The sequence below is a fragment of the Chenopodium album genome, chromosome 6 (genome assembly GCF_948465745.1).
Source record: "Chenopodium album chromosome 6, dcCheAlbu1.1, whole genome shotgun sequence".
NCBI lineage: Eukaryota > Viridiplantae > Streptophyta > Magnoliopsida > Caryophyllales > Amaranthaceae > Chenopodium > Chenopodium album.
The window spans coordinates 1,534,847-1,589,805 of NC_137839.1; the positions used below are offsets into that span (position 1 = coordinate 1,534,847).

The 54,959-nt window shown below is 32.6% G+C and overlaps 6 protein-coding genes and 2 pseudogenes across 7 annotated transcripts; all 8 read left to right on the top strand.

Moving 5' to 3' along the window:
* The first annotated feature begins 1,197 nt into the window (after positions 1–1,197).
* Positions 1,198–9,761, top strand: LOC145635526 (derlin-1-like). 2 transcript variants are annotated; one of them, XM_081686826.1, is made up of 8 exons: positions 1,198–1,403; positions 4,577–4,712; positions 5,659–5,732; positions 6,089–6,182; positions 7,489–7,617; positions 7,726–7,886; positions 8,790–8,945; positions 9,324–9,761. In XM_081686826.1, exons 1-7 carry the CDS (start codon positions 1,387–1,389, stop codon positions 8,929–8,931), a joined length of 753 nt encoding a protein of 250 aa, XP_081542952.1. In that variant the 5' UTR covers positions 1,198–1,386; the 3' UTR covers positions 8,932–8,945; positions 9,324–9,761. The 2 variants fall into 2 exon arrangements, with proteins under 2 accessions (XP_081542952.1, XP_081542951.1); XM_081686825.1 differs by lacking the exon at positions 9,324–9,761 and having other exon boundaries at positions 8,790–9,257.
* Positions 9,762–9,826: 65 nt separating this feature from the next.
* Positions 9,827–11,461, top strand: LOC145635525 (class V chitinase-like). The gene is made up of 2 exons (XM_081686824.1): positions 9,827–10,898; positions 11,280–11,461. The coding sequence occupies exons 1-2, from the start codon at positions 9,827–9,829 to the stop codon at positions 11,300–11,302; spliced, it is 1,095 nt and encodes a 364-aa protein (XP_081542950.1). The 3' UTR covers positions 11,303–11,461.
* Positions 11,462–11,883: 422 nt separating this feature from the next.
* LOC145637739 (25S ribosomal RNA) lies at positions 11,884–12,876 on the top strand (annotated as a pseudogene).
* Positions 12,877–16,363: 3,487 nt separating this feature from the next.
* LOC145634214 (class V chitinase-like) lies at positions 16,364–18,120 on the top strand. Its single transcript, XM_081685640.1, has 2 exons — positions 16,364–17,481; positions 17,861–18,120. Exons 1-2 carry the CDS (start codon positions 16,410–16,412, stop codon positions 17,881–17,883), a joined length of 1,095 nt encoding a protein of 364 aa, XP_081541766.1. The 5' UTR covers positions 16,364–16,409; the 3' UTR covers positions 17,884–18,120.
* Positions 18,121–33,612: 15,492 nt separating this feature from the next.
* On the top strand, positions 33,613–35,260 carry LOC145634215 (class V chitinase-like). The gene is made up of 2 exons (XM_081685641.1): positions 33,613–34,735; positions 35,097–35,260. The coding sequence occupies exons 1-2, from the start codon at positions 33,664–33,666 to the stop codon at positions 35,117–35,119; spliced, it is 1,095 nt and encodes a 364-aa protein (XP_081541767.1). The 5' UTR covers positions 33,613–33,663; the 3' UTR covers positions 35,120–35,260.
* A 1,671-nt stretch (positions 35,261–36,931) lies between these two features.
* LOC145634216 (class V chitinase-like) lies at positions 36,932–38,547 on the top strand. Its single transcript, XM_081685642.1, has 2 exons — positions 36,932–38,012; positions 38,151–38,547. The coding sequence occupies exons 1-2, from the start codon at positions 36,932–36,934 to the stop codon at positions 38,228–38,230; spliced, it is 1,161 nt and encodes a 386-aa protein (XP_081541768.1). The 3' UTR covers positions 38,231–38,547.
* A 10,407-nt stretch (positions 38,548–48,954) lies between these two features.
* On the top strand, positions 48,955–50,148 carry LOC145636094 (class V chitinase pseudogene; annotated as a pseudogene).
* Positions 50,149–51,983: 1,835 nt separating this feature from the next.
* Positions 51,984–53,649, top strand: LOC145634217 (profilin Sal k 4.0201-like). Its single transcript, XM_081685643.1, has 3 exons — positions 51,984–52,196; positions 52,691–52,828; positions 53,159–53,649. Exons 1-3 carry the CDS (start codon positions 52,068–52,070, stop codon positions 53,291–53,293), a joined length of 402 nt encoding a protein of 133 aa, XP_081541769.1. The 5' UTR covers positions 51,984–52,067; the 3' UTR covers positions 53,294–53,649.
* The last annotated feature ends 1,310 nt before the right edge of the window (positions 53,650–54,959 follow it).

Genomic DNA, 54,959 nt, shown 5'->3' on the forward strand with positions numbered 1-54,959 from the left:
AGAGTTTCAATAATTACAATCGATCTTGAATATAATTTCTGTAAAAAAAAATGAACACGTAGGAATTTAAAAATGAACAACTTTTACAAAATGAGCATTTAGTACACCGAAAATTAATATTAAATACATAAAAAATGAACATATTTCAACAATTTATTTTATCATTATTTTTCATTAATAATTATATACAATGAATTTGAACTTTTATGAAAATCATGTTCATTTTAGTATCCTAAATGTTCATAACTTTTTGTTACATGTTCATTTTATAAGTGTTTATTTTTTAATACTAAATGTTCATTTTTATTAAGTTGAAAGTAAAATATAATACGTTGAAAGTTGAATTATCTGAACATTTAGTGTTGAAATTCTGAACAATTTATTATGAATATATATGTTTCGTTATTCATTACGAACATATCTATTATTGATTATGAATACATATGACATATAGAGTGATAATTATTTATATTTTTAACTTCTGTATTGATGATTATATATTATGAACATTCTAAATAATTATTATGAACATATGTTGTGATGGTTATGAATTTTGATTATTTGTTATATTTTAGTGAGTACAGATTAATTGTATTTGTAGAAGACAAATACTCTGAATTAGTGAAGAAACAAGTAAGAAGTGATGAAGAAGTATATGATATTACAACGAATTTGCCTTTAAGTTGGAGAATTTCTGATGTATATAATCCCAATTTTATGGTTGTATGATAAATGTTCATTTCTAATATATTAAATGTTCAATTCTTTTTTTTTTGACATGTTCACTTTTATTACTAAATGTTCATTTTTGTACCTGTTCATTTTTATTACTGAATATTCTTTTTTTTTTTATGTGTTCATTTTTCTAACTAAATGTTCATTTTTAAGGTCGTGGTCTAGCAAATTTATGATTATATGATAATCAGATTCATTTTTAATAAATGATCATTTCCTTGTAACATATAAACTTTTTAGTATTAAATGTTCATTTTTTTATGTGTTCATTTTTTGTTATTAAATATTCATTTTTTTTCATGTTCATATTTTTTAACTAAATGTTCATTTTTTATTTGGGCCGCGCGTTTTGGGCCTCACTTGTTGTAGCTATTAAGGCCCAATTTATTGACCCACAAAAATCGCAAATCCGGCCCACTACAACGTGGTCAATACTCAATGCGTTAACAAACAAAATGCGTCAACAAAGTCTTTCATTGCGAAGTTTCTGGGTTATGATTAAACCAAAATTCTGTATTTCCTACATTCAATTTCTTCTTTGTTAAGCACAATTTCTTTCTGAACTTTCTTCGGATACAATTCAGAAGTTTTCCGAATCTGGGGTTTTGCTCAATTTGACAAATTTTCAACTCATTTGGTGGGTCATCATCAATGTCTTCTCCTCAAGAGTACACCCTTTTTCTCTTTCTTCATTTTAATTCGTAATTTTATTTGGTATTGAATTGTGTTTTTGATTTATGGGGGTGTTTGTTGATTTATTTTGATTTCTGGGTTACCTTGATTTGGGCTAGAATGTTTGATTGAGTAGATTTTTGTGTTGAAATGTTGAATTTGGGGCATGAAATTGAATGCAATTAAAGTTACTTTTTAATGCGGTTGAATTGCAATTGATGTTATATTAAATGTGACTGAATCACGTTCTACTGAGAGTTTTTAGGTTCTCCTTTTGTTCGGGTTTAGTTGTCACATTACTAGTTCATGTTTCGTTATGAACGATTCAATGTGACTATTAATTCTGGACAGGATATGTAATTATAATTCCGAGATACTGAAAGAAATTAGTTAAATTGGAATTTAGTGGGTGTTGAAGTGATTTCTATGGTTGTGATCAGTTGTATCTTCTTTTCTTGATTGAATTCTTTGAGCTTCGAAAGTCTTACTGGCTTACTGCTGCTGCCAGTATCGTAGTATGAGCATCAAGATTGCCCCAGCTTGCGTCGTTTATACACTTGCAAAATTGACATAGTTGTGCTAGGAGGCTTTTGGACGAGCTTTAATCAAACAGGATGAAATAGTTAATTTCACTTGTACATTAGTTTGGTTCATCAGAGAATTTTAGTTTCTCCACCTTAGAAAAAGATGCCATTCTAGTTACTCTAGACCGTCATAAATAGAATCGACCTTTTATTAGAAATTTTCGTTTATGATCGTGCTCTCCATGGTATGCTTACCTCCAACTTTGTGTAAAGCTCTGATGATGACTTATCGAATGCAAGTTGAAGATACTTATGAAGATGTTATACACTTTTTGAGGTTCAACCTACCATATAAGTTTTCTTGAAGGTGTACAAAAAATTCTTTTAATGAAAGTCTTGGATTTGATCAGCAATTGGAGTGTGTGTCACTTATAGTTGCATTGCTGAGCTAGTAGATGGAGCATCAGTCTGGTATTACTCTGGTTTTGTCTGCAGTTTAAAACTAACCTCTAGGCTCTAGTAATGGCTGTTTAAGAACTTTTTTTCCCAAGAGACCCTTATCAATTCAATTATAAGCCCTCGAAATAATTTGGTTGTGGCCTTTTGTCTAAAATAAATGACGATGGAAGCTGAAGAAAACACACACATATATATTTTTTATATACTCCATAGTGGTTTGAGACAAAGTCAGAAAGCAGAATGTGGTTATTGAACATTCTGTACATGGTTACCACTTTTATGATATATTGATATTTGATCCTTCATCAAAAGGTTTTCCTGCTAAAGTTTGAAGGGTCAAGTAAAAATTTAGTGAGTATTTTTATCCTCTATCTTCTTAAATTTTCTCTTGATGTGATTTTTGTAAGCTATATCATATTGACATTAGTTCATGACATGATTTGAGTACTTCACGTCTGATAATTGTCAATTTGCATACTTAAAGGTTAATCTATTGGGATTTGTCAAATAAGACGTCTAATGGCTTATTGGTTCATACAGTAAGTATTTATTATAAAGAATCTTACTCTCAATACTTGGAAAAGTTTCAACTATTAGGAACATGAACACCATCTACCATAAACATTTGTAAGAAAATTTACTTGAATACCTGAGTTTTGCAGAGTCTTGGCAGTAAAAGACTAACAGTTGAGTGTGTTCAACAGTGGCAGTCACACTTAAAAGTAATGGTGGTTGTTGTGCTAGTTTTTGTGTAAAACTGAAAGTAGTAGTTACTGTCTTTTTTTTTATTGCTGTGTATGGTTTGTCTCCCTCCACTCGCCCCAAAGTTTAGCTTCACAACTTTTTCTTAAAGATTACAAATATTTTGTTTAACACTTCTGAGCAAAGTGAGATTTTTTAAGCTTAACTTCTGCATGAAATATTGAAAATTAACCAGATTGATTAACTCTTGCTTCAGAAGGCTTACTGAGCTTTTTGTTTGAACATAAGATTGCTTTGTGGTTATGTACAAATCTTTGCATGTATATATATATATATATATATATATATACTACCTCCGTTAAGTTTTATTTGCAACTTTTACTATATTTGGATGCTTAGTATTATTTGCAACTTTCTCAAATCTTTCCCTTTTTAGTAAGTTTTTTTGCTGGAAATGTCAATATTGCCCTTATTTTAAAAATTAAACATTCACTTAAATGATTAATTACAGTACACTAACAAATTAATTTAGATCTAACAACTCCCAACTTGGCTCTTTCTCTCTCCTCTCAATCACAACCTCCATTGATTTCAACTCCGGCAAGCACTAGCAGCAACGTCATTGTGGCTATGGTGGTTTTGCGGCAAGAAGGGAAGCAACACACATGTGTTCGTGTATTGGATGATTTTCGTGGGTTTGTGAGTATTCTGGGTTTAAGGGTTTTAGTAGATTTGTGGGCGGTTTCGGTGATTTTTGGTGGGTTTGTGGGTGGTTTGGATGATTTTCAATGGGTTTATGGGTGGTTTCAGTGATTTTCGTGGGTCTTGTGGGCGGTTTAAGTGATTTTCGTGGGTTTTGTGGGTGGTGTCGATGGTGTCGGTGTTGGTGGGTGGTCTAGATTTAGGTGGTGTTAGGGGTTTCAGTGGGGGGTTTTGCTAGTGTAGATCGGTGGTGTAGGCCGGGTTTAGGGTGTTTCGGCGGTGTCGGTGGTTGTGGTGGCCCGGGTTTGGGAATTTCGGTAGTATCGATGGTTGTGGTGGTCTGGGTTTGGGATTTTTGGTAGTGTCTGTGGTTGCGGTGGTCTGGGTTTGGTAGTTTCAATGGTTTCGGTGGTCTGGGTTTGGGGGGTACGTGTTGGTGGTGGTGGCTAGTCTGGTTTAGGTGGTGGCTGATTTGGGTGGTTTCGGTTGTGGTGGCTTGGTCACATGGTGAGTGGCTTGGGTAGTTTACTTATCATGTTTAATTTATCTCTCTCCTCCTTAATCACAAACCTTTCATTCCATAATCACCATTATGAAATTTTGACTTGGGATCCGTGTTGCACCTCAAAGTTGCAAATAAAACTTAACGGAGGTAGTATATATATATATATATATATTTCAGCATTTGGTTTTTCCATCATTCTGCTGTTAGGCAAGTTTTAACCTGTTATAATTATTTTTGTCCTCTAAACATACTTCTCTAATGTTCATGTTCTTTTCAGGTGGTATAATTCACTCCCTCCAATAACCAAGGGTTACGGGACTCTGTGTCTTTTGTTTACCACAGCATATCAACTGGGCGCTCTCAATCCTTACTATATTGCATTGCTGTATGGAAGGGTTTTCAAGAATTTTGAGGTAGATTTCACTCATTTCACATTTCGTCGGTCGCACCCTGTGCTTTTTTATAGCATGCGAATCTTTATTGATCACTAACATAGTACTCCCTCCATTTCATATTGTTCTCCTCACTTATAATATTTTTGTTAGACAAAGTTGGTCAAAGTGGTAAGAATAGTATGAAGCTGAGGGTTTACCAGCTATTCAATTCTGCATCGTGTTTCATAAGCATTGAAAATTTCCTTGTCCCCCCCACAAGTTGTTGCTCCTGACTTATCTTTTCTATTTTTTTATTTTAACCCCAACTTCACAAGAAGTCGTGGCAACTGGCACCTGTGAAAGGGGTTGAAGGTTTTGAGACTACATGTTGAATTACTGGGTTGATGTGGGGTTTTGTATCTAAATGGGGATGAGATGGGCTTAGTTGGGCGGTCCTAGTTCCGGATGGATAAAAGGGGCTTGTAGGTGTGGACACTTTTAGATAATTGATAATTGGGGCTCCAGTAACCATCAAGGTAGAGGAGCACATATGGAAGAAGGATATTGGAGATTGATGAAGCAGGTTTGGGGGGGGGGGGGGGTTGGCACCGTGGAAATGGAGAATTTTTATTAGATCTAAATTGTTGTTTGGGGAGTTTAAACACTATTTAGTTCCGTTTAGCTTTTTACCAAGGCAAGTTTGATCTCTAGCATTTTGACATTGTCATTATGTCAAGGTCAAAGTTAAATACAGCTTTCCTCGAGTTCCTTTACTTTGTCATACAGTTCCAGTGGCTTACTTCTCTTAACCTTGCCTTTTTGTCTCTATTTTTTTTTTAATGTAATATACTTACTCATAAGCATACTGGCTGTGACCAGCAGAAGATTTGATTTCTTTAGTCATTGGCACCTTCATGCTTCATTTCTCGTTGGCTGTACCTGATTGTTAGCTATTACTTTTTTAATGATCATACATTGTAACCAGGTGTGGCGGCTCTTTACAAACTTCTTTTTCCTTGGTGGGTTTTCTATCAACTTTGGAATTCGCTTGCTAATGATGTAAGTAGAATGGCTTGTTATAAATTGAAGCAGAGTTACTGTGTTTTTCCCCTGTCTTTTTTTCCTCCATTTGGACCTTGTTTTGGGCTGGGGGTCTTGTTAGTGATTAAATGTTGCCACAAAGCATGGAAAAGGGAAACTCTGTTTGGTGCTAGTTTTGATTTCATATGCCATTTATCTGATCTATTTTTTTTTTTTTTAAAATAATAATTTATTGACCAACTGATAGCGAGACAATAGCTGAGGAAAAAAATGTCCTGTAACTTATTTTCCTCTACTGAATAAAGACTTCATATTCACTTGCCTTTAAAAGTTAAAAAAGGCTTGGTTTTTAATTTTTAAATTTTGTGTAACAGAGCAAGATATGGAGTTCAATTGGAGCAGGGACCTTTTCAGAGGCGTACAGCAGACTTCTTGTGGATGATGATATTTGGAGCTTTAAGTTTGTTGGTAAAAGATACTTGCATTTTTCAATAATCTGTTTTTGTTGGAATATCTTGTTTTCATTAAAAAGTTGGTGTACCAAGGGTTAATGATTTAATGTGATAGATTACTCCCATATAGTGTTGCAGGGTTTGTCCTTCTGAATCACAGAGAGGGCTTGTCCTTGTGAATTTTAGAGAACTATCTATCTAAAAAATAGAAAGTTGAGTTGCTGAAGTTGATGTATAATAAAATAAGCATAACACATCAACAAAAAAAATAATAATTATAAATAAGGTTTTTAGGCTAGTGCAATGCATAACCAACTATTAGGTAGTACTCTGGAACCATGTGTTTGGGTTCTGGACTTCTGGTACATGAAATTAACGACCTGAAGCCTCGAAATTAATAGCATATACACTTAATAATCTAGATTTTTTTATTCTGCATACTTTGCATACACGGGGGAAAGATTGAATGTGTTATTTTAAGGCTAATGGATTTTTCATATAATTGATCTGAATTGAGCTAGCTGATTTCGTTCTCTTCACCTCATAAGATGCGTTTAGTAGTTTTCTTGAACTGTTGTTATTTTGATAACAGCAGATGTAACTGTTGTATAATTGATAAAGAATTCGGTGTAGCCATACCCACATTAGATAGCATTCTTGCAATTAATGTTGCTGGACCTTGTTGATTGACCTTCCAGCTACTCTTGTCAGTACCCTTTCTTAATGCTATTACATTTATAATTATGAGCCAAGAACTAATTTGACGATAATTGTTTTTTCTTTTTCGTCGTCTGTTTGTTTGGAGCAATTCATTATTTTACCTTCACTTTTAGTGTATTTTCGTTCTGTTACCTAAAGTTTGAAGATCTCATTCTACCATTTGACATTTCCCATATCTGTTGTTCATCCTCTTATGCTTAACAGTCATTAAGTCTAGTTAATTATTAGTCCTTTTTAAATTTTTAACTGTTAATGTAAGTATAAAGATGATGTTTTGTATTCTTTTTTGGGTAGCCATTGATGTTGATTTTGTCTTTGTGCTAATATAGTTAGCACTCTTAGCAGAACTTAATACTTTTGTTGGGAGTGGATATTGAAGCTCAAAAATCAATGTATTGGGATGATAAATGCTCTCTTTATAATAAAGTAATTTACCAATAAAATTCTTGTTTCTTGGTATTATTTTCCACCTGCTTGCTGGTTACTTTGTCTTTTTTGCTTATGTGTTGTGGTTGCTAATTGTGTCCTTTTTGAGGTCTCATAGTCTCATGTCAGTCTTTGTTTTCACTGATTATCCCTTTTTTCATCTCTATGATTTCTAGGCATTATATGCCATACCCTTCTTTGAATTACCTTTCGGTGGAATATCGCTTGTCTTCATGCTTCTCTATGTATGGAGTAGAGAATTTCCGACTGCCAATATCAACTTATATGGCCTTGTCACACTAAAGGTAAGTAGAACATTTACTGGTCTTGCGTCCTTATTCTTGTTTTCTTCATGCTCATTGCTTCACAGGTGTAAATTATTTGCATGTATTGATATTTGTTTTGCCTTGCAGGCATTTTACTTGCCTTGGGCGATGCTGGCATTAGATGTTATTTTTGGTTCTCCTATCTTGCCAGACCTTCTTGGAATTGTTGCTGGGCATCTGTATTATTTCTTGACTGTACTTCATCCTCTTGCTGGTGGAAAGATGATTCTGAAGACTCCTGCTTGGGTGTATCCTTTCTCTAAATCTTTCTAGGTTATAGATCATATTACATTTTGCATTTAGCTGAAATTTAGTCTTGGCTAGCAAGTTATGAAGTAGCAACTTGTCACACTTGATTTTTCATCTTTTGCATCTGGTTTGTGTAAATAGTTAGGTAGTTGACAACTTAGTGGTCTTAAGAGCGAGTCCTATGAAAATATCCTTTCCGCATTGATCTGTCTCCTTTGCTAATATTTGCATCTTATTTCTCCAAGTTGACTTTCTAGCCTCTTAAAATTTCTTATATACTTGTATACTACAGAGGGATTTGCATGAGAATGAGGTATTTGATCGTAAGGATGGAGGAGGAAGATTTTTATGGATGACAATATGGAATAGTCACTTTTGGTTCATGTAGTCGACCCCACTTATAGGATTAAGGCTTTGATTGATTGATTGATAGTATACTACAGAATAATTGATACCATTCTGCGGCTTTTTAATGTTTCAGCCATATAAGCATGCCCTGTAACCAATACTAATGCTTTTACACCAGTGTTTGCTTTGCTGGTTGTACCAGTTACATGATTATTGCTTTATTCTTTTATGCTAGCACTTTTGTGAGACATGCTCTTCTTGTCTCATAGCGGTACCTAAAGATTTAGAGATTGATAGTATCATCGGTTGCTAAAATAGGTGACATGTTTTATGTAACATATAGGTTTTCTTGGCTACTATTTATAAATAGTTCAAGATTAACTTTTTTTTTTTACAGTACATATTTTGGTTTCTTTTTATGCAGTTTTTAGTGATGGATATAACATTTCTTGCACAATCATTGATTTCATGGTGAGATGGTCTCACAATATGATGGAAAACCTACTTTATCCACTTTTTTCAAAGGAAATTCCCTTAACTGCCTTTTATTACAGACGTAAGATAGTTGCAAGATGGAGAATTGGAGCACCAGTGCCCACCCGTCCAGTTGCAGGTGCTGGCAGCCGTGCTGCCCCAGCTCAGCCAGAGAGAGATACAGGTGTTTTCAGAGGGAGAGCATATCGTCTCAGTGACTGAACACAGGCCTGCAGGTATAATCCAATACAAAATGATACCGTTCGAACTCTTCGAAGCTTTTCCTTAGACGAGCAACAATGATTTTATTCGAAGTTTTTGGCAATCTAAAGCAAAATGGTTAATGTCTCACTTTTAACATTCCTCGGAGGGAAATGAACATCATACATCAATTGCCTTAATTTTAAGGAATGAACATAATCTAGTTCAGTTGATCCAGCTAGTTGTTGATGGATGTATTTGAAATTATGGATTAGCAAATGAAAAAGTCTTCCTGCTCCTTTGTTGTTTTGAAATTATAGATTAGCTAATCAACTACTATTCCTATACTCTTATGTTCTTAATCAGATAATTATAGAAGATCATCTGATTTGAGCAAATCGATCATGTTTCAGGCGATTCTGGAGTTATTTATTCTCTTAAAAAGTTTTGAAACTCGGTCGATTTCAGGCTGAGATGATAATTGAAGAAGCAGTGACTTTGAAGATAGTAAGGTTTTGACGAGAGGTAACAGGAAAATAAATAAATACGGAGTAGATAAATAAAAAAAATAACAAAGAAAAATATACGGTGTTTCAGAAGTACATATTAATGAGGAGTATAGGATTGATTATTTTGACTAGGTCATTAAAAGATTAAGCCCAATTACCTTAGGCTTGGGCAAAATCATTTTCTTGACTTTAAAATCAAAATATCAACCATTAAACGACAGCATATAAAACGTTAACATTTTCATCTATTTTAGTAGAGGGTGGGTTTGGCAGGATGCACTTGTCTCTGTTATTGGTGTCAAGATTTTCCACATCCACTTTTTTAAGGCTACATTTTTCTTTAGTATGGCCTATTTATTACTCCCAATTAAAGCGTTTGTTTGATCTCAAAACATTATCAAACAATAATGGCTTCTCTTAAGATTTTGATCGTTTCCTACATTACTTTACTTTCTCTTTTCCAATTCGAGTTTTCGAATGCTAATGTTAAGGGTGGCTATTGGTCTCCTGATGATGGTCTCGAAGCCTCAGCCATCGATTCCACTCTTTTCACCCATCTCTTTTGCGCCTTTGCCAACCTTAACTTACAAACATACCAACTCACAATTTCTCAGGGATGCCAAACCTTCCCTCAAACCATCCGCCGAAAGAACTCGGGGATCAAAGCCATCTTATCCATCGGTGGAGGGAGCGCAAAATCCTCTGATTACAACAACATGGCTAGCCAACCTAGTTCTCGAAAAGCCTTTATTGACTCCTCGATAAGCCTTGCTAAGAGGAATGGTTACGACGGGCTAGACTTAGATTGGGAGCAACAGTCTAAGAAAGAAGAGATGGACAACATGGCAACCCTCTTAACCGAATGGAGGGCCGCAATAAAGGCTCAAGCTCCGAACTTGATCCTGACCGCGGCCCTTCGTTTCACACCTATTGCTAATTCCGTAGCTACATTCCCTGTCAAAGCCATTTCTGATAACCTAGACTGGGTGAATGTCATGGCTTACGACTTTTATGCACCCGGTTATGGTCCGCCGCCATATTTTACTCATCCTCATGCGGCCCTTTATGATCCAAGCGGCGCCAAAGTGAGCGGAAGTGATGGGATTAAAGCTTGGATCAAGGCGGGTGTGCCGGCTAAGAAACTCGTGTTGGGTGTCCCCTTTTACGGTCACGCATGGACTCTGGCTAACTCAAATAACAATGGTATATTGGCACCAGCCACTAATAATGAAAACACTTTGGTTCCGGAGGGTACACCTAAGTATATGGAAATCAAGCCGTTTATTAGTAAAAATGGTGCAAAGGTTGTGTATAATTCTTCTTATGTTTTTAATTATTGCTACTCCGGGACGACTTGGATTGCTTACGATGATACACAGGCCATTGCTACCAAGGTTGCTTATGCCAAGAGGAACGCCTTGAACGGGTATTTCGCTTGGAAAATTAACCAAGACCTTAATTGGGCTCTTTCTACAAAAGGTATGTTCAAACTTCAAAGTTTCTAGGTTTTTTTTTTTTTTTTTTTAGTGTGTTCATTTTAAGTGTCTACGTACTTAGGCTATATAGGTTGAATCAATAACAATTGGAATTTTAAATCAGTAAAATTCAGTAACCTTATTGGACAAGCATAGCATGATTAATTAGTAAAACATAGTTTAATGTTTCGATTTATCTAAAGCAAATTAAATCGAAGAGAACATGATTTAACTTGACTCGTATATACATGTAATGTGTAACTGTGCAAGAGTTATGCTTATGCATAAATAAACAGTGTATACATTTCAAATAATGTTGTTGATGCTTATTATTGACTAGAATTAAGAAGGGCTAACTTCAAGTAAATTTATTTGAACATTGCAGCTTCACAGACATGGGGATCATAGACGACGAGTGCCATAGTAAAAGATCGAGAACAAGCATACATGGGAAATAAGTTTAAATAAAATGTGCTCAATATATATTATGTAGTACAGAGTACTTTTTTTTAATTGTAATCAGTGCTGTATAATAATATAATAAACAAAATAAAAGGTTTACGTTTACTTGAGTTGTATCCACTATACTCTACTCTTTACTACTTACAAAAATTACTGAAGACTTCATATGATTCATGTTTTCTTTAATGAAATTCCTTAACTGCTTTTTTTTGACAACCGTAAGATGGTGGCATGACAAAGAATTGAAGCTTCAGCACCCTTCCGTTCGGTTTGAAGTTAATTAGGGCGTTAATTTTTCACTTAAAATGTATTGAAGATAGATTGCCAACCGGACGGTTGAGATAGATCGATCGATGATGATTAACAAAATTCAATCAAGTGCGGGTAAACGACGGGAGTAACTATGACTCTCTTAAGGTAGCCAAATGCCTCGTCATCTAATTAGTGACGCGCATGAATGGAGTAACGAGATTCCCACCGTCCCTGTCTCCTATCCAGCGAAACCACAGCCAAGGGAACGGACTTGGCAGAATCAGCGTGGAAAAAAGACCCCATTGAGCTTGACTCTAGTCCGACTTTGTGAAATGACTTGAGAGGTGTAGGATAAGTGGGAGCTTCGGCACAAGTGAAATACCACTACTTTTAATGTTAGTTTACTCACTCCGTGAGTCGGAAGTGGGGAAATGCCCCTCCTTTTAGATCTAAGGTCCGCTTTGCGGGCCGATCCAGGCGGAGGACATTGTCAGGTGGGGAGCTTGGCTGGGGCGACACATCTGTTAAAGATAACACAGGTGTTCTAAGATGAGCTCAACGAGAACAGAAATCTATCGGGTGGAACAGAAGGGTAAAAGCTCGTTTGATTCTGATTTTCAGTACGAATACGAACCGTGAAAGCGAGGCCTAACGATCTTGTAGACCTTTTGAATTTAAAGCTAGAGGTGTCAGAAAATTTACCACAAGGATAACTGGTGGCAGCCAAGCGTTCATAGCGACGTTGCTTTTTGATCCTTCTATGTCGGCTCTTTGTATCAATGTGAAGCAGAATTCACTAAGTGTAGGATTGTTCACCCACCAATAGGGAACGTGAGTTGGGTTTAGACCGTCGTGAGACAGGTTAGTTTTACCCGTGTCGCAATGGTTATTCAACCTAGTACGAGAGGAACCGTTGATTCACACAATTGGTCATCGCGCTTGGTTGAAAAGCCAATGGCACAAAGCTACCGTGTGCTGGATTATGACTAAACGCCTCTAAGTCAGAATCTGGGCCAGAAGCAACGCATGCACCTGTCGCCCGATTTCCGTCCTACAGTAGGGGCTTCGGCCCCTAAGGGCACGTGTCATAGGGCTAAGCTTGCGTGGTGGATGCGCTGTGCAGTGAGAGCCGCCTTGAAGTACAATTCCTACTGAGCGGCGGGTTACATCCTTTGCATACGACTTAAATACGCGACGGGGTATTGTAAGTGGAAGAGTGAGCTTGCTTCCACGATCCAATGAGATTCAGCCTTATGTCGCTTCGATTCATCCCCCCTACCCTATTCCCTAAAAACACCTATATATTGGAAAACGAGGTTAGCGTTGCTTCTTATATGCTAAAAAATGCTAAGTAGTGGATTGAGACAAGTGACAAAGCCAAAGTGTTGGGGTGTGGGATGGTGCAAGGGGTCTTGTGGCATGTGCACAAGACATGTGCACCCAAGGACAAGGCATACAAACAACTAGTTTTGTCATTTGAGGGTATGCCATCGTTGCCTTAAGACATGGTGATTAAGGATGAATGAGATGGTTCTGGGCATCATCCATGACTCCCAAGGTCCTTTGGGAACCCATGAAAGTACTTGGATTCATAATCTTTTCGGGTGAAAAAATGATGTACGGAAGCCAAATTTGAAGGCTATAATACACGAAATCGGAGCAATTTAGTAGGTGTCCGGACCCGGTGTCATAAATTCACGGAATTTTACGGGATGCATCCCGAGGTCATATGACGTTGTTTGGACCCATATACAACCATAAGTCGGCTACATAAAGTCCCCGTGGAAGCTTATAGCCAATACAAGTGGCGTGTATGGAAACTGATAAATTGAATGCTTAACGACAAATTGGATGGTTTCACCCACCCAATTGGACTCCCGGAGAGTATTAGGGTCTATAGGTAGCTTCTCGGCAATTTTTGTTTCCGGGTAAAAAAAAAAGTCTGAAATTGGCAAAATTGAAGGCTATAATACACGCTTTTTGGCCAATTTCGGAGGTTTTGGGACCTGGTGTCGAAAAGCATCGAGATACCAGGGGATACATTGCAGGGTCATATAATGTCGTTTGGAACCATATATGATCATTATATGTTGCCATAAATGTCCGTGGTAGCCTTGAGTTTATGAAATCGGTGTAAGTTGTAAACGGGTAAATTGACAGTTTGAGGGTATATTGGATGGTTTTACCCACCCAAATGGACTCTCGAGGGGTATTATGGTCCATGGGAAGCATTTCGGCAATTTTTATATCCAGATCTAAAAAAGTGAAAATTTGTCCAAAATTGAAGGTTATAATACACAATTTCAGGTCATTTTTGACATTTTTTCGAAAACTGAAATGAATACGTGGAGTGACTCCCGGGGTCATATAAGGTGGTTTGAAACCATAACACACCTATAAAGATGTCTATAAAGTACCAAGAATTAGTTATGTTTTTATTTTGAAATTTTGGAATATAATGATGTCACAAAAGTATATTGAAGTGATATTACTTGACAAAATGATGTCATATTAATATTATGATGTCATAAAAGTATATTGAAGTAATGTGACTTGACAATAATGATGTCATATAATAATGATGGAAGTGATATTAATAATGATGTCATATAAGTATATTGAAGTGATCTGATGTGACTTGACATTAATGATGTCATATAATAATGATGGAAGTGATATTAATAATGATGTCATATAAGTATATTGAAGTGATTTGATGTGACTTGACAATAATGATGTCATATAAATTTAATGATGTCATATTATGTAATTATATTTATAATGATGTGATGTCAAAATATGATGGGACTTGACTATAGTGATGTGATGTGACTTCACACTATGGTTTGGAATTGGAAAAGAACACATGTTATATATGATGTAACTATGGATAATCATACTATTACTATTCACATGTGTGTTGATTGATAGACTATGGATAGTAATAATGCTTTTATGGAATCATCATACTAGTACTATTCATGTTTGTAATCTAAGTATCACATCTCATCTCATATTCCATCATCAACTACATACAAATTGTCCTTTAATCACCATGTCCCGGGGTCAATTGGCACATTCCCAGTATAAAACAACCTCGAAAAACGAGCATTAAGGGTAATACGGGATGTACCAAAGTGTCAAAATTACATTCCCCTACCGTTCCAAACCTTTTTCCTATGATATGGGGTTGTTTCAGCAACTTTTCCTGTTTTTTCAGTTACCGCCTTTTTAACGTATTTTCCATTTTTGGGGCCCACAAAAAATATTTTTTGGAAAAAAAAGTGTCAGAATGAAGATTAATACACATTCTTTGGATTCCATCAAAAAAATTTGGGTGTTATTATCACTTTTTCTCAAGTTTTGACCCATTATTGTGTTACTATCAGTCCGGTGTTCACTACAATTTTACAAGGGGGACAATAAAAGCTCATTAGGGGAAGGTGGGCAACTCAAGCTCTTTAGGGGAAGGTGGACAACTCAAGCTTGGGGCCTTCTCCGGACCTGAGGTAGGTTGTGTGCATTGCCAGACGCTAGTAGAATGCACATAGAAATCTCATTGGGGGTGAGGCGGAAATTATGACGGTATCATAGCTTCGAGGCCGGGAATGTTGACCCGGCGATTAGCTAGGAATGATGCAGACGCGACCTCGTATCTATGAAGCCGATATTGTTTGTCTTGCCTTCGATTAATTGTTCCTTTGTTGATGTTGTGCTTTATGTTAGTTTGGGTGTTTTCAACTATTTCTTGTAACGACTTTTTGTTGTTTTAGGATACGTAGTTCGGTGATTCATTCGGCGAAGTAGTGGTACAACGTGAAAAATATATGTTGATGGGAAACCTATGTGAGTTTGGGGATTCCGGAAAATTCTTGCTACTACGTTTGTACTGTGGTTGTGGGGTTGCACGCTTGGAAAACCTTGGCGAACTAATGGAACTCCGTCTGTTGTCTTATTTCAGTCGTCTACGTAGGATATCCGCGAACCGATGAGGAAGTAAAAATTATAAATATATGAATTCGATTATTGTTTTTTTAACATATGTAGGAAAGATATATATATATATATATATATATATATATATATATATATATATATATATATATATATATATATATATAAATGTTGAAATTAATAAAGTTTGTCAAAGTTGACTTTTCAAATCAAATCATTCATATTTAATCGTTTCATAGATATAGTTAGATAAATCTTGAATAAGCCTTATTATATGGTCAAGATTTCACACCATAATTTGAGTACAAAGACCACAAACACTTGCTATATTACAAAGTTAAAAATAGTTCTTAATTACTATTGATCTCAAATCATTATCAAATATCAGTGGCTTCTTTTAAGAGTGTGATCATTTTCCCCATAACTTTACTTTCTCTTTTCCATTTCGAGTTCTCAATGCTAATGTTAAGGATGGCTATCCGTTTAATTTTATCCCTAACTTTTCTTTTACCCTTAAAGTGTGTAACCATTAGCACGAGACATAGTTACCCTTTTAAAACTCCGGTTTGATAGAGTTTCTCATCAAAAAACAAAAATGTTGAAATAAATTTGGCAAATTATACTTTTCAATTCGTTGACAACGTAATTTCTGATATAGCTTTATAAAAATCTTGAACAATTGTGTAAGAATGGTCAAAGCCGCCTAATTGTGTGGTTGAAAATTCACACCAAGTAAAGTTCGAGCACAAAAGCTTTCTGTTACAAAATTATAAATGCTTCTTACTATTGATAGATTATTACTCCCAAATAAAGCATTTGTTTGATCTCAAAACATTATCAAATATTAATGGCTTCTCTTAAGAGTTTGATCATTTCCTACATTACCTTACTATCTCTTTTCCATTTCGAGTTTTCGAATGCTAATGTTAAGGGTGGCTATTGGTCTCCTGACGATGGCCTTGAAGCCTCAGCCATCGATTCCACTCTTTTCACCCATCTCTTTTGCGCTTTTGCCAACCTTAACTTACAAACATACCAACTCACAATTCCTCCGGGATGCCAAACCTTCCCTCGAACAATCCGACAAAAGAACTCGGGGGTCAAGGCCATCTTATCCATCGGTGGAGGGAGCGCAAAATCCTCTGATTACAACAACATGGCTAGCCAACCTAGCTCTCGAAAAGCCTTTATCGACTCCTCGATAAGCCTTGCCACGAGTAATGGTTACAACGGGCTAGACTTAGATTGGGAGCAACAATCTAAGAAAGAAGAGATGGACAACATGGCAACCCTCTTAACCGAATGGAGGGCCGCAATAAAGGCTCAAGCTCCGAACTTGATCCTGACCGCGGCCCTTCGTTTCACACCTATAGCTAATTCCGTAGCTACATTCCCTGCCAAAGCTATTGCAGATAACCTAGACTGGGTCAATGTAATGGCTTACGACTTTTATGCATCAAGTTGGGTTCAGCCTCCTTATGTTACTCGTCCTCATGCCGCCCTCAATGATCCAACCGGCTCCACAGTGAGTGGAAGTAGTGGGATTGCTGCCTGGATCAAGGCCGGTGTACCGGCTAATAAACTCGTGTTGGGTGTACCATTTTATGGGCGCGCTTGGCAACTGGTTGACCCTAATAACCATGGTATATTGGCACCAGCAACTAATTTTAATGATACTTTGGTTCAGGGAGGTACGCCTACTTATAAGAAAATCAAGGATTTTATCAGTCAGAATGGTGCAACGGTTGTGTACAATTCTAGTTACGTTACTAATTATTGTTATTCCGGGATGACTTGGGTTGGTTATGATGATACACAGACCATTGCTACTAAGGTTGCTTATGCTAAGAGTAACGCCTTGAACGGGTATTTCGCTTGGAAAATTAACCAAGACTATAATTGGGCTCTTTCTACACAAGGTATGTTCAATTATGTTTAAGGGTCTAATTTGGCTAGCTGTGTTATGTTGAATCAATAACAATCTGGAATTTTAAATAAGTAGAATTCGGTAACATTATTGGACAAGCATATAGCCTGATTACTTAGTAAATCTTAGTTAAATAATTCAATTTATCTAAAAAAAATTAAGTCGAAAAGAACATGATCATATTTTGATATTGCTACCCACCACCTATTGTAGATGGGTAGAACATGATCATATTTGACTGCATATATACGCGTAACTATTTAAGAGTACATGCATAAAGATTGTATACATTTGGAAATCCATAACAATTAACACCTCAAACAATGTTTTATTTTGGACAAATGACCAACAATGTTATTTGAATATTGCAGCTTCACAGACATGGGGATCATAAACGTACGAGTGCCGTAGCTAAAAGAGAACAAGCATGCATGGGAAACAAGTTTAAATAAAATGTGCTCAATATATATTATGTTTTTATTTTTGTTATAATAAGCGTGGTATAGTATTTTCAATAAAATAAAACTTTTATGTTTACTTGAATCCACTATATTTTACTCTCTATTGTACTACATTACTACATATATATTTTCTTCTTCCTATTTTTTATTTTATTTTATTTATTAATTTATTTTATTTCTATCACGCAGACGGAGGTACTCAGTTGAGTATTGTTGTATAGACTGTATAGTCAATAGTGTTAAATCATAGTACTATTATATGTCACTGCATCAATTTTTTATGACAATTATATTTTACTAGTATTAAATTAAAATCTATCAAAATCTGTATTACGTAGTTAATGTATGAAAAAATTATGTGACACATTAGAATAAAAGTTTATTGGAGTATTTAATTAGGAAAAATTGCTCCCATTAATCTGAACTTTGCCTCGTTCGCCGAAAATAATCCCAACTTTCGTTTATTATCTATTGCACCGAACTTTGGGGGTATTAATTTATTATACTAAAAGACAAGCGCCTCAATGTGAGACTGACAAATGTTTCTTTATGATTCGCTGTATTTTTTACATATTTTAATTTTTTATTATACAATTATGATTCCATATAAAAAAATATTCTAAATATTTTATTCTAAATAACTACGTAAACTATTATAGTAAAGTCTAGCAATATTATTTCTAAAATAGTGTTAGGATTATTTTTGGGAATCAATCAATTAACCTATACTAAAAGCGAACCTAAAGTGACACTTGTCACGATGTTATAAAAAAATTTCCCGCCTTTTTATCTTTTTTTTTTTTTTTTTTTTTTTTTTTTTTGTCAAGTTTTAATGACTTCCATTTTATAACCTACCATAATACTTATTTCCATTTTGACAATACATTCAATCCAATCATACTCAATTTAATTTTTTTTTATTATTTTTTAACATATATTTTATATACTATAAATCTTTTAGTTACAAATATACTAACATAGTTTAAAATTAAGGTATTGACATATATCATCATCCAAGATTATCATAATATTATTATAATTTTTTCCCTCCGACTTAAAATTTATTTTAATTAAAAATAGGAATAATAATTTTGGTATGATACTTTGTAAAATTCTTACAAATATACATAACGTTTATAAGAACAACTGAACAAAATCATTTTATAATATTATGCTCCTCTGTTTTTTTATAAGTTATGGTTGAATTTGCACATTTGTTGCGACACAACTTTGACCATCAATATCTTTAATTAGAGACTATTATTTTGTTACAAATATTTTTTTTTGGATAAATTTGTTGAATTAACACCATTCTTTATAAATTTTGTCGTAAAATTTAATTATGATCGTGCATGGCACGAGATTTAACCTAGTTGCCTTTATTAATAGTATACTAGCATAGAGTGATATTTCTTTGCTCATTAGTCATAATGTAATCAGTTACTATAATAGATGGTCGTGAAAATGGTCAAAGCATCTATTATATTATTGCGACGTAATGAACAAAGGAAAGAATTATACAAGTATTTCATATTACATAATACGAGCATAATGGTCAGAACATCTATTATAATAAAGCCTAGAAATATTATTTCACAAATAAATAAAAAAAAAGTCTACAAAAATAATGATAGCATAATACGGTAAAAATAAAATATTCAAAAAATACATTAATAATAAAATATTCTAAAAATATTCAATTCAAATCATAGCATTCAAATAATAAAATACGATACAATATATTTTTTTTGTATTATCATCTACATAAATAATAGCCATAGTCATAACATATATGTCTTTATATTTTTCATTTCAAGGCCATATTATATATCTATATTATGTAAAGATTAATATATCGTTCTTCAATATGACATTCACTATGATATTTGACCATACCCCTCTTAAAGAATCATGGTGAATAAATTAAATTAACTTTGATTAAAAAAATGTACATCTAATAATTTAATTTTATATTAATGTAGTCATGTAGAGTCTATGAATTGTTAATATACAATTTATTGAATTTTTTTTTTGAGGGAATACAATTTATTGAAATTAAATTAACTTAGATTAAAAATATATATCTAATGTAACTTTTTCTTAAAAAAGAGTTAAACAATATTTTCCTAACAATAAATAATTATGCCAAAAATTTACGCATAAATAATAATTAAAGATTTTGCACACTTTTAAAATATTATTTTTCTATAACCATTAATTTTTCATATTTCCTTACTAATTTCATGCTAATATTCAAAATTTAAATAATTACAGTATAAGAATACATATCCATAAAAAAAATATATTTACATACATGATTGGGTAGTTGATGAAATTTGTCTTTTATTCTTAAAAATCTTAATAAATATCTTTCATTCGTATAAAAATTTACCAAATCCATTGTAACACCCCAATAATTCTCCCTTTTTCAAACCACTTACTTTAAATAAAATAGTGGAGAACCATTGACATGTTACCGCCACGTGTTAAAACGTTAAGGCTTTATCAAAGTATCGCAGCGGAAAAATCAAACTTAAGTATTTAAAATAACACAATTTAGAAAACGAATAAGTCAAAGCTTACAAATTGGAACCATATAAGGCCCTTATTTAAAACCAAACCAATATTAAAAATCCAAAACATAAACGAAATAGCAAAGCATAAATAAGTTCAACACAAGAATCGAATACTCTCAATCACACCAATCCCTTGACAATGCGTTTGTCAAATCCCTTAACTTCACATCATCAAGCTAACCTGTGCATACTGCTCCCCAATAATACAAGTGTAATAATTGGATCATCACAGGGTCATTGAAAGGCGAAGGCCATGACCAAAAGAAAACACACACAAAAGCACGCAATCAGCAAAGCTGAGTACATACAAGCTACAACGTACCAAACCTAGCATGCTCAATTAATTAAAGTAATTAAACATACAACACGAATTCATTAATCAAGTCTCCACACTTAGACAATTCAATTGACTCAACATACTTACTAACCAATTCCAAACACTTGACTCATCATATTCAATTTAATAAATTTAATTTAGTTTGGAGTAAGCAATAGACCAGGTTGTCCAATCCAGGTCCCAAATGACCATTTGAAATAAAAGTTTAGCGCGATGCAAGAATGGGCGCGACTCCATTCTCACAAAGTTAGTCTAGGATCCCATCTAACTTTCATTATAAAATAAAATGTAAATACCAAAAGAGAAGAGGACATGTTGATCAAACAAGCCTCGAAAAGCCACGGGCTACCACCGTGTACCCCAACCCATAATTGTCAATACTCTAGAAGTGCACGCTTTCCAGAGTTTTATTGCTCATCCATGTTTCACTTTACGTGATTACAATTTTAATTAATAGCCGACTCAATCAAGAAGACCATACATAACAATCATACATCAATTCGTTTTTAATCTTATTTAAGACAATGGTGATCACATCACAAATTAACCTTTAATTCCATTAAACTTCCAAATTATCCAAAATTGTTGAACATAGTCAACTCACCTAGCCATTTCGGCTTAATCCACCTTTACTCAACATACTAACAAGTTATGATTGAGTAATAAATAAATAATAATAACCTTGTGGAATAATTAATAAATTCATTCCACTTAAACCATTCAATTCCAATCCTTTAATAAACCAAATGTGGTTAACAAACCAATCCAATAAAATTATGCTTGTATCAACATTCCATACAAACATTTTATCCAATATAATTCAACATGTTTGCATCCATAATTCCATACAAACATAATCAATTCACCAAAACATGTTTCATAAACATAAGCACATGAATTAAATCAATGTGTAACCAAACAATTTCCATCCAAGTGTTCCCTAATCATGAAACTAAGTTCTTTCCTTTTGGTACCTAAACATGATACTACTTATAACGAAGTAGACATGTACGTACCTCATACAAACAATCCTTTTGAGCCACTTTTAATCACTTAAAATTCTCCTAGGGAATAATCATCACTTCCTAGAAAACAACCAACAATTAATATTACTATCCCAAGTAATTTCCAACAATATAATATGATGAAAAACTTATTAAAATAAATAAAACATATATTTATATGCTTAATTAACTTTAAACATAATTAATTTTATTAATCAAAATCAAGGATAAAATTTTAAAAATAAAAAAACTTCGTTAAAAAATGAAAAACTGCCCGAAAATCATATTTAGAGGCAGAATTTGGCCACGAGAGGGTGGTGCTCACTACCAAAGGTAGTGAGTCTTTCTTAAAACATCGTTTCCACATGGAAAACACTACTTTTTTGTCAAAATCGGATGAGTTCAGAACCTGATCGGGATTAAAACGGGATTAATATTAACGAACCGAAATCTAAACATTAAAATACGAATTTACGTGCTCAAAATAATCTGGAAACTAATTAGTAATATAATCACCAAAATTTCAAAACATCATTACTATAAAAGCCCTAAATCAATTGTTCATAAAAACCCTAAAATCATGATTTTCAATAAATTGAAACCCTAGGTTTATAATTCATAAAATATGAAATTTATAACATAAATATAATCTGAAATTTATAATCTTTATACCATTAAAATATAATTTAATACTAAAAATATAATCTTTATACTAAAATCAAAACCCAAAACAATTAAAATAACATTAAGCAAAATAATGAAACAAAGGAGGATGAAAATAAGACTAACCTTTTTGTGTGGGAAATTTTGGGGATGTATGGGGTATTTATAGGAGAGAGAGTGGTGTAGGGTTAGTTTTAAGATTGGGCCTCATAAAATTAATGGGCCAATTAAGAAAAGAAAGTGGGTTTGGTTTGTTTGCTGGATATAAATTAGTGAAGAAAGGTTCATAAAAAGTTCTTTGTAATAAAATCGTTCATCAAACCCAAAAATAATTTGAAACTTTTGAAATTAAATCCGAAAAAAAATACAAATAAATATTATGAATAAAATATAATTTCATTACTAATATATTTAAAAATACGGGGGATTACAATCTACCCCTCTTAAAAGAAGTTTCGTCCCGAAACTTAGCACAAAATCCCTTAAATTGCAAAACTTTTGCATAAAGCCATTTCAAAAATTTCAAAATTATATCCCAATTGTGTCATAATATCGACACTAATACTTTATCACCATTCCAATTTACGCACTTCACTAGATGCGTAAACAAATAAAATCGCTATGAAAAGCATGAAAACACCATAAAATAGCATAAAATAGGGTAAAAAAAACGCGAAATTATACGCATTCTACCCCCCTTAAAGAACAAGAGTTACGCCCTCGTAACTCACCTCATTAAACAACTTAGGTTATCTCTTTCTCATATCATCCTCGGCCTCCCAATGGCTCATGTTTTCCTCACTTTTCGAGTATACCAAAATATCATCAATAAAAACAACTACAAACTTGTTCATGGAATACTCGATTCATCAAGTCTATAAAAATTGCAAGTGCATTGGTCAACTCAAAAGACAAAACTGTAAACTCGTAGTGCCCATATCTAATCCTAAAAACAGTCTTAGGTATATCCTTATCAGCCACTCTTAATTGATGATACCCCGAACGTAAATCAATCTTGAAAAACACACTAGCTCCCTTCAATTGATCAAACAAATCATCGATCTTGGGTAGTGGGTACTTATTCTTTATTGTGACATTATTTCAACTCTCTATAATCGATCCACAATCTCATGCTCCCATATTTCTTCTTCACAAAATACATCCAAAACTCATTCACAATTGGCACATCTTCCACATTCACTTACTACTCATTTCCAAGTCTTGCACACAACAAAAGAACAAAGGATGCCCCTTACGTACAAGTTTTGACAACTTTAACGCAGAAATAATCCCAATACCATTTGGTTTCCCAAAACGTCTGTAATACACAATCTCCCCCAAAGAACTCCTTAAGTAAACATTCTTTATCTCACAATCAATCTTATATTAGCTTATAAGTGGCTAACCAATCTATTCCCAAAATGACATCAAGGTCATCCAACTCAAATTCTATAAGATCAGATGGAAAATCAGTCTCTCCAATCCTCAAAGGTAAACCCTTATGTATCTTGGTGCACCTCACAACCTCACTAGTAGGCAAACTAATAAGCAAGTCAATCGAATTTGGTTCAACTAGTCCTAATAGCAGCAGCTAAAGCATCATTGTTAGCCATCCTCCTTCTCTACCTAGAAATGTAACACACTCTTAGGCTGACATCAGCGCGAAAAAAACTCTTCTTGCTTAATAAATCACATTCATAATCATCAAATATATATATTAAGGTAGAAAGGTGGACACGGCCACACAATCGCCCCTAATAAGTCACTTTCAAAGGAAATGATTATTTATTTTTAATCATTCCTACGCACACGAAAATTAAATAAAATAATTCCCTTGATTCAATTCCACCAAAATTCATGCATCAAGTGCATAACATCATTAAATTAACACACATTAGTAGACACATAATTACATGCTTCACACAAATAAATTAAATCATTTAAACATTTCACATTACACAAAGAATCTCATTCCATTCCATTCCATATGACATGCTTTAATCCTTAAACATGATACTAAGTGATCACTCAAGTTTGCACCATTACATGAACATACACAATTAAATAACTTGCATGATCACTTCATACAATATAAAAGCATTAAGTAATTAATTACAATGCATAAAGAAATAAATAATCTATTCTATACGCCCTTTCTAATGCTACCCAAATCTCACCGATAAGCAAAATAAGCACACAAGTTAGGAATAAAAATAAATAATTAAATTCATTTTATTTCAAAATAACAAAAATACTTTGAAAATATATAAAACAAATAAATAAACTTTTTTTATTAAATGCCGAAATAAATATATTAGAATAGAATAATTTTTGAAAATCTAAGTTAACTTTAAATAAGGTAGTCGAATAAACTCATTAGATTAAATCGAACCTAAGCTCCCAAATACCACTTTGTAACACCCCAATAATTCTCCCTTTTTCAAACCACTTACTTTAAATAAAATAGTGGAGAACCATTGACATGTTACCGCCACGTGTTAAAACGTTAAGGCTTTATCAAAGTATCGCAGCGGAAAAATCAAACTTAAGTATTTAAAATAACACAATTTAGAAAACGAATAAGTCAAAGCTTACAAATTGGAACCATATAAGGCCCTTATTTAAAACCAAACCAATATTAAAAATCCAAAACATAAACGAAATAGCAAAGCATAAATAAGTTCAACACAAGAATCGAATACTCTCAATCACACCAATCCCTTGACAATGAGTTTGTCAAATCCCTTAACTTCACATCATCAAGCTAACCTGTGCATACTGCTCCCCAATAATACAAGTGTAATAATTGGATCATCACAGGGTCATTGAAAGGCGAAGGCCATGACCAAAAGAAAACACACACAAAAGCACGCAATCAGCAAAGCTGAGTACATACAAGCTACAACGTACCAAACCTAGCATGCTCAATTAATTAAAGTAATTAAACATACAACACGAATTCATTAATCAAGTCTCCACACTTAGACAATTCAATTGACTCAACATACTTACTAACCAATTCCAAACACTTGACTCATCATATTCAATTTAATAAATTTAATTTAGTTTGGAGTAAGCAATAGACCAGGTTGTCCAATCCAGGTCCCAAATGACCATTTGAAATAAAAGTTTAGCGCGATGCAAGAATGGGCGCGACTCCATTCTCACAAAGTTAGTCTAGGATCCCATCTAACTTTCATTATAAAATAAAATGTAAATACCAAAAGAGAAGAGGACATGTTGATCAAACAAGCCTCGAAAAGCCACGGGCTACCACCGTGTACCCCAACCCATAATTGTCAATACTCTAGAAGTGCACGCTTTCCAGAGTTTTATTGCTCATCCATGTTTCACTTTACGTGATTACAATTTTAATTAATAGCCGACTCAATCAAGAAGACCATACATAACAATCATACATCAATTCGTTTTTAATCTTATTTAAGACAATGGTGATCACATCACAAATTAACCTTTAATTCCATTAAACTTCCAAATTATCCAAAATTGTTGAACATAGTCAACTCACCTAGCCATTTCGGCTTAATCCACCTTTACTCAACATACTAACAAGTTATGATTGAGTAATAAATAAATAATAATAACCTTGTGGAATAATTAATAAATTCATTCCACTTAAACCATTCAATTCCAATCCTTTAATAAACCAAATGTGGTTAACAAACCAATCCAATAAAATTATGCTTGTATCAACATTCCATACAAACATTTTATCCAATATAATTCAACATGTTTGCATCCATAATTCCATACAAACATAATCAATTCACCAAAACATGTTTCATAAACATAAGCACATGAATTAAATCAATGTGTAACCAAACAATTTCCATCCAAGTGTTCCCTAATCATGAAACTAAGTTCTTTCCTTTTGGTACCTAAACATGATACTACTTATAACGAAGTAGACATGTACGTACCTCATACAAACAATCCTTTTGAGCCACTTTTAATCACTTAAAATTCTCCTAGGGAATAATCATCACTTCCTAGAAAACAACCAACAATTAATATTACTATCCCAAGTAATTTCCAACAATATAATATGATGAAAAACTTATTAAAATAAATAAAACATATATTTATATGCTTAATTAACTTTAAACATAATTAATTTTATTAATCAAAATCAAGGATAAAATTTTAAAAATAAAAAAACTTCGTTAAAAAATGAAAAACTGCCCGAAAATCATATTTAGAGGCAGAATTTGGCCACGAGAGGGTGGTGCTCACTACCAAAGGTAGTGAGTCTTTCTTAAAACATCGTTTCCACATGGAAAACACTACTTTTTTGTCAAAATCGGATGAGTTCAGAACCTGATCGGGATTAAAACGGGATTAATATTAACGAACCGAAATCTAAACATTAAAATACGAATTTACGTGCTCAAAATAATCTGGAAACTAATTAGTAATATAATCACCAAAATTTCAAAACATCATTACTATAAAAGCCCTAAATCAATTGTTCATAAAAACCCTAAAATCATGATTTTCAATAAATTGAAACCCTAGGTTTATAATTCATAAAATATGAAATTTATAACATAAATATAATCTGAAATTTATAATCTTTATACCATTAAAATATAATTTAATACTAAAAATATAATCTTTATACTAAAATCAAAACCCAAAACAATTAAAATAACATTAAGCAAAATAATGAAACAAAGGAGGATGAAAATAAGACTAACCTTTTTGTGTGGGAAATTTTGGGGATGTATGGGGTATTTATAGGAGAGAGAGTGGTGTAGGGTTAGTTTTAAGATTGGGCCTCATAAAATTAATGGGCCAATTAAGAAAAGAAAGTGGGTTTGGTTTGTTTGCTGGATATAAATTAGTGAAGAAAGGTTCATAAAAAGTTCTTTGTAATAAAATCGTTCATCAAACCCAAAAATAATTTGAAACTTTTGAAATTAAATCCGAAAAAAAATACAAATAAATATTATGAATAAAATATAATTTCATTACTAATATATTTAAAAATACGGGGGATTACATCCATATCTATATATTTGTGTTGTATATTCTAGCTATCAGTTGTTGATTGGTTGTATGGATATTATGTACTCTGTAATTGTTTTTGACACAATGATTTGCTTAGGAAAATTGTATATAGTGGCGGGTCAAATATAAGCTAAGGTAAGTTATTATTATGTCTAAAGTTTGGTGAATACGAGTAAAACAAATATTCGATTGTATATATAACTGCTTATGGTAAGAAAATTTTAGTTTATATCTATGGGAGGTAGGAAAGATTTAGTTTATATCTCTTATAATTATGATAGTATTATTCAATTATTTTTCAAATAAACAAATAACATTATATAAAAAAAGGAAATAAAATAAATCCAAATGACAAAATTAATTTGTTAGTAAAAATGAACCATTTATTACTAATTGAATTATTAGTTTTTTTCCCTACGGGATTAATAATACCTTATTTAAAAAATTAATAAGTTGATTTATAAACCATTTATTACTAATTGAATTATGCAAGAAAAACAAAAAGTCATTGTAAAAGACATTGTATAGAAAATGAAAGGCCGATTAAAATTAAATTTATGTTCAAGATTATGTATTTTTTTTCCAAGACAACATTTCGGCTCAGCATTCAGTATTTGTCAAGGAGTACAACAAACGATAAAAGTAATTTTTACACTATTTTAATTTGTATATTTACCAAAAACTTTTGTATTCATCCGATACCCGAATTGAATTTAGGATAACTTGTAGATTATTTTGGGTAACTTTTATCAATAAAGCATAAATAACTTTCATTCATTATAGGGTAGCTTTTATAATAGGTACACAATATTGTATTGTACATCTGATTTTTTATAAATGTTTGTATTGATTTCATAATTGATGTCAAACTAAATATTATCGATTTTATTTAATTTTAATTAAAAAAAAAAAACCAATATTAGCCTTTCAAAATACGAAATATTTGTTTCCTTAATTATGCCACTTTAATCATATTGCTTCAAATTAGTTATTATTCTTTAACTTAACTATAAATAAAGATTGGAAATTTTTTCTGGATTATTTGTAGTATTGGAAAGTATATATTTATTATAAAAAAAGTAAATCAATATTTATGTTAGGAAATCATGAAAATCTTATGCATGTATAGAAACTTGCTTTTATTGTTTGAAGTTTAACAAAAATAACTATGCTTGAATATGTAAACAGTAATTATATAGATATATTTTATACATAAGATAAGCCAATGAGAGAGTGACATTTGTCATCCTCACATTGAGGCGCTTGTCTTTTAGTATAATATATATAGATAGATAGATAGATAGATCGATAGATAAATAGATTTGTGTGTACACCGAACTCGATATTAGAATTTAAGAGACTAAGGGTCAGGACAAACACAAATATATTCTTGTAGTAAAAAACCAGACCCAATTGAAGAATAAACACATTATTAATCTGAACGTTCAACCCACTAATTTATTTGCTAAGCCCATAATAACTGCCACACCCAATATGGCTACATGAGGATTACATAAAGTAGGGTTATACAGGGCAGCAATAGGGTGGGCGGAATGGGCCATGACAGATTAACAATTTTTAGCAGTTGTTGAAGGCCGAGACCAGGTACATATTCACGGTCCCTCGTTTAGAAATTAAATGAACATTTATTGTAACAAAAATGAACATTTTTTGACTGAACATATTTTACAATAATTTTTTATTTCTTAATTATTAAATGTTCATTTTCATGTAGTATGATGTTCTTTCTAATAAAATTAATGTTCATTTTCATGTAGTACAATGTTTATTCGTACAAAATAACCATTGATTTTGTTAAGAGAAGTATTGGCCAAAAAAGCTTCGGTGACACCAAGAATAGGGTCTTTAGGTGCCAAATCCACATGACCACACCACATCGACGACGACAACCTATGAGCTTCGCCCATCAATGGCGGAGTTCTGGAGGTGACTGTTCGTGATACGGCAGAGGATGTGGCTCGTAGTAATGTCGCAAATTTAGGATGAATTTAAAGGTTTGGACAAAGAAAATGGTGGTGGATTTGGAGGAAGGCGATGACAAAGTGAACACCTGCTCCCATAAATGGCGGAGTTCAAGTGGTAACTGATTGTGATATAGCGAAGGATATGGCTCGTAATGGTGGTGAATTTGGAAGAGGACGATGACAAAAAAAAAATTGTGAACATTAATATTTTAAGAATGAATATTTGATAGTTTGAATTAATGAACATTTAATTTTGTAAGAATAATTATCTTATAGTAAAAAAATGTTTATTTTTGTTATATTATATGTTCATTTTCAAATTGAGGGACCAATAAAAAAATGGCTGGACTTGGGACCAGCTAAAAATTTGCGCAATTTGTAGCAAATCAATATACTTATGCCAAAATTGCCCCATTTTACTTTATTTTCATGTATTTTAATTTAAATAGGTTCTTGTCAAGAATAAATAAATAAATAGGCCTAGTTAAATTTTATAAGTTTGTTCAAGCTTTGAATTAATAAGCTATCAAATTCAATTCAATTTACAACTAAAATAAATTCTAATAAGTTTATTTAAGCTTAAGTTATTTATGAAGAGATTTTTTTTTTTTTTTTTTGAAGGAATAACCAGATAATCACAATTTGCATTATTTTTTCTTAAAAAATTGGATATAAATACATCTAATATATTTATAAGGATTTTTTGACTTTTACCACAAAAAAAAAAAAAACCAATTTATTATAACTACTTGTACACTGTATTCATAACTTAGATTTAACAAAATTGGACCCTTATTTTCTGTGGGCCCTGGGTCAAATACGGGTCTGCTATATGCAGGGAATTAGAGATGATTCTAATGTAGTCTTATTACTCTTGATTACCACAAATTTTTAAAATGGATGGTTGAGATTATTTGTTTTTTATTATTTATTTCTAATTAATAATTTTAATTAAAAATCATTTTAATTTTTTTTGAAATTCAGAAATAAAAAATATATATAAAATAATCTTTATTTAACTAAAGTTACTAATTAAAGATAAATAAAAAAAATCTCAGCCGTCTATTTTTAAAATAAATTGTGATAATCAAAAGTCATGAGACTAAACTAGACTTCTCATATATGCAGCCAATTGTTTCCCAAGGCGCTGCGACTAAGGTTTTGTGAAATAGGTAGTTCACATATCCCATGTGAATAAAAAATTCATCAGAGCATAATTAACAAAATACGAGAAAAAATTCATGAGAGCATAATTAACAATTTAACAATTAGAGTACTCAGAAAGTTTGGCCATGGATATACTCCATTACTCCGTATCAAATTTGTCTCTCCCTCTCTTAAGCAACAAATCCATGACCAAACATTACTAAGATAAGTCTATTGAAATTCAAATGGCACAACTTGCATGATAATTCACAATAAAGAAGTGACCCATTTAGAGCATAGTCATCCGTTGCCCTTTTGTAATGGGCAGGAAGAAAGAGAAATTGAAATAATATTATAAAATACAAAAAATAGTATTTTTGGAGAGAGAAATGTCATGACCTGATCATGGCCATGACCTCTAGCAAATGGTGGGCAAAAGATGAGGGTGTGCCACTTGTCTTATAATAATTGGTCTATAGTGTTATTTTTAATATTCTTTTTAATGCTTTATGTGCATAAAATATTTATGACTAGGGCAACCAATGACTTTGCTCTTAGTGTATAAATGGAAAAGGAATATTTGTGTTCTGTTAAGGCATGATATTTTGATGTATATTTCACTCTTCAAAAGACGGATGTACCCTTAGATTTGCTTCCCATGTCAATCTGACTGATCATCCGTATTTCCCCTATAAATATTTTGTAATTCTCACCAAAAATAAAAATACTCATCCGTAAAAAATTTCTGTGAAAAAAACAAAACCCCTATAAATACTCCTCTGAATTCTCACCAAAAATAAAAATACTCATCCGTAAAAAATTTCTGTGAAAAAAACAAAAACAAACCATGATCTCCTCGGAATCGCTTTTTGATCTTCATCGAGAGCTCGAAGATTATGATGGCTGACAAAGTAAAGATTATGACGATATAATATCAAGTATGAATGAACTGCAATTGAAGGAAGAGGAAGAGGAAGAGGAAGGGGAGGAGGAGGAAGAGGAGGAGGAGGAGGAGGAGGAAGAGGAAACAGAGAGGAAGAGAATCTCGTTGTTAGTTTTTTTCTCTATTTTCTTATTTAATTTATTTAGGGTTAGAGTTTATGTTTCAATTTTTGCAATTTCAATTTCGATTATGGGTTCGTGGCTTATAAATTCATACGAATTTGATTCTTTGTTTCTTCAACTTTAATTCTTTCTTTATTGTTGTTGACAATTGATCGACGTGTGAATGTGTTTTTGTACTTGCAATTTTTGAATTCTTTCGAATTTCTGAAGTTTGCCTAGCCAAGGGATTTTTCATTATTTTTGCTTGTTTGATTTTCGGGGAGGGGTGCTGAATTTCGGATTTGGCCGAAATTATAGTATGCGTAAGGTATGGGTAGTCTCTGTCGGTTTCATGGTTTTTGTACTTAGGATTTTTCCGGATTTGAATGTGAACATAGCCGGATCGAAATCATGGATCTAGGCATAGCCGAAGGATTTGCCTGGCAAATTTTGGGTTTTTGTGTTTAAAGTTTGAATTTTGGGTTTTTGTGTTTAAATTCTGAGGATCAGTGACCTCATCTAAAGCTGCCCAAAGAACACCCTGTTCTTGTTCAACAGAGACAGGGTCCAATTCCTTTATGTTCACCATCTCTAATGGAGAACAGTCTAGCACAAGACCTTGATGTGGGCGGTTATCACTGACCATGTTGAGATCATGCTTGGAAATCTCTCTAATGCTTAAACCGATCTTATTATGGAAGTTTTGATTTGACTGTTTGAATGATTGCATTATATTGAATTAGTGTTTGTAATAGCAAATTAAACGTGTTATGGTCATGAATCTTTGTTTTGTTGATCGTTGTATATGATGGGCCATTTCAACTTTTGAGTATGTCAATATGGAGTTATGAACCTTTAATGCTATAGGGTGGTTTGATGGATTTGTCTATTACTTTCACTATAGGGATTAACGAAAGAGTAGTACCAAAAAGAATAGTGAATTTGCAGAGATAAGATGTACGGAGTATTGTTTATTTGTATACAAAAAAGGTAGATAGGTTTATGTATAAGTATGGCTAGCTTTTTGTGTAATGTGTGTATGTTCCTTGGTTGAATGCATATGACCTCTATTTATAGTTGAAGATGGAGCTTGGAAGAAATAGGCGAAAGTTTCCAGAAATTCCTCCATCATTCTTGTAGCCATATATTATATTCTTAATGTTCACGAATCATATATTCTAGTTACTTTCAATGTTAATAATTTTTTAGAATATTCAAGTAGATAATTCTAGAGATAATCTAAACAAGAACTAACCTTACTTGATGATTTTTCAGGAAAATTCTAAAATATGCACAAATACTCCATTAAAATATTGGACCCATAAAATGTGGACCATACCCAACAACATGACATGTCCCAATTGAGAAGATAAGATTTTCATTAATGGAGTAATAGGTTTATCACATGATATCAACTTCATATATATATATATATATATATATATATATATATATATATATTATGCGTAAATTTGGGATATTATTTTTAGGATATAAAATATTTTAAAATTGCACATAATATTTAACAGAGGTAGTAATTATAATTTACAACTTAAAAATCTAAATTACTTACTAAAAAAATCTGACTTCATATACTAATCATTCCTCAACCGAATACAAAAACATTGAAATAATAAGTGTGGTACATATAAAGAAAAATAAAAAAGGTAATCTAATTAGTTTTTCTCTCATAATCATTTGTCAACAGAAAACAAAAATGTTGAAATAATAATAAGTTTGGCAAACTTGACTTTTCAACTCATTCTAAGATAGATCTTGAATACTTATGTAAGAATTGTCAAAGCCTTATCATATATATGGTCAAGAATTCACACCATAATTTGAAGTCAAAGGCCACAAACACTACTTGCTATTACAAAGCTATAAATACTTCTTACTATTGACTTCAAAATATCATCAAATATCAATGGCTTCTCTTAAGAGTTTGATCATTTCCTACATTACCTTACTATCTCTTTTCCATTTCGAGTTCTCGAACGCTAATGTTAAGGGTGGCTATTGGTCACCAGACAATGGTCTCGATGCCTCAGACATCGACGCAACTCTTTTCACCCACCTCTTTTGCGCATTTGCAAACCTTAACTTAGATACATACCAACTCACAATTCCTTCGGAATGTGAATCCTTCCCTCAAACCATCCGACAAAAGAACTCGGCGGTCAGGGCCGTCCTATCCATCGGTGGAGGAGACGCAAAATCATCCGATTACAACAACATGGCTAGCCAACAAAGCTCTCGAAAAGCCTTTATTGACTCCTCGATAAGCCTTGCTAAGGATAATGGCTTCGACGGGCTTGACTTAGATTGGGAGCAACAGACTAATAACGATGAGATGAATAACATGGCAACACTTTTAAATGAATGGAGGGCCGCGATAAAGGATCAAGCTCCGAGCTTGATCCTGACCGCGGCCCTTCGTTTCACACCTATTATTAGTGAAGGAGTTTCATTCCCTGCGGATGCTATATCCGCTAATTTAGACTGGGTGAACGTCATGGCTTACGACTTTTACGCACCCGGTTGGGTTCAGCCCCCGTATATTACTGAACCCCATGCCGCGCTCTTTGATCCAACTGGCAACGATGTGAGCGGAAGCAGTGGGATCGCTGCTTGGATCAAGGCCGGTGTACCGGCTAATAAACTCGTGTTGGGTGTACCATTTTACGGTCACGCTTGGCAACTGGTTGACCCTAATAACCATGGTATATTGGCACCAGCGACTAATTTTAATGATACTTTGGTTAAAGATGGGACGCCTAGTTATGCAGAAATCAAGGATTTTATTAATCAGAATGATGCAACGGTTGAGTATGATTCGAATTATGTTACTAATTATTGTTACTCCGGGACGACTTGGGTTGCTTTTGATGATACACAGGCCATTGCTACTAAGGTTGCTTATGCTAAGAGTAACGCCTTGAACGGGTATTTTGCTTGGCAAATTAACCAAGATCTTAATTGGGCTCTTTCTAAGCAAGGTATGTTCAAATCTTTCTAGTTTTATTTAGTGTGTTTGTTCAATTGTCTAGTTAGGCTATGTTATACTAATAGCGACCATAAGTTTATTTAACTGGTAAAATTCAACATGACATGACTAATTAGTAAAATTTAATGTCAATCAATAAAAAGAGGCGAATAGAATGTGACTTTGACTAGTTGACTAACTACGTATAAATAGTAGTATTATATACATATTCCAATCCTTGACAAATCAACATTTTTTCTTTGACGGGACAAATTAACACTTTAAACAGTATTATTGATGCTTAACTATGTTTTGATGCTTATAGATCATATTTCAAAAGAGCTAACTAAAGTTAATTTATTTGAATATTGCAGCTTCACAAACATGGGGATCATAGTGCCATAGCTAAATGGGAACTACCATGCATGGGAATGAAGTTCAAATAAAATGTGCTGAATATTATACAAAGTATATATTTCTATTTTTTAAATGTTAAGTGTCATAGTTTGAATAAAATAAAAGTATTACATTCACTTAATTCGTCTCCTTCCATTGTACTTTTTCCGTTAAACTTCGCAGTGAAGATGTGAATCGATCTCATTCATAATCCCCTGAAATTAAAAGAGAAATTCTAACCAATTGAACTATTTCTTTATTTCACAACACGTGATTTATATAACCAATTTTTTTGCAAATTTTATTGAAGCGGTGATTAAAATAACGTATAAAAAGTATAACCAACTACTCAATCCATTTAACTTCATCAACAATTAATACTTCAACGCTTTGCATTACAACTCCAACACCAAGAAATGCAATCCATAAGTTTGATTGGGTTCATAATATAGGATACAAGACGGGTCGGATCACCCACTTAATGTACGGGTTGGATTATTAAGTTTGAAACAAATCGTTTACGTGTCATAAAAACTTAACTTCAATCAGCCCACTCTTTAGTCAATGAATTAAAGGGTTGAACATCATAAATTGCTATGCGTGTTATGTAGTGTGCTACATTTTTGGACAATGAACATGAATTCTGTATCATACTCAACTACCAAGTCAAAATTTTAAGTTGATGGGTTATCTCTTAAGATCATTTTTTTTCCCTCTAGTTACATGTAATAAGACTATTATCCCTTACTCTTTTAATCTACTTTGGATTATTTTTAACGCATGTCTTTCGTGTTAGTCATTGTTAGCCTTCCTCGACTTTAATTGAAATTCTCATAGTATGTACAATACGTCTACTAGTTCTTTTTATTTTAACAATAATAACATTTATAAATCCGAATTTCTTCAAAGTTTCTTTGTTTCGAAATACATACTTATAAGAGTTCATCCATCATATAAGAGTTCTAATAATATCTACAGTTCTCACACATTATCCTCTATTCCTCAAATGAAATTCGTATAAAAACAAATGGCATACATCATATTTGAAGTCATACATAGCTAGTTGCTTATATGAATTCATATACGCAAGTAGAAATGTCAAAGTCTTATCTCATGGTGTAGAATTTAACATAACAAAATTAAAAGAGTGAGGACTAACTATTGTGAATTTGTGATTGTGCCCCTTGACGTTGTGCACATGCTTGCTATTAATAGGTAGGACTAATTTTGTTTCGAAAATACTAGTTACAAATTTGCTTTTGCACTATTCATATACCTCCTCTGTTCTTTTTTACTTGACCCGCTTTGACTTTTACACTATTCATCACCCCTCCTTTAATCGTGTTTTGTGAATAATATGTAAGGAAAAACATATTCATGTTGAATCATTTTGAATTCGTCTAAATAAGTACTATCATACTATATAATTTTTATATTTTTTAATTATAGAGAGTTAAAGTTATTGACCGTTAAAGTTTTGCATTGACAAGCGTGATAAAAGAAACAGGTCAAGTAAAAAAGAACAGAGGAAGTATATTAATTTTGATTAACATATAAAAGATATCTCGTATAATATATGTAAATTTAGTCTCAATATATAATTTTAAAATTTAATTTTTATTAATACAAAATTTAATGTTTTTGTGATCAACTTGTACATTAATACATACGTCAGTCAAATACAGATGGACAATTTGCTAAACAACTACATTGATAGCTAGTGTTCAATTGTATTAATACTTGTTTCAAAAAAAAAAAACATTGTATATATATACCACTATAACTCTTTCAACCCAACCAACCTTTACTTACAATGGCTTCCATAAACTACCAACCCTCTCTTAAGAGTATTATTTCCTTCATTGCTTTCCTTTCACTTCTCCATTTCCCATTTTCGAGTGCGGTTAAGGGTGGCTATTGGTTTCCCGATAGCGGCCTAGTCGCCTCGGAAATCGACTCTACTCTTTTCACCCATCTCTTTTGCGCCTTTGCCAACCTTAATACTCAAACCAACCAACTCTCAGTCCCACAACAATGCTCCTCATCCTTCCCTCGAACCGTTCGACAAAGAAACCCGAACGTGAAAGCCCTCTTATCCATCGGTGGAGGGAGCGTACCATCATCAGATTTCAACAACATGGCTAGACAAGCAAGCTCCCGAAGAACCTTCATCGACTCCTCGATCAACCTAGCCTTAAACAATGGTTATGACGGCCTCGACTTGGACTGGGAGCACCAGTCCACAGTCGAGGAAATGAACAACTTAGGTACCCTCCTTAATGAATGGAGGGCCGCGGTAAGAGCCAGGGCTCCGAATTTAATCCTAACCGCGGCCCTCCATTACTCGCCTAGGCCTAACCCAGCAGCCACTTTCCCTACACAAGCCATAAACAACAACCTAGACTTTCTCAATGTTATGGCTTACGACTTCTACGCTCCCGCCTGGTCCCCTCGGCCTTACCTCACTCGACCTCACGCCTCGCTCCGTGACCCTACGAGCAGTGTGAGCGGAAGCAGTGGGATTTCTGCTTGGATGCAAGCGGGCGTGCCCGCTAATAAACTAGTCCTTGGCGTACCCTTCTACGGGTACGCCTGGCAACTATCGAACCCTAACCAAAACGGTATTTTAGCACCATCTAATGGTGGAGACACCAGTGTTGGTCAGGGTACGCCTAGTTATAGGCAAATTAGGGACTTTATTTCGCAACGAGGTGCAACGGTTGTGTATAACTCTACGTATGTTACTAACTATTGTTACTCCGGGACGACTTGGATCGGTTATGATGATACACAAGCTATATCTACTAAGGTCACTTATGCTAGGAATACCGGCTTGCTCGGGTATTTCGCTTGGAGTCTCGGCCAAGATCGAAATTGGGCGCTTTCTAGACAAGGTACGTATGTCCAACAAACGTGTTTCAATTCGGGTTTTGACCTGTTACTGATTATTGATTATATATAAGCATTAAATATATTTTAAAAATTTTAATATGTTGATCAGTGTTATTAATGTTTATTTTATGTTGTTGCAGCTTCACAAACATGGGGATCGGGGGCACGAGTAACGGACCCAGAACTAGAATGGAATGTACTACATCCCTTCAGTTTTTAATTTCCGCATAAGTGTTATTGTATAAGAAAACAAAATTATCTTTTTATGTATAAGAGTATGCCTATTATGGGTATGTATGTGTTAATGTGTAATAAGTGTCGTTATGAATAATAAGGTGTGTGAGAGACTGAGGGATACATGAGACACAAAATAAATGTAGCGTATGTACGTGTCTGAGACTTTGAGTACTATCAACTGTTTTTAATGCACGAATTGCTGAAACTATGTGAGTAGTAATTAGTTTACCTGCAACTGTGTTTACGACTCATTAAGAGAATGTTGGGTCCACTAAGAACTACTATCACCTCTCGATTTAAATTAAAAGAAATGTTTGCACCATTTTTTTTTTTTTACAATGCTTAATGAGCTTGGTTTTGTGGCGTAAAATGCTAACAGCTAACCTAATGCGTTACAGAGTAATATTTTGAGGTTTATATGATCGATAATAATATTCGATTAAACTTTTTTTTTTAATTTGGATCGGACCTCATAATATAAGTTTAATCATTTCGGTGTACACCAAACCCATTTTAGAAATTAATAAAATCTGGAAGACAAAGGGCCAGGAAAACCAATAGTTGGGCTGATAAAACCTCTATGAATTATGATATTCTTGTTTATACCACCTGGATATTGCGCCAATTAACCAGATTAGTAAATAAAAAAGACTTCTAGCGACAATTTGATAAAAAAACTTACTCCGGCGACAGTTTGGTAAAAAAAGCTAACAATGTACGACAATTTGGTAAAAATAATAAACTCCGGCGACATTTTGACCAAAAAATCTATTTTTTTCCCAACAAACTCTTTAAAAATCCTATTTTAATTTGTTTTTGTGTTCTTAAATTTATTTTTTCCATTTAAAATATTGAATTTACATGTCATCCCTTTTATTTTCAACCCCTTTTTTAAAAAATTTCGTTAATAAAGGGTATAAAATTTAAGTGAAATTTGATACTTAACGTTTTTTTTCTTCAAATTGTAATTTCCGTAAAAAAGGGTTGGTAAAATAACAAGAAAAACAAACTATATTAAGCATTCGCGAGTAATTTATCGAATTTTTTTGTATTTTTTGGGTTAAGTGTCGCCTGAGATTATTTTATTTACCAAATTGTCGCTTAAGGTTAGTTTTTTTTACCAATTTGTGGCCGGAGTAAGTTTTTTTACTAAATTGTCGCTAAGGGTCTTTTTTATTTACCAATCTGGTCAATTGGCCCTGGATATTGCAATAAGTCTATTGTGCACAATGATCCATCAAGAATAGCTAGACCACAGACGGTTGTTCAGATTTTATTGCCAAATGTTCAAAAGTATGAGCGTGGTGCAGTGTTCGGATTTTCTTACAAATTTTGCAATTGTTCAGATTTTTTTTACGAAATTTTAATTTTAAAAGTATAGACGTACATTGAGATTGTTCATATATTTTTACTAAATGTTCAAAATTTACGATGTTCGGATTTTTTTACTAAATGTTCAAAATTTGCACTTGTTAAGATCTTTTTACTGGATGTTCAAAAGTATAGGCGTGGTATATTGCAATTGTTCATATATTTTCACTTAATGTTCAAAATTTTCGATGTTAATTTGCAATTGTTCATTTTTTGTTTACTAAATATTCAAAAGTATCAGGCAATCGTTCAAAATAGTTACAAATTGAAATCGATCGAATAATTAACTTCAACCAATTCAATTGATATTATAACAATGATTTTATCCACAAATTCATCTCAAAATCAAAAAATACATTCAAATTAATTAATGAGAACAATAAAAACAATCAGGTAATCGATCATAATTGATTACGAATTGAAATCGATCAAATTAGCTTCTACAAATTCAATTGATATTTAAACAATGATTTCATTCACAAATTCATCTAAAAATAAAAAAAAAAATTAATATTAATCACAATGAATTCATAATAACTAACTCAGATTGATATCTTTGAGAATTTAAACTAGTTCCATCACGTTAATTGCAGAAAAATAATGGAAAAAAAATAAATTGGAAAACACATTCATATCAATAACTTAAGACTAAAACAGACACCGGACTTGAGACATGTCACGTCCTGGTGATGTTTTTTCCCTCAAAAACCCCCCTTCTTTTTTACACAATTTTATAAAGAATATATTTGTATAATAAAACTATGATAATAATAATGCAAATCTTTTATATCTTCATATAATAAATATATTTCTATTTATTTGGTGTTCTTAATTCTCTTACATACACATTTACCTAAAAAATACACATTACCTAAAATAGTATTCCAACTCTTATTTAAATATCTTTTAAAAGAATTATTATTAGATTTTGCTTAAAAAATAACAATGAAATTGATTCATATATGAAATTACTTTTAAACGACCTTTTAATATGGATTATGACAATATAATTTCTATACATCCCCTAATAGGTATGTTTCACCAAATTTTATTTGTTAGATATACTGCACGACACGGGGCCTAAGCTACTAACTATATAAGGCTGTGTTTTAGTAGGGGTCTAGCTATTTTAGATGGAGTAGGATCTATAGAAGAATTTGTATGGATTTTGCTACAAAATATTCTTGGAGTCAAAAGCTCATAGTTGAGACCCAATTGAAGTATAAACACATTATTAATCTATAGATTTGAGTATATAATATATATGTTCAAACCACTAATTTATATGCTAAGCCCATAACTGCCACACCCAGGCCACAAGAATATGGCTACATGAGGATTTGGATTATATAATAAATATTGCATACAGAATAGCAAAAGGGTGAGCTGAATGGGCCATGACAGATTAACAATTTGTAGCAAACCTATACCCGTATGACTTTAAATTATGTCGAATACGGGCCCATTTACACCTTTTTTGACTGGAAAAGGTGAAAATAGGTTCAAGACCCATTTTCACCTTAGTTTCGCATATTTTAATTCAAATAGGTTCAATTTTTTTTTTTTTGTTTTTTTTTTTTTTTTTTTTTTTTTTTTTGACAAATAAATACTAATTAGTCTTCAAAATAAACTTTAGCTAGTACTCCACATAACATTTTGGTTAAACGGATCAGAATTGATTCAAATGTTTATAACATTTGAATCAATAAGTTTATCAAGTTCAATTTTAAACTGAAATAAGTTCTAATAAATAATATTAATAAGTTCTTTTAAACTCAAGTAATTAAGTTTAGATCTATGAAAATTTAGAGAGAGAGAGAAGTAAATGATAGAAACATCTCCAAAGATGGCAAAGACACGACATGAACCGAACCCGAAATATAATAGGTTTACAAAAATTCTACAATAATGACACGTACCGTTATGTACCACCAAAGCAACGTATGTACCGCAATTTACCACTATTAAATTTTGATTTTTTTTTTCCTTATTTAGGTTGAGTCGTGTTAATTTGATGCTGAGAGTCTCAACACTAATTTAACATGTTTAAGTAAACGTGTTGTGTCATGTTCATTTGTTTAATTAAATTTATCGAAAACTCTTTAATTAAATATGAGCTGCAGCATGTGCTCCAATGTCTTGCGTCGTTGAGAACCTCTTAATTCGCTTAAGCAACGCAACAACCTCCTTCTCTAATTCATCAAACGAATTTATTATTATTATTATTATTATTATTATTATTATTATTATTATTATTATTTTAAGAATTTTAAATACGTGATAATTCGGATTTTTTATATACGGAGTATATAATATTTTTGTGTACGTAGTTATTAACTATTCAATTATGCTAAGCTTGAAGTAATTCAATATACTTATAGGCTTATAGTTATAGTCAACATGGCCTCTTTAATTGCAGTAATGCAGTATACTAGTATAATTGAAGAATAGCACAAGTAGTACAAACAAATTTTTATCTTTTTAATGTTTAAGTTGCATGAATACTTTAATACTACAACCTATTTAACAACCATATAAATTCATTCTAGCTTCGAACTGAAAAAAGTAGAGTCCTTTTCTTGCTTTGTGGGTTTACCTCCTACACCACGAAATATGTATCAAATTGCTTCTATATTAATCTAAGAGTTTGTTGGATTGTCAATTGTGTTACTTTTCGTTTATTAATTCCCATATTGTTATTAAATGCAAGGAGTAGCATATAATAATGTACTTAAGGATGGCAATTCAATCCGGATCCGACCCTACTCCGCCCCGATCCGAGGCAAAAAATCCGCTTCGAGTCCGAGAAAAAATTAATCCGAGTTCGACTCCGATAAAATAATCCGAATCCGAATCGGAGGAGGGTCGGAGTCGGATCCTACAAAAAATCCGAGAAAAAAATCCGACTCCGGCGGATGTCCGACTCCGACTCCGACTCCGAGATAATCCGACCCGTAATCCGACTCCGACTCCGACTTATATACAATTTTTTTTGGGATTTGTGTAATTGTGTATATATATATATATATATATATATATATAAAAGTTAGAGTACACAATTACACAAAATAAATAAATAAATAAATAAATAAATATATAAATATATATATATATATATATATATATATATATATATATATATATATATATATATATATATATATATATATATTATATATATATAAATAAAAGTTAGAGTACACAATTACACAAAAACATAAACATAAAAATAAACATATATGTGATATATCTTTAAAGTTATTAATTCAGCTTTATATCTATAAAGTCAATCACTAATTCACAAAAACATAAACATAAACATAAACATATATGTGATATATCTTTAAAGTTATTAATTCAGCTTTATATCTATAAAGTCAATCATGTGCTCAATCAACAGAGACCAATCAATACTCAATAGTTAATTCTTGATCAAAAGTTTTAAACATTTACTAATTCATAGTAACACAAACTATTTATAATTATTAATTGTACTTTATATCTATAAAGTCAATCACTCCATCAATGGAATATAATGTTAATCGATTCATAGTTTAGTCTTGATCAAATGTTTAAACTTTTTTAATAATTCATAGTAAGTCAATAGCACACTCAATCGGTCTAAATTCTAAACTTTTTACTAATTCACAGTTACACAAACATAGTTAAAGCTATTAATTCACTATTATATTTATAAAGTCAATCACTCAATCAGCGAAGTATAATGTTAATCGATCTTTATTCCAAACAATTAACTACGCAGTAAATTACAATAACACAAACATTGTTAATCGGTCAAAATTATAAACTTTTTACTAATTCACGGTTACTAATTCTATTTTATATCTATAAAGTCGATCACTCAATCAATGAAGTATAATGTTGATCGATCAATAGTTGATTAGGATAGTTTTCAACAATGTGGACTACCTTGATTCACGAGATCTATTCTTAAACCTTACCTCTAAATCTCTAATGACTATTACTCCATAATTTATTAGACCAATTTTTTTTTTCTTGAATATTAGACCAATTTGATATATAATGACATAATAATTTAGTTGCACAATTTTAAAATTATGTTCTTGTTACACAATTAATATTTGTAATGTGTAAAATATAAGACATTCTTTTTTATGTAAAAGTTAGATTTAAATGAACAAATTATGTATTTTTTTCAAATTAAAATATCTAATTCTAATTTTGTAGTCTAAGTGGTCTTTTGTCTAAAAACCCTAGATCACTCCTCACCCTTTCTTTCACAGTTTCACGCAGCCAGCCCACATTCTCAATTTCTCACTCTCAGTCTCTCACTTCAGCAGTTCAGCCTTTCACGCAGCCAGCCAGGCAGCCAGCCACTCGCCCACTCCAGTACTCCACATAGCTCTTCACGGCGGCGCGTCTCCACGTCAACCACCTACTCCTCACCGCTCTCAGACCGATGCAACGCAGCACCGTCAACAAGTCAAGTATATTTTCATTTTTTTTTAATTTTTTTTATATTCTGAAATTGAATTATTTGCTCGATTAAATGTGTTGTTTGCTTGATTATTTGCTCGATTATGTGTATTGTTTGCTCGAATATTTTGAAACCGAATAGTTTGCTTGATTATTTTTTATTTTTAATTTATTTTGCTCGATTTTTGGTTGTGTATTATGCTCGAATTTTTTTGAATTCTTTTTTTATTCTGCTCGATTTTTGGTTGTGTATTGTGCTCGATTTTTTTGATTTTTTTTTATTCTGCTTGAATTTTTTGTTGTGTTACTTGTGTATTCTGCTCGAATTTCGAATTTCGGATTGTGTTTATTCTGCTTGAATTTTTTTTTTACTCTGCTCGAATTTTTGGTTGTGTTACTTGTGTATTCTGCTCGAATTTCGAATTTTGGATTGTGTTTATTCTGCTTGAATTTTTTGGAAAATTCTGCTCGAATTTTTGGTTGTGTTACTTGTGTATTCTGCTCGAATTTTTGGTTGTGTGTTAAATTATTGATTTTTATCCCCAATTTAATTTTGCATTTAGGTATGGAAGAAGTTTCATCTACTCCTACTAATGGATATGATGATGATGAGGGGTTTGTTGATCCATCCTCCTATGTAAAAGAACCTACTAATGTGACTACAAAACAATCAACAAAGGTTAATGATGAAGAAATGACTCAAGATGATGACGAAATTATAGGTGTTAAGGGAAGGAAGCTAACTTCGATTGTTTGGAAACACTTTGACCAAATTAAGGTGAATGGAGAAGACAAGGAAAAGTGTAAAGGTTGTAAGAAACTTTTTGTTGGTGGAGGAAAGAGTGGTACTACACATTTAAGGGATCACATAAAGAGATGTATGAAAATAAAAAATACTATGGATGTGAAACAACAAATTTTACTAGCTATGTCAAGTAAAAGTGGATCTTCTTCCTTAGGGATTGGAAAATTTAAGTTTAATGCTCAAGTGTCAAGGTCCGAGTTGGTGAATATGATTATATTACATGAGTACCCACTTGCCATTGTTGAGCATGTTGGGTTTAGAAGATTTGTAAGTAGTTTGAACCCGGATTTCAAGGTAATCTCTAGGAATACCGTTAAAGCGGATATTCTACGAGATTACAAGGAAGAAAGATCAAAGTTAATGAGGTTGTTTGCGGAGAATGATTCTAGGATTGCTATTACCACCGATATGTGGAGTAGTAGCAATCAAAGGAAAGGGTATATGGCGGTGACGGCACATTACATTGATGATGATTGGGTTTTGCGTGAACTTATCATTAGGTAATTTAATAGTTTTATATTTTTGTTTGAACTTACATTTAATTGAATATATAATTAATATGTATGTAACTTGATTGTGTTTGATAGGTTTTTGTATGTGCCATGCCCACACAACAAGGAATCAATTAGCAAGGCATTGGTAGAATGTTTGAAGAGTTTCAATATAGATGAAAAGGTATCCACCATTACACTTGACAATTGTACAACTAATGATGCCGTAGTAGATGTTTTGCGTGAAAAACTTAACTCTAGCAAGCTTATTATGGGTGGTTCTTATTTACATATGCGTTGTTGTGCACATATATTGAACTTAATTGTGGGTGATGGGTTGGAAATTATTAGTGGTGCAATTGAGAAAGTTCGTAGTGTTGTTGCCTTTTGTGTTTCAACACCAAAAAGGTATGAGAAGTTTGAGGATGCTTGTAATTATTGTAGAATTCCTATCACTAAGAAATTGACTTTAGATTGTAAGACAAGATGGAATTCATGTTATGATATGTTGCAAATAGCCCTTTTGTATAAAGATGCATTTACTAGGTTGGATTCAAAGGTGAGCAAAAGTGGAAGGAATAAATTTAAACTACCTAGTAAAGAAGATTGGAAAATGGCTAGTGAGATATGTGAAAGGTTAGCACTATTTAAAAGGGCAACAGAGGCTTTTTCGGGAAGAAAATATCCAACGGCCAATTTGTACTTTGAAAAAGTGTGTGAAATTTTACTTGCTTTGAGAAAATGGGTTTGTTGTGGGAATAAGGTGATTGAATCTATGGCTTCAAAAATGATTGTTAAGTTTGATAAATATTGGAATGTGATTAATGTAATGTTGTCGGTTGCTTCGGTTTTGGATCCTAGAAGAAAATTGGATATTGTGACTTTTTATTATAGACTTGTGTATGGTGATTGTTTTGAGATGGAATGTGATAGGGTGAAAAGATTGTTGGTTGATTTAGTTCATGATTATGAGATGGATGCAAGTTATGATGACACTCCTTTTAGTGTAACTTCCTCCATTGTCAATGTGAATGGTAAGAGGCCCATGGATGAATTTGATGAAGTTGAGGGGTTGTGGGCAAGACATGTTTCGCAACAACCTCCTAAGAGGACTAAAAAATGTGAGGTGGAAACTTACTTGTTAGAGGAGAGGCTTGTAGTTAATGAGAGTAAGTTTAGTCTTTTGGCTTGGTGGAATGCGGAGTCACATAGGTTTCCCACCCTTGCTAAGATTGCTAGAGATATTCTTGCGATACCCATTTCCACCGTTGCTTCCGAGAGTTCATTTAGCACAAGTGGGAGGGTCATTGGACCCCATCGTAGTAGACTACTACCGGAAACCGTTGAAGCTTTGATGTGTCTTCAAAGTTGGAGGCGTTCACTATTGAAAGGTATTTCATTTATTAAAGTTTTTTTTGGTCAATTTATAATACTAATGTATCTTTTTATATGATTTTTAGATACTACAAAGATTGAGCTAGAATTAGCTTTAATTTATGAAGATGAAGATGTGGAAGTTGATGAGGAATAATGAACAAAGGTGAATTTTATATGTTTTTGATTGGTTAATTAATTAAAAATAATATATTATGTAATTATGTTACTAATTCATTTTTTTTTATCTTGGTTAGTTTCACAGTGAACTTGATGTTAAAGAATTGAAGTCTTCAAGAGTTGCATGGAGCCATGGAGGAATGAACTTGGTTGTTTTGTATAATTGTATTGCACTTGTAATTTATTATGAATTTTTATGATATTATTGTTCTAATGTAGACAATTTCACAAGTACTGTGTAATATTTTCTTTGTTGTACTTTGAATTTTTATTAATACTGTTTTTTAGTGGAATTTGGAAATTGTTGATTTAGTATTTTTTTAAAAAAAAAACTAAAAAATCAAAAAATAAAAGAAACTCGGATTCGGGTCGGATCGGAGTCGGAGTCGGATGTTGAATTTTTAAGTCGGATCGGATTCGGAGTCTCGGAGTCGGATGTCGGAGTCGGAGTCGGATGTCGGATTTAGCCTCCGACTCACTGTCGGATCGAAGTCGGATTTAGCATAATCCGCTCCGAATCCGACCCGTTGCCATGTACTACATAGTATGGAATATGTATAAATTAAAATTATTAACATACTTTGTTTATCAATTAAGGAGATAAAGTTGTATTTTTCTCCTATGTATGTATTATATAGTACCGACTACGGAATCTCTAATTTGTTTCTTAAAATTCTCTACACTTTTTACATATGTACATTCCTCCTCCTTTTGATTTCTACATTTTTGCTTTAGATCATATTTTATTTGGTTATGATACACATTTACCCCCTTACCCTACAAAAAAGGATCAATTTTTTTCCACATGTTAATTTAATATTTTTTGTTAATTTGTATATACCAAAATAACCGCAAAGAACATTTAAGCACTGAGGTAGTAGTATGCACTAACAGAAAAACATAAACTTACTCCATAATATAACCTCCATGTATACTTGGATTGGGAAAAAAAATAGAGTTATGTTAAAAACTTAAAATCAAAAGATGTCAAGTCGATCGTTAATTACTAAGAAATAACATTTAAAAGATGTATGATACAAATAGGAAATTAAGGTATGAATATAAAAATAAAATAAATAAATAAATAAATAAATACAAGGTTAAGAAAGTCTTCTCAAATGTACTTAAAATTTGTACAAGAATAAATCTTATCCTTTATGAAGATATTAAAGAAAATACTACCTAAGAAAATTTAGTACTTTATTTTCAGTGTCTTTTAATTTTTACATTTGTAACCATTTATGTATATAATTTTTTTTTTTTTTTTACTAATATATATGACATTATTGTACGTGTTAAAATAATACATTAACAAACCTACGCACTAAAAATACTCCGTATTCCTCAAGCTAAGGATTCACACTCTCCTCATTACTTCATTAGTCATTACTCATTAGCTTTGGTAAAGGAAGTGGTAAGATATTTAAGGAGCGAAACGAATATAATTGCAATCGATTGGTATACAAAATTATAGCATACAATTGTACATCTATTATGGCCTCATGGGGTTAAAATTAATAGTTCTACAATAATTTGTTATGTGAGTGAATATTTTCTATTTTTCGACTGTTTTCAACATATTTCATTTTAGGTTTTGGGAATATATAAACTCTCCTAGGGTTTAACCTAGCCATTATTTAGTATAGTAATTTGTACATTCTTCAACACCAATAAAATCTCTTTTATTGACTATTATTGCAAGTCTAAATAAATCTGTATTGTTGTTAGTTGATTTATTTTAATCTTTCTTGCACCTCTTTACAATGGAATAAATGATGAAGTGGGTGATAGTTGAATTGGAACAATTTGGATAAATTTTATTACATCGCATATATATAATACAAAGTCAAGTCGATCAAATATGTAACACAGGAAGTCATTACTAGATGAATTCAACGCCAATTTTATCTATAAATACACTACTCACAATTATCAATTCCATCACTCAAATTTCAGCTTTAACTTGAGCTTATTTTCTCAAGAAAAAAAAAAACTTGTGTTTAATTTATTTTCAAATATTACTAAGCAATGGCTTCAAACCGTTTACCAAGTAAGGTTAAGGGTGGCTATTGGCTTGAAGACAGTGGTCTACAGCCCAAAGACATCAACTCAACTCTTTTCACCCATCTCTTTTGTGCCTTTGCCAACCTCAATACCGAAACCAACGAACTCACAATTTCTCCAACATGCTCCACCTTCCCCGAAATCGTCCGAAAAAGGAACCGGTCGGTTAAAGTCCTACTATCCATCGGTGGAGGGAACATTGGGTCCAAAAATTTCGACAAGATGGCTAGCAAGCCTGCATCCCGAAAAGCCTTCATCGAGTCCTCGATAAGCCTTGCTATGAATCATGGCTACGATGGGCTTGACTTGGACTGGGAGAACCAGACCACGAGTGATGAGATGAGCCATATGGCGACCCTCCTGTATGAATGGAAGGCCGCATTAAACCGTAAGGCTCCACAGTTGCTCCTAACTGCGGCCCTTCGTTTCAAGCCGAAAGCATATACGGGAGTCTCTTATCCTATACAAGCTATAATCGACAACCTAGATTGGGTTAATGTCATGGCTTATGATTTTTACTCCCCAGCTTGGCCGCCGCAGCCAGTTGTGACTATGTTCCATGCCCCGCTCTATGATCCAACGGGCAGCACTGTAAGCGGAAGTGATGGGATTACTGATTGGATTAACGTGGGTGTGCCTGCTAAAAAGCTAGTTTTCGGCTTACCCTTTTACGGGTATCAATGGCAACTTCAAAATGCTAACAATCATGGTATTATGGCACCAGCCATTGGGGAACAAAAACATGCTCCTAATACGAAAATGTTTAATCAGATCCATAACTTCATCGCTGGAAATGGTGCAACTGCTGTGTATGAACCAAATTACGTTGCTAATTATTGCTACGCCGGGACTAATTGGATTGATTTTGATGACCAAAACACCATTAATATTAAGGTTGTTTATGCCAAGATTAAGGCCTCGCTGCTCGGGTATTTTGCTTGGACTCTCCACCAAGATCAAAATTGGGCTCTTTCTACCATAGGTATGTTAATATATATACTACCTCTGTTTCTTATTATTTGCGCTAAAGGGGTATTATTTCTGAGACAACCAACTTCATTCTGGTATTATGTTTACATTGAGTACAGTTATGTTATAATAGTAAATTAGTAATGTTCATGTTTTTTACATGCAGCTTCACAGACGTGGGATGCATAGCTAGCTGCTGCTGTGAACTAGCAACGGGAAGCTGTATCGCATCTGATCGATCGATCAGTTTTCTTCATCAGTATTGTTTATAAGAAATCAAAACCTATCCTTCTTCGTATGTAATATAAGTTTGCACCAAATAAAACATCTGTGTATATATATGTGTGAAAAAAGTGTGAGCATGATTGATACAACTATACAAGTGAGAGAAATAAATGTATTGTGTGTGTTAAATTATAAGAGTATATATCAACTGCTGTAATTTATGTGTGGTTTTTTTTAATAAAAATTGTGTTTTCGATTAAATCGGGTCTGATAACCAAAAACTAACTGCAACAACCAAGTACACCAATGATTCATACATGTATCATGTATGTATGTTATAAAATGAATTGGTAAAACTATGATACTAAATCCCCGTATTATAGGAATAAAACAAAGAACAATAAAACAAAATACAATGGGAATTATAGGACATTAATTGATGTCTTTGAATAAAACAAATATAAAAAAAATATTTAATGCTGCACATGTCATCAATCATTTGAAAAAAAAAAAGGACCAATAACATTTTTTGGTGGAAAAAAAGGATCAATCATATTCATCTAAATTGATGCACGAGGATTCTAAAAATAAGAGTGAGAATTAGAAAATAAGAGTGAGAAAATAGAGAAAGCATTAATTACAAAACAGAAAAATAGGGATAATTTGGGATATTTGATAATAATTAACGTACTTATTAAAAAAGAAAAGTAGGAATGTAATTTTGAAATACCTAAAAAGGAAAGCAAAAAATAAAAAATAAAAAAAAAGAAAACATAGACAATTAAAATGTTTGTAAACTTTTCTTAAGAGTTTAAAACATAGACAATTAAAATTAATGAGAACAAATAAGTAAATAAATATATTAAGGAACGTAGTAATTGTCTCAACACTATACATAAAAATGAAGTAATAAATTATATAAGAGTAAATTTGTAAATAAGCATTTTAAGGGTTTTTTTTTAAAAAAAAAAAATTGAAAAGATAAGAATAATAAACATTAAGAGACCCTTCTACGAAAAAAATTTAGGGGCATAATTGACTCAATATTATTCATAAGTGTCTAGTCATTCTTTTTAAAAGGTAGGAATAAAGCTACTAAGTTCAATTTACAACTCAAATAAGTCATAATAAAGAATTAATAAATAAGTTCATTTACCCTGAAATTTGATAGCACGCATATGATAATTGTAATTTGAATTTATTTGTTTTAATAAAAAAAAAAAAAGAATATAAATATGTTCAATATATATACTCCATCCATTCTAGAAAACTTGATTCACTTAATATTTTGAGAATGAAAAAAAATATATTTTGAGCATGAAAATAAATTACTCGTAAAATATAAATGCTAATAAATAAGGAAAATGTTATACATAGCCCTTAGGGCTACAAATAAGCATCAAATTTACACTTGAAAATCGTAAAAAGTTAAGAAATTATCAAAATATAAACACTAATAACACTGATTTACGCGTGTTTTTGTCATGAATTTCTAATTTTATACAATTTCTAAGAGTATATTTAATGCTTATATATAGCCCTTAGGGCTACATATAACATTACCCAATAAATAAAGAGAAGAGAGGTGGAAGGTAAGAGGGAAAGAAGGCCTAAAAAAGAGGAGGACGTGAATGGCACTAATTCAATAATAAGGGTGGTTTAATACTTTAATGATGATGCATGAATGAATGTTATTGATTGATGACTTTTTAAAATAATAATTTAGCATTATTTTATCTCTCCTCCTATTTATGACCTGTGATCACATTGCCATTTCTTCCCTATCTTCTATTATCCCATCTCAACAAATAATTCAATTAAACTCTCAACCTTTTTTTTCTTTTAAAGAGAAATACTTCTATCAATCTCACAACAAAATCAAAATGTCGTGGCAAACTTACGTCGATGATCACTTGATGTGTCCCATCGAAGAAACCGAAAACCACCTCACCGCCGCCGCTATCGTCGGCTTGGACGGTAGCGTTTGGGCTCAAAGCTCCACCTTCCCCCAGGTATCTATGTTAATATGTAATCCTTAGATGGTGTTATTTTTGTGATACACATATTTTTCAACGTGATCATACATGTGCTTTTTCATGGTCAAACTTTGTATATGTTGACCGTGTTTTGTTAGATGGTTTCGATCGTATTGTTTCGAATTGAAGTATGGTTTTTTAATTTAATTATTAAATAATTGTAAATTTAATGAAAAGTAGAGGAATTATGATTAATTGATAATACTCCGTAGTTTACATCATCTTATGATCAAAGATTTTACAAGTATGTTAATATTTGTGACTTTAAAATTACAAGTTCGAACTCCACGAACTATAATCGCTTTACCTATCCCTTGATTTGAGTTTCCCAAGCGATGACTTATTTAGCAAAGGTTACAAAAAGTCAAACGAGACAAATAAGAAAAGGGGATGTATGTATGTATGTATATGGTATGAGGTACAAAAAAAAATAAGTTGATTAATTTCTTTGCATTTGCAATTGATTGCAGTTGAAGCAAGAAGAAGTGAAGGCAATCTGCAATGAATTCGACGTACCAAATACGTTGGCACCAACAGGTCTTTTCCTTGGAGGAGAAAAGTACATGGTTATTCAGGGTGAGCCTGGAGCTGTTATTCGTGGAAAGAAGGTAAATCATATAATCGATTGCTCCCTTCAATTTCCTAAACACGTTCTTATATAAGGCTAACATATATAGATTACGGACTGTTAGTTATGCTGACCATTTGTTTCCCAACATTGCGTTGCAATTTTAAAATTAAAGCATGTTGTTTCGAGGATGGAACCCACCACGGATAAATCACTATCATATCACATAGGTATTGTAAAGCATAAAGAATTTTCTCAAAATTGTAGTTCATAAGGTCATGTTGCATTTTTCTTAGGTACAATATACATAAGTACTCCGTCTACATCTCTTACATGTTAACACTTATACCATATTCGTTTGTATTATCAGGGACCTGGTGGTGTGTGTATTAAGAAGACTAACCAAGCCCTAGTGTTCGGAATCTACAACGAGCCAGTGACTCCAGGACAATGTAACATGGTTGTGGAGAAGTTGGGCGACTACCTTATCGAACAGGACATCTAGGCTCAACACACTATACATTACATACAAGTACATCATAAGGAATTAAAGTACTATGGAGTTAGTATTGTATTGTTCTTTTGGGATACATACATTTTGCCTTGTGTTTTTTTTTTTTTTTTTGGTTGTTATTATGGGATTTAAGTGTGCATACATACCTTCCTCTGATGTACTAAGAGTGGAGCATTGATGCAGAAAATAACCGTGTGACATACATAGAGTGTGAAGTTATAGGCCTTTGCTTATCATTTTTATTTGTGTATACCATTGCCTATGTGCATGGTTTTTTAAATTTATTTGTTTGTGACATTGGATTCTTTTTGTTGAATGTCATGAAAGTTAATTTTGGTGAGTGAAAATCAACCACGTCTTTTTATTAATTTGCGTGATTCTTAAATAAGAGTGCTTAAAATAAGATAGTCGAGTACTTAAAATTATGTGAACGTGTGAAAGAAGTGAAGGCAAAGAGTACTTAAAATAAGATAGTTCAAAAGTTGTCATTGAATTTCAGTTCTTGAAAACTAAATATGTGAAAGAATTGAAGACAAAGCTTCAAGTACAATATCTAACAAAAGAGAAAGACTTCATGTACACCTAAGTCATAAATTAAACTACAATAGCATTGTTAATCACCTCGAATTTTGAGGAAACATATCTAATCATATAACGTGTAAAGTTCGGAGTAATATTCAGTGTAACCAATGTGCCCATTAATTATGTTCTACAAGCTAGACTACAATGATCTTTCTTCCCATTGTTGCTTCAACAACAAAAGAACAAAGGGAGGGTTAATTTTATTAAGGGTGAATTAGGAAAACAAATAATTGTGCCAAAATGAATAAGGAAAAGTTTTATGATTGAACGTGTAAATGATGTGGAACATAGAGAGTATAATCTACAAGTAATGCAACCAAGCGCCTTTCAAGTTTCAAGCAAGCAAAAAAAGAATAAAGTATTTTATGTCTAGTTATTTTATTTTTCAACATTTGTGAGAAGGTTGCATATTAATATGGTAAACATCTACCAAGGCATGGAAGGCTGGAATCCAAGCCCAATGAGGTAAGGGATTGCTCATAGATTTTCTCAATATTCCTTAACAGACCTTTTTCTCTTTTGTCGGTGGCTAATTATCCAACTTTTTTTTAGGTAAAAGTCATTTAATAATTTGATGTCTACAAGCTGGTAATTAACACCTTTTATATACACTCGGATGTACCTGCACATACAAAATATCTTTGGTACACCGATTTTGCACTCGGATGTGTTAAAAAAAATAAAATAGATGGCAAGTAATTTGGCTTCAATTCAAGTCATATTTCGAATAGAGTAAATTTTTCCCACACAAATGTTGAGACATCTTAAGCTATGATTTACAATTTCGGATTAATAATAAAAAGAATTTTTTTACCAATCAGATGATCCAAATACTTGTTGATCGATTCAAAGCTTTACTAATAAAAATTAATGGTTAGGGTCAGTTGGTCCACAAGACAGGCAAATCTGCTTAGAAAAAATGCTTACACTTTAAAGTGATGTTTCCATTAACAGGTGGACCTTAAAGGCATCATCAATCATCATTCTTATTAAACTTTATTGTATTAGGCATATAATCATATACTTTATTGTGAGATTAGTATCCAAAATTCCAGATAATATCCAGTCAATTTTT

What these genes read in the sequence shown, in the direction of transcription:
- LOC145634217 (XM_081685643.1), top strand. Translation starts at nt 52,068, where the DNA reads ATGTCGTGGCAAACTTACGTCGATGATCACTTGATGTGTCCCATCGAA. An exon ending in AAAGCTCCACCTTCCCCCAG is followed by an intron (nt 52,197 to 52,690) that starts GTATCTATGTTA and finishes AATTGATTGCAG; the next exon opens with TTGAAGCAAGAAGAAGTGAA. An exon ending in CTGTTATTCGTGGAAAGAAG is followed by an intron (nt 52,829 to 53,158) that starts GTAAATCATATA and finishes TTGTATTATCAG; the next exon opens with GGACCTGGTGGTGTGTGTAT.
- LOC145634214 (XM_081685640.1), top strand. Translation starts at nt 16,410, where the DNA reads ATGGCTTCTCTTAAGAGTTTGATCATTTCCTACATTACCTTACTATCT. An exon ending in TTGGGCTCTTTCTACACAAG is followed by an intron (nt 17,482 to 17,860) that starts GTATGTTCAATT and finishes TGAATATTGCAG; the next exon opens with CTTCACAGACATGGGGATCA.
- LOC145635525 (XM_081686824.1), top strand. Translation starts at nt 9,827, where the DNA reads ATGGCTTCTCTTAAGATTTTGATCGTTTCCTACATTACTTTACTTTCT. An exon ending in TTGGGCTCTTTCTACAAAAG is followed by an intron (nt 10,899 to 11,279) that starts GTATGTTCAAAC and finishes TGAACATTGCAG; the next exon opens with CTTCACAGACATGGGGATCA.
- LOC145634216 (XM_081685642.1), top strand. Translation starts at nt 36,932, where the DNA reads ATGGCTTCCATAAACTACCAACCCTCTCTTAAGAGTATTATTTCCTTC. An exon ending in TTGGGCGCTTTCTAGACAAG is followed by an intron (nt 38,013 to 38,150) that starts GTACGTATGTCC and finishes ATGTTGTTGCAG; the next exon opens with CTTCACAAACATGGGGATCG.
- LOC145634215 (XM_081685641.1), top strand. Translation starts at nt 33,664, where the DNA reads ATGGCTTCTCTTAAGAGTTTGATCATTTCCTACATTACCTTACTATCT. An exon ending in TTGGGCTCTTTCTAAGCAAG is followed by an intron (nt 34,736 to 35,096) that starts GTATGTTCAAAT and finishes TGAATATTGCAG; the next exon opens with CTTCACAAACATGGGGATCA.
- LOC145635526 (XM_081686826.1), top strand. An exon ending in GGGTTTTCAAGAATTTTGAG is followed by an intron (nt 4,713 to 5,658) that starts GTAGATTTCACT and finishes CATTGTAACCAG; the next exon opens with GTGTGGCGGCTCTTTACAAA. An exon ending in CTGAAGACTCCTGCTTGGGT is followed by an intron (nt 7,887 to 8,789) that starts GTATCCTTTCTC and finishes CTTTTATTACAG; the next exon opens with ACGTAAGATAGTTGCAAGAT.